The sequence below is a fragment of the Gavia stellata genome, chromosome 13 (genome assembly GCF_030936135.1).
Source record: "Gavia stellata isolate bGavSte3 chromosome 13, bGavSte3.hap2, whole genome shotgun sequence".
NCBI lineage: Eukaryota > Metazoa > Chordata > Aves > Gaviiformes > Gaviidae > Gavia > Gavia stellata.
In genome coordinates this window covers 23,500,149-23,571,098 of record NC_082606.1, presented here as the reverse complement: position 1 = coordinate 23,571,098, position 70,950 = coordinate 23,500,149, and the positions used below count along the sequence as shown (strand labels likewise).

The window sequence follows — 70,950 nt, the reverse complement described above, 5'->3', positions numbered from 1 at the left end:
GCTTTGTTTATTGCTAAAAATTATAGCTACCCTATTGACCTGGTGCTGGAGTTCTCTTGCCATATTGAACATGTTACCTGCTGATATTATGTTATTAAATGGGGATTAGGACTATTTTTTTTTCCCTTTGCAGATAAGAGCTCTTAAGCTATCTTGTCTGTTTGTGCACGGGGGGGGGGGGGGGGGGGGGGGAGCCCCGCAGTGGAAAAAACAAGCCTGCATGAATTAGAAGGGTTAGGAAAACACTCGTCCCTATAAGAGGAAGGCAGAAAACGATGAATCGATTAAATACTCAGTGGATTAGTTTGCTCCCCGGGGGAGCAGCCTGGGGGGAGCAGAGCATCCCCAGGGATGAGCTTGATGCTGCTCGGCTGCCGGAGGGATGCCCGGGGGTCATGGCTTGGGACTGCACTGGGGGCTGAGCCGGGCAGAAGATGCTCAACCGGGACATCCATAGGAGAGAGAGGGTGGAAAAAAGCTTATGCTGGAACTGGGGGTTTGTATCCCAGCCTCTCCCCAGCGCCCCGGGAAAGCGCGGGCTGTCGCCGCTCTTTCTTATGGCTTGTTTGACGTTAAATCCCACTTCCACATGCCGATGGCTCTGCATATCAAGCACACACAGCAGATTCGCTTTGAAGCAAACTGACAACCGGGGATTCGCTGTGTGGCCTTAAACGCTCCTGTATTGTTGGGAACGTACGCTCCCAGAGCTAACTGTCCCCGAAACCCGGGTCGCTCTGACCTTGAGACCAGCAAGAGGAGCCAAAATCCTCCTCCGGTTTTGCTGAGCACCCGTGGGCACGTGGCAGGACCAGGGAGGTTCCTCGCACAAGCAAGGGCGGGTTTCGCTGGTACCGTTCAAGCAAGCGCGTTAGCATCACCCGCAGCAGATCCCTCGGGCAATGGGGAGCCAGAGGAAATAGCCGCCAGCTAATCCTGGAGACAAGCAAATGCTGCTTACCTGGAAGAAACCTTCTGGGGGGATCAGAGCCAGAACAGGCTGGAAACGGCCAAATCCAGCCTGCGTGGTGCCTGCGATCCCGGCGGGAGGCTGGTCAGGAGAATAAATAAGAAATTCAGTGCAAGCCTGCCCTTCCCGGGGCAGGGCAGCATCACCAGCCCACGCTAACACCGCCGACGGAGCAAACCCCTCGTTACTTAATGAGCCACTTAATACAGAGCCGTGTTCGGCGAGGGAGGCCGCCAGCTGCTTGGCTGCCTGGTAATTAGCTGGTGCGCAGGATCCGTTAGGTCCCGAAATCCTTGCTGGTCTAGAAAGCCTCCCCGTACCTCCTCCAGCATCTCTGCCTTGCGGGGTGCGGGTGCCAGTGGAAGAGGCGCGGGGGCATGGGTCCTGTGCCGGCTGGGTGCTGTGGCTTTGGGGTACACATGTTTGAGAGCTGACCGGTGACCCCGAGGGCTCCTGCAGGAAGAAATGACTTTAACATCTGCGTGTTAAGCAGCCCCAAAGCATTTTTGCAAAACCGATAGCTATAGACAAAATGCCTGATGAAGCAAAGCAGCTTTAACAAGCTTTAATAGAAAACTACCCCTTAGAATACCAGCTTGGCCTAGAAGTGTAAGAAAAATTAGGACCGCAGGGTGCAAAGGGCTTGAAAAAACAGTGAAGGAGGCTGGGGAAACACAAGCAGCAAGGAAACACGCCCGAGCGGAGAAGTCTTAAAAGCCGATCAGCTGTCAGAGCCCGTGGTGCCAGACACGAGGAGTTTCCAGGCTTCTCACAGCCCGATGCACCTCTCCCCAGCTCTGCACAGCCATTTCCCCTCTGATGAGCCGCTTGTAAGCTATTAGCAGATGAGGATATTACTATTTTACCCTTACTTTGCATAACTATAAATGACAGAGCAAATTGCCACTCTGTGAGAAAACAAGCCTGATGCATTTAAGCTGACAGCGTCTCTTTACATTATGATTATTTATAGTGCATTAGCACCGGGGCGGCTTCGCCAGGCGCTACCCAGGGCCGGCAGCTCCCGACCCGCAGAGCGGGTCCTCATAACAATAAACCACCGCCGCTTCCCAGAGTCTGCGAGAGTTCATGGAACAAAATAAGAGCCAGGGGTGATGACATTTATAAGCACTAAGATCTTAAAGACAGAAAAAATACTACCGTGGATGAAGGCTTTGACTCAAATTTTAATAAAAAGCTGGAATTCTGGCCAAGACCTGCTCGGCTGGAATATTAAGAAAATTCATGCCCTTTACTAGCTCCATTTTTTGCTATCGGACACTTAAAGACACTTTGAATTACACTTATGCATAGATACAGATACATATATGCGTATATGTGCAGATGTATATGCACACACACACTAAGGGAGAGCATGCATATATATATATATTCACACACACACACACACATCCATGAAGGGAGAGTTTTACTCTGTATTCAACCAGTATCTAGCTCAACGCTAACCCAGGACACACAGCAGTCCAGCTGACCCAATGCTTTCCCAATAAATCCTTCTGGCGCGTCAGACTAACTGCTTAGCAGCGTTGTCAAATAAAACTGCCATGCCGTGCCTAACCGGTGGCCGCTCACCCGTTGCCCGTGTGCCACCGGCCTCGTCCTCTCCGCAGCTTCCCCTGGCGTGCAAACGAAGGCGAGCTCCGTACAGCCTGCCTGGCTCTCCCCGGCTGCGTTGCCACGCCGGTGCTGGAGGAGATTGCTCCCGAGGGGTGCAGGTAAGGCTTTGGCCATGGGGCCGTGCCGAGCTGCACCCCAGGCATGCACCAAAGCTCAAAACCTAAATAAAACACCATTAAAAGTCTCTTGTGCCTGCAACCCTCCTTCACTCCTCTCTGTTTGGGAAGACAATTATCCTACCTACTATAAATAATATTAACAGCGTCCCTGAGCCCTGCCACGCTGGCTCCCAGCTCCCAGCCCAGGCTTCCCCGCACGAGCACCGTGGGCTGACACCCCGACGCCTTCCCCATCACCACGGCTGAGCGACAGCTCTTGGGTGAGCAGGAGGTGATGCTTGCAGCCTCCGCAGGGTGCTGGGGACCTCCTCGGGACAGAGGGTGCTGCCAGCCAGCACCCTGCCGTGCCCAGACCCGCAGTAGCTAAATGCCACCGCTCATCCCCGGCGGGTGCGATACTGCTGAGTTAGTCAAAGTGGCCTCACCAGGCAGCTCCAGGCTGGTGGAAGGAGAAGCTGGTGACGGTTCCTTCTCCCTGGGGCAGTGGGACTGTCCCGCACGAGGATCCTTCCGGGGCTGACCCGCAGGTAGTTATCTTGTCTATCCCATATGTTAACATTTGCTAATCTGCGCGTATGAAAGGGAACTGAAATCACAGAGCGTAATTAAGATGTGAATTCTGATGTGTCGGAAGAAGGGAGGGGGAGAAACACAGCCTCTCAAGGTCAAAAAACAAACCTAGACAAAAGTGTTATCTCCAGTGTTGCACAGCTGATTGCATCATCTGCATATGAAATGAAATATAATTAATATTTGTCATGCACAGACTGTTGCTGAACTCCCCTCACCCCCGCCCTCCCTTCTTCATTAATCTCCTAGTAACATCCAGAAAGTTGCATGTGGTAATAAAATACCAAGAACCCTCTCTAGTGATCTGAATTGGAGATAAATCTATTCTCTCATCAGCAAGCCTAGAAGGCAGAAACTGTAACTTCCCCAGGAGTCAGCGACCTAGCTTGCAACAATTTGCTTAATTAGGAGAAAACAATATTTTTCACTAAATTGGGTGGCTAATGTATATCATTATAATCTGCCAAGGAAGTGGATTTGCCCTTACCCGCCGCGCCAAGAAGACAGCTGAGCGTTCTATTTACCTAGAGAGTATCCCTCAGCCCTATGTTAAAGAGGATGGGAGACAAATTATACCTTCATGTTAATGGTTGATGATGCTCTTACTGCGTGTCTGGAGGCCTCTTAGGTCTTACTTCTCTAAGACATAAAACAATGATTTGTCCCAGGTATATTTTTCATCAACCCCATAAAAACTTCCAGTGATGTTAATGGAGGAAGAGTTTATCTGCAATGGGTCCCAGACAGGCTTATACCAAGGATATGCCAAGTACCCATTAAACAATAAGACATAACAGGGCATGTGTTAGAGTGCAATAAAGACACACCTAGTTGAGTTGGAGTGATTACGCTGCTGATTAGAAAAGCTCCTTTCAAGCAGCTTTACCCCGAAAAGGGGTCTGCGGAGGGGGTCGGTCCCGCGCAGGTACACACACGAGTTCCCCAAACCCCAGTTCTGCATGCACCAAAGCTCTTATTTACAGTAACGTCTCCCACAAAGAAAACTCCAGCCCGGCTCGGCACTGCCGGCCTCAGCCCCTCCGGGAGAGGGGAAGCTGCACCCCAAGTGCTCCAATATCCATAAACCCGCAGGCACATGCTTAAGACACACAAAACCCCGACAGTCAGTGCAAGTGCTGAGCACGCGAGAAATGCAGGGCTGAGACTGGGTTATTTTAAAGCTCAAACTAAAATATACCGCCACGACCTAATGCCCATGCAGCTTGTTGTGCAGACCATCCGGCTGCTGGAGGGCTCCCACGCACCGTGCTGGAGCGCGGGCGATGCTCCACGAGGGACCCATCACGAACTGCTCTCCCCATCTGCGGAGCTGTGCAGGAGCAGGGGAGCCGGCACCGGGGCTGGAGGAGGGAGCATTGCTCAGTGAGCTTTTTCAGCACTAAATCCTGAATTTCTGCATGGGTTTGTCTTAAGGTGAAGTTTAGCAGATCTCATTAATATTCCTTCGCCATCTCCGAAGCCGAGCACTGCCGATTTCTACCTTTCATGTGGTGTTCCCTTGTGTGGTGACTCTGCGCTAATTAGCAACCTTCCCCAGATGTATGCAAAAGCCAATTTTTTTTCCCAGACTACGCTTTTTCCACCTCCTCTGCCTTTGCTTCGCCACCACCACCCGCCCTCCCCTTACACCTCCCCCAGCACACGCTGGTGCACCTTCTCTCAAAGCAAAAAGCCAAATTAAAACCAGACCCGTACCCGAAAAATTTTATAGACCTTGCGGGAAATGGGCAGGGGACAGAGCTACCCAGGCTCTGCCAGCTTCAGACACGGCTCACGGTGGCGTTCGCTGCAGTGCCTCTTGCCCACGTCTGGAGCCACAAGCTGGGTTTTGGTCTGGTTTATTTAAAGCTGGGTCCAGATCTGAAGTTTCAGCTCAGGTCCTGGCTCTCACATAGCCCAATTCCACTACGTCTTTTCCTTCACTTCTTGTAACTTTTATTAGCCCAGCAAAAACAGTTGAGGCTTGGAAAGCACCGCCGCGTTCACCATGGCGCAGACCTCAGAGGAGACCACACTTTCCGAAAGTTTACTTTTGACTGGAGCTCGCGGCTCAGAAAACAGAGCCCAGTCTTTTCCAGCTCATTCGCTAACTTCTCACTAAACCAGTCAAAACCCCGTTTGCCATCCTGTTTATACCAACTCCTTTTTTCATGCCGTTTTCCTGCATTTACAGCCTGTACTGGTCTGTGCAAATTGGGTGCGTTGCTCTGGGGAAGCTGGTGTTTAACCAGCATTTTGCCGGCCTCTGGCTATTACCAAACCCCACCCTGGTGCATCACTTACGGTGCTCGGTTTCGGGCAGCATGCAAAAAGCAGGGCTGGTTGCGTGTAAAAGAAAATTCCCATGCTGGATATTCAAGGCTAAATTTGCACCCAGCCCCTCTCCAGCCTCAGTTTTTAAATCCCCAAGGTGCAGACTCCGGCAAGAGGAGCGGCACAGCTCGGGCAGACCCAGCACCGGCGGTGCTCACCAGCTGCGGTCACCCCCAGGATGGAGCAAACGGGGCCAAGCACAGGTCCTCTCCCCAAACCACAGGATGTGTGCTGGCGTCAAATCTCTGCTGGGAAAGGGAAAAGCGGGGAAGGGAGGTCTCTGAGCTGCTTTCTCTGCAGGAATGAGACTGCCCAGGGCAGAGCAACCCGGAGTGAGAACATCCTACAGGCAAATGTAAATGCATCCTGTGCGTGATCGCTGGGAAGGTGCTTTGGGGTCCGACAAGAAGCTGCCGAGCGCTCTCAGGGAAGAATCTGGGGTTATAATGCAGACCAGCTGAACCTGAGTCATCACTGGCCTGCGGATGCAAGAGCAAGCAAATATCATATGGGGATATGTAAACAGGCACCCATCCTGTGGGAAACGAGAAGTCACCTGCCCACCCACCCACAGCCACCCTGCGCCCCGAGTTGGGGCCGGGGAGGGAGCAGTCCCAAGGGCTGCAGCACGGGCGGGGATGCTCTGTTCCTTATGTGCGTCTTTCAGATGAGAAATAGCAAATGTGCGGCTGCCGGCAGAAAGACGGAGGTGGCACAGCCGCGGCGAGCTGTCAGGCTGGGTGCAAGGTGAGCGGCACTGCCAACGGCACCGGGCTGGGGGACAGGGTGCAGGCAGGACCTGCTGCCACGTGGGAGAAGGTGAGCAAGCTCACACACCTCTCCACGCATGCACACAGGGGAGCTCGCCTGAAGCTCTGCGCAAGGGCAGCCCTCGCCAAGCCTTTCCCCACGCTCCCACGGCGAAAAAAAACCACCCCACACAGCCCCACTCCCTCAAAGCCTAGTTGCTGTTGCACTGAACCACTTAAAAATAGCACCGGGACCTTCGGAGGCTTGGCAGAGTCGGAAATTAAGGACTTTCCATCACAGACTGGAGAGTGCATCTCTCTCATCCCACCTGAAGTGGCTCAGAGAAGCTGCAACTAACAGTCTCTCATGAAAAGTGAGCACCATGCAGGTGCCATATTTTTGTAGGACTCTGCATTGAAGACAAATCAGACCCAAAAGGCCCCCCTGATCCACGTACCCCACGGCACATCTTCCAGCTCGTCCCAGAATAGGCACCCGATCGCCCCGTGCAGACCTGCTCCCCACTGGCACGGACCTTCCAGGCTGCCCAGCTCCCACAAAATTGCCAAAACAGGATGAAGCGAAAGGAAAATATGCAGGTTCAGGAGAGTTAGTTCAGAGATAAACCAAAGGGAGACCAGGGGAGGGTTCACGCTTGGGGATAAGCGGTATAATCGGGAAGGAAATTGAAAAGGAATTCCTTGGAATACGGCGTGCTGCTAATGTGTTCCCTCTGCACCGCCAGAGCAGAGCCTCTCCCCATCTGGATCCAATGCCAGTGTTATCCCAGCACGGGTATGTGTCAGAGACAGCAAACCGTGCCGAGCCGCTTTGTTTTAGCAAGAGAAGTGAGCTGCACCAGCAAAAATTCAATTGGAAATTAATGAAACTGCTGGATCCCTCCAAGTTTAACTGCAGCTTGCGGGCGGACGTGCCGAGCCGGCCGAGCAGCGCGGGTCAGTGGCGGGACACCGGCAGCGGGGGCTTCCAGCCACTCTCATGCTGCTGGAGCCTGGTCTCGCCATGCACCCGCTGCCCCTCGGGAGCTGCTGGGGTCTGGGCTGAAGTGGCACCCGAAGGGGATGCCTGCGGTGGGACGGGTGCTGCAGGGATGGCCGCGGCAGCCTGGGTGCTGGAGTCACCCCCCAAAACTGCAGCACAGCTCCTTGAGACGCCCAGGCTGGCGGGGAGCGGCGCGCTGCCGCATCAACACTCACGATCCGGGCAAAGCCGTGCCTCTGCCAGAGGTAGAGCCTTGGCATTTGCACAAGAGCAGCATTTCTAGCAGCGAAATGGCCATTTTCCAGCATGCCATTATTTCTATTTTATAATGTTGCACAGCAGCCAAAGAATGGATCCGCGGAGTCTCTTTGGCACCAGGGAGGTTAACATTTTCCTCTTGGCACTTGTGCATTGATAGCTGTTAAGTGCAGGCTGCTCCTAGGCCAGAGATACGCCTTTCAATAATCTCTTCCTTTACCATTTCAAAGCCTCGACAATAAGTATTACTTCCTGGCAATTCCCGTTAGCAGCGCAGTACGTGCTCTGCCTGTGAGACAATACTCTCCGAGCAGGAGAAGGCTCTTTGCTGGAGTCTTGTTGTCGTTGCTGCTTTTGTGGTAAAGGAGGAATTCATCTGCTATTACATTTTCATCTCTTTGTCATCTGTTGGTATTGGAAAGCGTACTCCCCAGGCTCGCTGGACACCACATGAGCTAGTTAATGTTAATAAAAGATTAAATTAACTACAGGATCAGCAAGGCTTTCAAGAAACATATAACATTATATTAATCCCAGACATGCAGATTATTACACATATTACAGGATTTAAATATTGAATTGAAACTAGAGAAGGAAAAGGACTATGCAATATCTGAACTATCCAAGCATGCCCATTACCCAGAGAGGAAATAAATCCCCTTGGCCCCCAAAGTCCTCACTGTTGGAAGAGCGGGGGCCGGAGCACTGTGCTCACAGCCAGCGCTGCACAGGGAGAGCCCTTTGTCTGCCATTAGGCATCGATCCAGCCTTTAATGAGGTCAACAGGAGGCTTTCCATGGGTTTCAGCAGCCTTTGGAGCCGCTCCTTCCTAACAAATCCAAAACTAAGAACCCCTAGACAAGCACAGCTTCGTCAGCGGGGCAATTAAGCCCACGCCGGGAGCGGTGGAGCGCTGCCTCGGCTGCCGTCACCGGCCCACCTCCCTGCAGATGGCCAAGCCGGGGAGGACAAGCATCCTTCCTCCCTTCGCCTGGGGCTGGCGGCCGTGGAGAGCATCACGGTGAGCATCACAGCGAGCATCACGGCAAGCATCACGGCGAGCATCACGGCAGCTCTGCGGGAGGACGGGGTCAGGGCGAGCAGGAGGAGCTGGCGCAGGGCTCTAGCTACGAGCTTGGTCCCACGTTAGGAGCCAAATCTTGATACCGAAAAATCTTCTAGTGCAAAAGCAGCATGACGCAGCCCTGAGTTAAATCAAACTCCCCGCTGCGTTACAGCCGCAGTCTTGCGGGGTTGTTCCTCGTGTTTCGTGGCTTGGAGCCCTGGCTGGTTTTCTCGTTTGCTGTAAGGCTGCATTTCTCCTAATAAGTCTCATTTCTTCCTCTGATGGCTTCCATCAATGGCTCAGCCAGCGAAGCACCTGGCTCTGAGCACGTGGCTGGCCCAACGTGAAGCCACCTCCAGCTCTCTGCACATGTCGGCTTCTGGAGGAAGAATATCCCATGAAAGGGTCAGAGAAAACGTTGCCCAAATATCCACGTTTACCCACATTTACGGAGTCCTGCCTTCCCTTCCTCATGGACCACTGAAGTCATATGGTAGCCAAAAGCATCACTAAGTGGGGGCTTTTTTTTTGCTCCCTGTTTTGGTTACATCTGGTGTATATATCTAGAATATTATTAACGTAACAAAATTTTTTCCTGCTTATTGTTTCAAATGCACAGAAAGGAGGAGAGAGCATTGAAGGCTGGATTTTTTGGAGTGTGAAAGAAGCCCAACGGAGTCCGTAGGATGAAAGTGCTGAACATGCAGAGGCAGGAGGAGAGACCTGGCCTGGATGGGCACATCTCACACTGATTTTAACACCGGAGGTGAGTGGTCGTCCCTTCGTGGCACTGGATCAGCGCGGCAATTCGCCTCTCTGCCAATGAAAAAATTAATGCCGTGAGCTGTAAATGAGCCGAAACTTGGTGGCGGTCCAGAAGATGGCTTTCCATCCTTTGCCTGTGATGGATTACTCCCACAACTAACAAACAAGCATCTAAACTCCTGTGCCACACTGACATCTTATGGAAAAAGCATTTGTTACAATTGCGGGGCTGCAGGAGCTGGAAAGGCGTTTAAAGGGTGGATTTTCAATTCAAAGTCCCAAATTTTGTTGCCCAACTTGTCCTAACAAAACTGGTTCTGTTTGCTGTAGTATAAGCTGTTCAAAAATCAGCGAAATTTCTCTGCAATTAAAGCAATGTAAGTGAGACCGGGAGTCCCCTCGCTGCTGGAGGAGGTCTTGTAGCTGCAAATCTACCACTTAACCTCCAGCCTCACTTGTGCCCGATGATTTTATATAAAAAAAAAGTCTTTCGGTGCACCGACCTCTACAGCAAGATACAAAATGAATTTGCGAGAAATTAATGAAGGAAGCAAGAGGGAATCTTGGGTTACCGGGCACAAGATAACAACGTGCACATGGACCTTCAGCGCACTGAAGCCCTCTGGCAAGCGGCCACTTTGCCCTTCACTCTGTAAAAAGATGAATATGTGCAAGCAGCATCGCCAGCGCAGGGGAGAGCTGAACACCCCCAGGCTGACAGTTTGCCCATCACGTTTTATAGCCAGGAGATTTTTGCAGGGGAGCAGAAACAATCTCACTGCAAGTTATTGGGAAGCTTATCTGAACCTCTTAGATTGCTTTCAAGATCACCACTCGTGAGTAAACAGGAATAATTCTCAATACTTAGTAAAATTGCTTAAAATGAACATCACAGAAGAGCAGCTGTCCAGTTCACGGATGAAACGAGGATGCATGCATGACCCTCGGGGTGATGGAGATGAGAACTGGAGGGGTCCTGAAATGATTTTTCCCTTCCTTCAAAGCGCTGAGGTTCCCGACGTCGTTTCTTTTTGCACAGTACCTGCAGACAGCTCCGGCCTTTCCTCCGAACCCCCCAGCTCCGCAACTGCTGGTGGGACACCAGTGTCCTTGCACCCCCGCTCAGCGCTGCCTGCACCCCCTTCACCGGCACCCGCTGTTTCGGAGCGGGTGTCCGCAATCCTCCTCCTGGAGCAAGTCTGGCCTCCGCAGCCAACCCCAGACTCAGGGGGGGGTCCCCAGACCCCAGGACCGCGCACTCCCAGGCCACCCCCCGCCAGGCACCGGGGAGCCCTCCCTTGACAAACCCTCCTGCCAGCAAAAACCGACAATAAAAGCTTTGCTAAAATCCTTGGCCACCTCCAACGCCACCTTTTTTTTCCTTTTTTTGCAAATGACTGATGGGAATTAATCCTCCCTGTTACCTGCCGCGGCCACGAACAACGCCACCACAAGTGTCCTTTAGATAAGGTTGCTGCCACTTAATTAGCTAATATTTGCACAGCAGCGGGAAGATGTAGACAGCTTCCTCGGTGCTAAGCATCGCTATTAGGTGGGGGTGATCCCTCCCTGCTCAGCAGCAGTAGCGGAACCGCGGGCGGCTGTGCTGTCTGCCAGCAGCGGCATCGCCCGGGAAGGGTGCAGAGCCCGCGGGCTCTCCCAGCAGAAAGTCACCTACAGAAATTACATACGTCCTCTCCAGAGCTCTTCCCAGCTGCTCCCAGCGCCGGGGGGACGCGGGGCTCTTCTTCCCAAGAGTGAAGGGGGCAAGGGCAGATTACACACAGGCTTACTGAGGCACTTCCATCTGCTCAGCACCGCTGCTCCGGCACCTCCTGCGTTTCCAGAGACACCTTTGGGCTCTGCCTTAGAGAAACAGAGGAAGACATCGAGGAGGAGGATGCGTCTCAAAGGCAGGAGGATGCGGAGGGGGTTCATCTCCCATCAGCCCGCTGCACCAGCCCCGGCAGTGGGATGCCACGGCCCGATGCTCTGTGGATGTGGCATCTCCTCGGGCGAGGAGAGCTGTGAACGCCTCCCACACCTCCCAGCTGACCTCCCTCAGCCACAGCAGCTTGTTCCCGGAGCAATGAGGCTGGGCGCGGAGCAGCGACCATCCCGGGACCCATGGCACAAATCCCATCAGCAGCACCAACCGGCACTGGTACCAGTAGACCGGTTAGTACTTCGTTGAGGGGCTGATCCTGCAAACGTGAGGAAGAGAGGAGCAGAGGGTGGGCAGCAGCAGCCCTCTCGTGCACGGGGACGTGCCCTCCTCCCACAGCACCGGCTGTTCCTCCCCACCCGACCATCGCTGGTGCAGCCCTCGAGTGCTTCCAGCACCCGTGGACTTAGTCCCCAAGCCTTTTCTTGCCTTTCCTTTCACTATTGCCATGATAACATTGCAGGCCAAAACTTGAGGAGACTGTAAACCCTTTGGAGAAAAGGTGCTTACGGTAAGGCAGTTATTAAAGATATCTGTAGCATTATCCAAATTGCAGGGAGAGCAACAGAAAAAGAGATGAATGTGCAGAAACCCTGAGAAACAGCAGTCACACGACCGGAGCACGAAACAGGACGATGAGAAATCTGGGCTTTTCCTCCGCTTTGGCCCAAAAGGGAATATTTAGGACAAACTCACCAACTCTCAGTTTCCCACGTGCATAAAGCCTTCTCGACACGGGGAGCAAAGGCTGCTCCCACCTCCCACGGGGCTCACACCAGCCACAGCTTCAGCGCTCAGGTCACGTTCCCTGCAGAGCACCGAAGGAGCACAGAAACGCTGGTGCAAAAGCATAATTAGGCGATCATAGTTTTAATAAGAAATTGGAAGTTTTCTCATGGCTACCTGGGGTGGAAAGAGCTGTGCCAAACTCCGCGCCGTGGGTTTCTGCTGGGTTTTGCCCTCAGTTCAGCGGGATCTTGTTCCCACTGGGAATTTCAGCGTGCTGAGCGAACGGGTCTGGTTTTAGTTTTACGTAGCAGAGAGCACTGGCACGGGGCTGCCTCCAGCAGATGTGAGCGTCGGGTTAGCAAAGCCTCGCTGTAATTTATGCGCTGGTTTGGGAACCCACAGCCCTCGAGGGAGCATGTCAAATCCACATCATCTGCCAGAGTGCCAGATCTTGCCGCTGGATCCCTGCCGGGATCGCTGCTCGCTCCTTTCCCCCCCCGCACCCCCCCACCCGCCAGCTAACCCACCCCATGGGCTGAGATGGGGCGGTTTGAGGCTGATTCCTGACCACCGCTGGGGAATTTCCAGGTCCTGCATGAAACACACGTGGACTTTGTTTCTTTTGGGATGTCCTTTAAATGCGGTCAGCCCTTCACATGCCCCGTTGCACTGGCTGCTGCTGTGAAGAAGGGCTCCATATGTCCAGCTTGTCATCTGGGAAGTGATGGAGCTCCCAGAAAACCCCCCCAAGGGATCAGGGCAGCTCTCCTGCTGCGGCGCAGCCAGCAGGACACCTGCTTGGTGCAGGATGCTGAGTTTTGGGGAGAAGCACCTCATTCCTAGGGCTGTCACGCAGATGATGAGACACTGCTATAACACCCAGAGCCCTGCAGCCCCTCCAGCACTGACACGATTCCCTTTCCCAAGTCAACGCGAGGGTAAATCCATGTTCATCCGCACCTGGCAAGCCTCCTCGGGTATCGGCTCCAGCCCTGGCAATGTGGGATGCAGGCACTCATCCATCTCAAAGGGTGGGAGAAAATAAACCACAGCCAGGTTTCCACCCCGCTATGTGAGGATACGTCCTGGCCCCTGCCAGCGCTGATCCCTTCGCAGTGACACTTTGCTTGGTCCGGGCCTCTTGGCAGATGCAGATGGGCTCAGTGTTGACACATCTGGAGCCGTTTGCAGCACCTAGATGGGACTCCAAGGATAACAACAGTAAGTCAGCGTGGCACGGAGACCGGCTCTGGCAAATCCACCTTTACAGCCGCTCACAGGGGGGGAGACAGGTCTGCAAGGAGGGTCCCACTCCCACGCTGCCGCAGGAGAAACCTCAACGCCCCGGTTAAACAGCAGCACCTCACACCTCGGCTGCATTGAGGGAGCGGTGGAAAATGTGCATTTATTTACGAGCACCTCCCCAGCATCCCTCCCTCGCCAGAGTGCCCGGGTGCCTCCCGGCACGGGGGACACGAAGCGTGAGGGTCGGTGTTAATGTGCTGGCTGGGCAAGTGGTTCGGGAGGCGGCAGGACAAGCAGCCTTTTCTCTCTGTTTGCTTTTTGCAGGTTTTGCTTGTGCAAAGTGCTGGATTAACACCGCCGAGCTCTGGACCCCCCCGAGGCTGGCGAGGACCGGTGACAAAGTGCTTTGCAGCCGCGGCGGTGCAGCCGTGCCCACGGCAGCTGGGGAGGACAGGGCAGCTGCCCAAATCCTGCCTTTCCAGCCCATAGCTCCCAGCCCCTGACACCTGGCTGTAGGTGATTAGCAGAAACCATCAGCCTTATTTCATGCATTTTAGCCCGACACTGATGACTCGAGGTCACAACCCCTCGCTAATGAGAGGCTTTGTGCGCCTGACAAATGCTCCGAAGCAATTAGCCCCTCACAACGCTTATTATTTCTATATGAAATGGATGCTACATGAGTTTGCTTACTTTTGGCAGAATTTCCTCCCTGTAAAGAGCGTTTCGTTGTCTCCTTGGGTAGGCTGTGCTTTGCCAGCACTTCTGATCATCTCTAACCTTCAGCTAAAACACGGCAACATCTATTTATAAGACCCGGGGACTGTAAAACCCTAAATTCAAGCCCTGGAGCAGCTCAGCCAAGCCAACCACCGAATGATTAGCACCTCCCTCACAGCCAGACCACACAAACCCAGGCCGGCGGCATCTCCCCGTCCCGTAACGTGCCACCCGCAGACACCACCCGAAAGGCCGCGCTGGCGGCAGGGCACAAATCGCTCCCCTGGGCTGGAGATGCAGCACCGGGAACCCAGGAGCACCCCGAGGAGCCCTGCGCCCTCCGAAAGGGACCTGCCGCCAAGGGCGGGCTGCAGCAGAGCACCGCTCGGCAGATGCAAAGCCGGCCAAGCAGCGAGGACCCGGCTGCCGCTCCCGTGCAGAGGTGTCCCTCCAAAGCACGACTCCCTGCAGAATTTTTTTAGCGTGGGGGCATACTTATCGGCTTGCAGTTTATGTGAGACTGCGCTCCTTCAACGTCCTTTAAAGCACTTGCCTTCTGATTCGGAAGGGAGACTTGAAATAAAAATTAAAAGGCAAACAAAACCAGTGTCTCCACTTAAAAGCCCTTTAAAGGCTTGGAAATGATTAATGTGTTTAAACTATAAACTGTAGCTGCTTTAAGAGGAGATAAATACGAGATCAAGACTTCTGACTACACAAACAGTGCGAAAGCATAAGTAAACAGCTGTGACAAGTTTAGCACTCTTGTGGAGACGGAGTTCTGCAGAGGACGCGTGTGCTCCGTGCCACCGCTGCGGGATTTAAAGAGGAAGCATCGGGCTGACACCAAAAAGAGCAATGTGCAATTAAGCTTTTCCTTAGCCGGCTGCACCGTGCAGGGTCAGAACACCCTGCTCATCGGGGGTCTGGGGCGGCAGAGCAGCTGAGGATGGTTTCCAGCAAAAAGCAAGCAGAGCAGCAACACCCCAGAAAGGCTGATGAGCTATTATTGGCAGAGCAGGGCTGGCACACAGCTTCCCTGGTTGCCTGGGGAAGACGGTCGAGGGACAACGTGCGTGGCATCCCCGGTGCATCTCTCTCAAGGCAGACAGTTCCTCTCCCAGCTCCCCGGGATGGGAAAATGTTGCAATGCCGAGATTAGTGGAACTTCTGCACCGAGAGTCATTGCTGTCGACTGCCAGCTTCTCCTTGCAAATCCACCCAGGCAAACACCCAGATCTTGCCAGCACTAGTCCTACTCAGCCGGGGATAAAACCAGGACCAGGGTGACAGAGGGAAGCCACCTCTCCCCGGTGCCTCCTGCCACCACGGCAGGGGCACGTGCCACGAGCCGTGGGCTGCACCAAGCCCGGTGTGGGGCTGGAGGTAACGCAGGCGGCCGGCAGCACGTCCCCTCTTCGATGGGAGCACGATGGCAGAGCTGCAAGGTGCAGATGCATTGGCAGGTTTTGCAAAGCGGCTGCCGAGGCTGCTCATCACCTTCGCAATGCGACAACAGCACGACAAGGCAGGGAGTGCGATGGAGGGCTGATGGACGGGAGGAGATGTGGTGGGAGGGACAGGCAGAGGCCCCTGACCTGTGCCAGGAGCACAACCCCATGTCCCCAGGAACGAAACACGTTCTCAGTGGCACCGGTTGGTCTGTTTTGTATTGAACAAACAGGCACCTGAGACAGAAAAATGTGTGTTTCTCCCACACAGCCCTGATGGGACCCCACTGCTCTCCTCCCCGGCCTGGCAAGCAAGAGATCTTCCCTCCAGCTTTGGCAGATGGCAAAATACTCTACCAGAGGAAGAAGGAAAAGAAGCAATAACAAAGCCTTTCCTGCCACAGATGAGTAAAGATCCTTGAACTCCCTCCAGCAAGAGGCATCGTGTCCTCCAGAGCGTCTTGCAACGCTCTGCCTGGCAGCTGAACTCCGAGCCCGCTCCTGAATCATCCGAATCGCATTAGCACCAGCTCCCTTGCTGCCCATCTTGTTTCGTAATTGAGAGCTGTGCCCTGGAAACTCCGGGACTTACATTCCTGCCTTGCTCAGTATCCCGGCACAGAGATGCCATTTTGTCCCCGGAGCCGCCGCGCTGAGCTGCTCGCCCTCCCGAGAGCACAGAGGCAATCCTCGGTACCCTTCCCAGCACCGGATTTTCCTTTAGGCCTTGAAATCAATTTTTCCCTTCAACATCTGAAGAACTCCTCGCCTTCTTTTTCCCCCCAGGGGAAGCACTAGAGCCGCGCCATTTAGCACAGCCTGCTCCCCACGCCTGCCATCCAAGCCTCACCGTTTGGAGGTCCTGACGTGCTGGGTTCACCACGAGCCGTATCCCGGTTCTCCAGTTCGTTGTGTTTTTCTTGGCAATCCACAACAGAGCTGCAGGGACAGAGAAAAGGCACAAAACACAAAGACCATCAGACCTGAGCATGGAGAAACTCCTTTAACAGCTTTATCCTCAAGAGCAGGATGCAAAAGATGAAGACAGAGCCCGTACTGGTAACCCCAGTGTGACTTCTTCCATGCAACACATAGCGACATCCCGAAACGAGCCCAGTGGGAATGTTTTTGGGAAGCAGAGAATATGTGCACACACATATGGATGCAGGGAAGGGGCTGACGCTGATGGCCCTTGCCGTGCAGAGGGAATAATGGCACGAGCGTGGTGGGAAGGAGGTGGCAGTTCCTTGGTGCGTGGAAGGAAAGGAAAGCAAACGAATATCAGAGAGCGCGGGACGCGAAGTGATGCATCGGACTTTTCTGCTGCAAGATTCATGTTGAGTTCAATGGGCCATTTAGCAGGTAACTGTCACTTCAAACAACGTGGATTATGCAGACAACAGGAGACAAGCCAGGGTAATGCTGCTCATAATCCTGTGTATGTTCAAACACTTTGACGGCTAGATAAATAGACTATTTAATTAAACCAACAAGTCATCGTTTATTTTCACATCACAATAGGTTAAATGACTTTTTATTCCCATTTTCCATATCAACAGAGCAGACTTTTTGGTAATAAAAGCTAAACTCTAATTAACAGCTGGTGTGGTTGTACTTGGCAGCATTGTGAGTAATTCAGTACAAAGCAAACACATTTACTATAAATGGCTTTTGATTGCAGAGACCAAGGTAATGGATGTTTTGCGAGCGGGTGCCAGCTACCGCCTGGTTATTGTTTCCGAGGCATTGCGACAGGACCGAGGGTGAGGTGAGAGCGGGCATCATCCTGGCCGGGAAGATGGAAGTGGGAAAACATCTAAATTATTTATAAACAGACCCTGGGACAGGGGCAGCACCCACGGGTGCTGCTGAAATACCTCTCGGTATTTCTCGGCCAGAGCCCCCTCCGATCGTAAGGGGGTTTCAAGAGGAGCCCCACAGCAGGAGGGTCCCATTAAGACATGAAAACACTAGACTGAGCGATCACCCCAGCCTGTCCACGGACAGCCGGCACTCGGCTGGTGCTCGCCCAGCGAGCAGGAACCCCCCCGGGATGCTCCCCATCGGCTTTCTGCAGCCAGAGGAAGAGCCATGCCTGCTGCTGCTGCTACAAATCAGCAAATGCCACTTAGGGATGGGATATAAAATCTGCCCAGCTCATCATTTCCTATCATAACCTCTTTTCTTTTTTTTTTTTTTTAATCCTCCTTTTAAATCAGCGCTGCTTTAATAAGTGCCGTGCTGCCAGTAGTGCCGGCGAGGAAGGGGCTGATGCTGTCAGCATGGGAAAATAAATGGCGTGTCAGTGGCTTCACCTGCCAGCAGCGTGATTTGCAGCGCTCCCCACACCTTGCAACCCCGCCAGCCTCGAGGTTTATCTAGGCACACTGTCGGTCACGTCTAACCCCTTTTAATGTTTTTCATTATTTATGCAGAAATATTGACAACAGCTTGAAGTCCCTGGCCACAAAAATTATTTAAAATCAATCTCTCATGCTTCACTTACTGATTTCCCATTTAAATGGTCTCTCCGGTGATTTAAATACTGCGTCCTCATCCAGGCCTCCGTATTGATCCGCTGCTTGGATGGAGCGGTCCCCGTGCCAGGCAGAGCGTGCCCCAGCACATGCTGGCTGGCAGGAGAGGGATTGGGACCCCCATGATTTGTCTCCCCTAAGGTGGCAGCTTCCCTATAAGACACAAGTAGATTTTCTCAAATTAAAACAGAGGGAAGGTTTATTCGGAGATGTTAGAGCAGGGCTTTGACCTCCAAAGCGAGGTGCAGGTGTGGAGGAGAGATGGATGGTCCCCAGGGAGCCACGTGGGCTCTGTGAAATGGGGTTTGGGTCACCTCCGGAGTAGCTGCTACAGCGTTCGGGCTGGGAAGCTGGTTTGGGATGGATTTACTGCAGTGCTGGGGAGTCAGCGCCGGTGTTTTACCATCCCTCTTGCCCGAAAGCCCCTTCTCCAGTGCTGCCAGTGCACTTGGTCTGCTCCAGCTGGAAACTAGGAGCTGAGAAAACCAACAGCATTGAGTTAATGACTCTATTTGGCTGGACGTAAATTTATGACCCAATGGAAAGAACCAGCCTCTGCTTCCGACACCAGCATGAAAGCGGAGCGGCTGGTGGCCCCGCTCGCTCGGGAGAGGGTCACAGGGATGCGAAGCCCCTCCAGAACAAGGCAGCAACCCTGGGGGAAGCCGCTCCCCGAGGGGGTAAGATGGATGGGGAACCCGGGCGTAGGCTGGGGGTGCTGGATCTCTGCCTCGAGCAATGTTTCAGCATTGCCCAAAGAGCAGGAGGGCTCAGTCTGGAGCAGGGTCCCCGCAGGCTCTGTGCCCGAGTTGGATCCACCTTGCACAAAAGCACCGCGCTCATGCCGTCATCGGCAGCCCATCGCTTTCGGTGGCAGCGGGGCCGGGACCCCCACCACGTGCACCGAGGGGGCTGATGCAGCGTCACACCGGGACCTCCTGCGGTATGAGAGTGCCACTGGCCTCTGCCAGGCTGCGATACCTGGAAAGCATCCAGCGTGCAGGGGCTCTGCATATTAAATGAGGGCTTCAGCATGAGCAAATCCTTTCTTTGAAAGCAAGAAAAAATGCAGCGTTTTCCCGTGTTTTTAAAGGGAATGTGTATTCTGATTATTTTGAGCGAGGCTGGTCACAGGAACCACATAGAGCAAAACCTACAGTCTCTAAACCCACAAACGCTCACTCCTGCCATTCTGCCTACCTGAGCCAAGCCAGGAGCACGCAGCCCAGACCCCAGAGGAACCCCCCTTTCCTGCGCTGAGAGCCTCCAGTATGTTTTGACCAGCTCTGGTTTTCCTAGAGGAAACCAGAAAGCTGAGAAAACCTGCAGCAGCTGAAGGGCCGCATTCAGCTGGGACGCTACGGCGTAACCCGATGGAAACCCAGACCCTGCTCCCGGCGGCAGCGGGGGGAATGCTTTCCGGCCCCCGCCGCTCGCTCCTGCTTTGCCGAGGGCTGGAGGAGCAGCCAGGCAGGAGCGGGGCAATAAACCTGCCCGCTCCAGGAGCACGGCCACGGACCCAGGCGTATTGGGGTTCGATGGAGACCTCTTGCCTTCGCTCTCGAGCTCTTCCCCTCCGCTGTTGGTGCATTAGGGACACATCCCACCTGTAACCCTTCAGCGTGTGCGTCTCCCACTCACAGCTCGGCTCAGTGCAGGGACTGCGGAGGGCATCGTGCTGCCCTGGCACGGCTGCGGGGCCACCACTCGTGTCACCCCAGGCTGGCCAGGGAGGCGGCGCTGGGCAGGAGGACAAGCCGCCGTCCGGCCAAGACTCAGGGCTTGGGCTTTAGGGCACCCAGCCTTGCCGAACTCCCTCCCCGCGCGGGAGGCACCGAGGGCAGCTCCGGCTCCTAAGCGTTGCCCTCCCCAAGGCACTTGCTCCGCTCTCCCACTGCCAGCGAGACCCTCCTGGGCAGCCGCCGTGGCCAGACAGCCCTCGCTGGGACCAGGGATCGCCCAGGAGACACGTCCCCTCTGCTAGCAACAGAAAAGTCACCTTGATATTAAATGGAAGCCCCAGGGGACTGCGGTACAGGGAAGCAGCTGCCTTGTGTGCACAAAGAGAGAGCTCTCGGCGCAGGAGCAGGTAACCTTCGCATGGAAAAGGACAAAGAAGGCAAAAGAAGCAAGTTTGGGAAGCCGGCAGTATTGGCCCATCTTCCGTGGAAAGCACAGAAATAGTGGCAAACTCAGCTTGGTCTTCCTGGTCCGTTAGGATAAACCTGTACAGCTTCGTTAGGGTTATTTTAATTTCTAGCATATAATTGAGGGGAGAATGGGGGACAGTTCCCCTGCCTGCACAAAAATTATGGATGTTTGAAGCCCCGGTACCGACTCGTTTTGCTTGTGCCACACGGGAGGCGGTTGCAGAGAGTGCCCCTCGCCCAGCCGCCCGCTCCTCATCCTGCAGGACGCGGGGCCGAGCAGCACGGCTGCTGCCGCCGGGCAGTGCCCCCGCACCGCCGTGGCCGGGGGAGAGAGGGATTCGTCTCTGATGTCCACCACTAACGACAGAAGTCATTCTGGATGCCGTATTTGAACCCTTCACGAACATCTGCACGACTCGGATAGGCAAGGCGCTTTTGAGCGGAGCATCTTCCTTCCCATCCCCACCCCAGGAATAGGTCAGCTCGGTAAAATAACCATCTATTTTAATTTTGGGCCATGCACATGGGCTGGCAAGCCTGGCTCTGTAAAGAAGAATAATTGCTGGGCTCCAGGGGGGGTTTGCAAGGGGCACAGCCCTGCAGGTACACCCATGCTGACCACCCCTCCAGGTCGGACAGGCTGCTGCCCAGGCTGCTTTCTTTTGCCATCCCCACCAAAAGAGGAGCTACAGGAGCACAGCATGATTCGGGACAATGAGGCACAGATTTTTGCAAAGCCCCGTGAGCTGCAAAATCAGACGAGATGTTATTTGATCACAAAGCTCCAGTTTCCAACGCTAACGCGGAAGCAGCTGGGTGCAGCGCACACGACGCGGCTCGCTGGGTCATAGGGGATGGAGCTGCTCCAGGGTGAGCGGATTCGAGTAGCCTCATAGAGGTATAATAGCAGCTTTGTGGGGAAATGGCTGGAAGGGCGTTTGGAGAGCCAGCCCTGCAGCCGAGCCGCTCGGGCTGCGCGCTTGCCAGAGGTATGCGAGCCAAGAATGCAACGGGCCGTATTAGACTTGTCATCGGGGCTGGGGCTGGGGAGCAACATGCTGTAAAGAGCCATCGCTTTTGGAAACGCTCGGTCCAGGCAGCTCTTTGGGGAAGCGCTACCGGTTTACCCTCCGGCCCCGCTCCCGACGCTGCCTCCACGGCCCTCCCCGACCCCACGGTAGCCGGTATGCGGGGCAGGGGGGCTGCACAGTGCCGGGTGGGATGTACAGCATCCCATCCTGGGATGCTTTTCCAGGGATGCGGCTATGTAATGGAGGTGCATCCTCCAAATCCAGACCAGTCACCTGGAGGAGAAGGGGGCCGTGCTCCCATTAGGTTAACTCACCAGCCACAGCTATCCTATAGCTGCACCTATATAATACCTGCTGTACGTTACAGCGGCAGTGTTGGAAGGCGCGGACTGCAGATGCACGGAGATCGGCTTTAAGCAAAGCAATAAACCACGGCCACGTAGGCTTTTTCTGGTTCACTCTCCAGCCCCTCACCAGCGACTGGTCCCGTTTCTGCTGACCTCGGAGGCTGTGCAAAGGGGGAATATAATTTTGTGTGGATTCCCCTCTTCCTGCTAAACAGGCTCTTATTTCTCTTGTCACCTTTCATTCGCTCCGCTCGGTTTTGAAAACCTGCCAGGAGAGAATAAGGAGCTGCATTCAGGGCGGATTACCCAACCTCAAAAAACAAGGCGATGCTTTTGAAGCCACATCCACTCCGCTGATGGAGGAAGTCAAACTCAACGTTGAGAGTCAACCCAACGACAAGGAATGAAGAAAACAACCCCAGTGCCTGCCTTTGCTTTGCGTGACCTCTAGCTCCGACTACCGCTCGCGTAGAATAAATACAGAGGGGGGAGAAAAACACCGTGTCCTAAAGCAAACAGCAAGGACAAGCTTGATGAGAGTATTTAAGCGGTTATTAGAGAGCGCTTGATTGCAAACCTTGTAGGAGCCCCGCGGAGCATGTGATGTTTGTTTTACCAGCACTTAGCAGCTGTCCTGTTAAGGAAGAGAACAAAGTGTAGGTGTTATAAAGTCAATATTGTTCCAAGGAGGCGTGTGACAAAGGGCCACCAAGCTGCAGCTCAATGAAATCACTTTCTCGATGGGTTTATACAGCTTAGCTGAGGTTGATATTATTTCCCCTGAATTACTTTTCCAGATGTGTATGACATAAAAAATTAAGACCACAGGCCCAACATGATTATTTCAACTGATGAGATTAATGTCTGGGTTTGGGGTTTGGTTTTTGGGTTTTTTAATCTTAACTAGAAGATGGATTTTTGGATTGAATCAAAAATATATTTTCAAATGGTCTCACATCCCCCAGCGCAGCAGCCCCGCTTCAGGTGGGGAGCTGCTCTCCTCCTCCCATCCCTTTTTTTCCCAATCCTAAGAAATTATCCTTTAAATTAAAATTTATCCTGTTTATTGTTGCCAAGAGGTGTACTGAAAAGAAAGGCTACAAATCCTATTGGCATCTTCTCGAACGGCTGGGCTCCGAATAGCAGCCTTCAGAAAAATAAAGAAAAAAAATACTTTTTTTGCACCTGAATCATTAGAGCGTTAAAGCTTTTAATTGCCCATATATCCATCCCTGGGGCAGACACCTCCGAGCTGCTAGTCCACGGAGAGTTTTATTTTAACACTTGCTTTTCAATTGCCAAATTTTTGGTGGCCTTTGCCAGAAATGTTGAATTGCAGTGAAGAAAAAAAAAATAAATAAATACTCACAGGAACACCCATGCCAATAAAATGGATATTTTCCATTATGGAAATAATTCCTTATAAAATTATGACTCAGATCACTTGGAAGACACCTTCCTCCCCCCCCAGCTCAGAGGTGCCCCCCCAGCTCCCCGCATTTAACCTGGAACCATTGCACAACACCCCGAAATAAAAAAGCAGGGCCCGTGTTTCCTGCTTCCTTTGTGGGAACCGCTGAGGTTTTATGTGTTTAAATTCTGCTCCGACGCCGCAGTCCCAGATTTGTGCTTTCAGGAGGGGGGATTAACTTTATCCTTATTGCAGCTATTAACCTCTGCCTGCGAGGACACCGGAGGTAAATGAGTAACTTCATTTCTTGGGTAACAAGAAAAATATACAATACTGTCGCCAATACACACCGAGAAGTGATTTTATTTCCATATGTGAGAGTAAACACTTTTTTCTTTTTTCTAAACGTACTGGATTTTTTTTTTTTAAACACACTGGATTATTTTTTTTTAAACACACTGGATTTTTTTTTTTTTTTAAAGGTGCTTCCCAGTTTACAAATTTTCACGTTTTTATTGAGCGTGTGCATCCATCAGGGGCTTGGCCTCCACTCCAGATCCACGTTTTCTAATCTGTAACTTATTTTTTCTCTTTATAAAACCAGAGGTGTCAACCCCGGACCTTGGGAGGAAGGTGGAAATGCAGGCTTGAATCCTAATACTGCAGCCTGACCTCTTCGCCTGCATTTTACACCTCTGGAAATACCATCGGCTAAACCCTGCTTTTCCACTGAAGCATCATTTGAAGATGAAACTAGCTATAAGCTTCGCTTAGAATAACGCAAGGGCTTTTGCGATACTGGTCCTGCCTGGGGGCGGGTGGAGGCATCCCATCCCGACACCCCTTGGCCGTGCCACCTCGGCTATCACGGGCCGGCTTCGATGCAGCAAAGGGGCTGCAGGGAGCCCCTCGGAAAGGCAGCGGAGGAGAAACCACAGCCCAAGAAAAGGATCATTTGTTCTCATCTGGGCTTTGCTGCATTTTCCTACGGAGTTGGTCCCCCCCCGGCTCTGCAAATAGCAGCTCTGTCTTGTTTATAAAGGCGATGTTGACATTTTGTTATAAACGGTAATGTCAATTTGATAAAGTTAATTACTTATTATTTGGCATCTAATTTACATTGAAGGTTGAATTCATTAAAAAGCAGAATTAGTGTTTAAACACGGGGTGCCCGCAGCAGCTGGGGGGATGCGGGAGCGGGCTGGCCCGGCGATGGGCATCTCCCCGCACCGGCCGGGTGTGCTCCAGCCCCGCTGCCAGAGGGTTTAGTAACACAGCAGATGAAAGTATTAACGTACCAGAGTTAAGAATTCCCGATGCAATAATGCATTCGGATAGTCCAAGCTCAAATAAATATTTACTTTGTCTTATTTTTCAGCTGAATTTCTTAAAGCAGCTGAGGAATTGCACTTTCCAGCTCTGCTCCGGTTTCAGGTCCACAGCAAATGACCCTTTCTGCTCATACTAATTTTAATACCAGTTTATGTTTAAAATACTTTTATTATAGCAACTTCTTTTTTTCTTTTGCATTGGTTCATTCCAACAGCATTTCTCCTAAGCCTCGGAAACCCAAACCCTTGCAGAAGGCCCACCCTGCCAACGGTGCTCCCTGATTTTCCGCCACCTATCATCCCCTCCATCCAACAGCCCTGAAAGTACTCAAACCAGTGGATTTTTAGCATATCACACGCAGAAAAAGAAAACCCCAGACCCGCTGGCCCCTAATCCAGAGCCAAAGCCATACGCACTCACCTTCCTCTCTCTATCTACAGACAAAACCACTTTTTCTAGTGAACAAATTTCCTTCCTAAACCCTCTGTACTGCTCAGATACCGTTACTAAAGTCAGCAGCACATCCGACAAAACACCCCCTTAACACCCATATCTCCTACGCGGCTGTCTGGGAATAATTTGGGGGATTCCAGTTGGAGGATACAACAAAACCGGAGCAGCAAAGCTGCAGCCGCGGTCCTGAGCCGCGGGCAGGGGTCAGAGCCGGGGGAGGCTCATTTCAACCCGAGAACACCAAAATGCAAGTGGTACAGAGATGTTGCACGGTGCATTAACCTTCGTAACGCTGGCAGCCCTCCACCCGCAGCTCCGTGTCCTGCTTTTTCCACTCATCACCTTTCCCCCGCGCACCCAAGGCCAGGGGTGCGGACACCTCGGTGTCCCGAATGCTCTTATCCTCATCACCCTGCACTTGGCAGGCTCCAAGTCACTCTCAAAGCGATTGCCACTGATGTTTAAACCATCCTATTTTTCCCTTTGTGGCCTCACCCTTTTGCACTGCAGCTTTTCGTCTGTAACTCTGCGCCAAGATCCTTTCACCTCGTAGCATTTAGCCTGTAGCTGGCTAGAACAAACACAGCCTCGCAGGGAAGGAGCGGGTAACAGTCGTTGCAATGTGATAAATACTGCCCAACGCTATACATGCACAAGGCTGAACCCCCAGTTAGTGCTGAACAACCACCCTTAATTAGGTATATTCCAGTCGGTGCTGATCTTGAGGAAAGGTGCAACTCTACCAGGGAGACGGTATGAGATATTTCACAGCATCACACCCGCGCCAGAGCCCGGTCGGAGACCCAGAGGAGGAGGATGCTCCTCCGGGGACCCCCCGCTCCTCTCCCCGTGGCCCACTAGAGAGGTTTTCCCTTTTCCTTCTCTCTCCTCCTTCCATGCCCCAACCCCAAGGAACATCAGATCTCGGTGGGTGCCATCAGCAAAGGGTGCTGTGATTCACGCTCTGTGCCTCAAATCTCACCTTGGCTTGCTTTCCGCAAGAGGGAGGTCGGATTCGGGCAGCTTCAGGGCAGCTCGCTGGCACACAAACTCCACCAACGTCTCGTTAGTCAAATCGGGGCAAAATCCAGCTAGCTGGGTGCGTGGAGCCACTTCCCTTCGCTCCCGTGTTTGTCCTTGCGCTCGCTGTCATAGGTTGTAACCCCTGATGGAGGAAAAGAAGCGGTGTCTCCAGGGCTCAGTTTTGGGGCCAGTCTTGTTAAATATCTTTATCGATGATCTGGACGAGGGGATGGAGGGCACCCTCAGCAAGTTTGCAGGTAACACCAAGTTGGGTGTGAGTGTACTCACTCTTGTGAGTACAAGAAGGATGTTGAGGGGCTGGAGCGTGTCCAGAGAAGGGCGACGGAGCTGGTGAGGGGTCTGGAGCACAAGTCTGATGAGGAGCGGCTGAGGGAGCTGGGGGTGTTCAGTCTGGAGAAGAGGAGGCTGAGGGGAGACCTCATCGCTCTCCACAACTGCCTGAAAGGGGGTTGTGGTGAGGGGGGTGTTGGTCTCTTCTCCCAAGTGACAAGTGATAGGACAAGAGGGAATGGCCTCAAGTTGCGCCAGGGGAGGTTCAGGCTGGATATTAGGAACAATGTCTTTCCTGAGAGAGCGGTGGAGCACTGGCAGAGGCTGCCCAGGGAGGTGGTGGAGTCACCATCCCTGGAGGTGTTCAAGGAACGTGTGGCCGTGGCACTGCGGGACATGGTTTAGTGGGCATGGGGGGGTTGGGGTGATGGTTGGACGTGATGGTCTTACAGGTCTTTTCCAACCATAGTGATTCTGTGAAAACAGGGAGAAGAACAGCCTCTGCCCCAGCCATGGTGCAGCTGCACGCTGCCGAGGCTGCCAGACGCGGTGGGCAGCGTGTTCCCCTGCAAAGGCCCAGGTGCTGCACTTTGCTCCAACCGCCTTTGGCTGGCACAGCTTTTCCCAAGCACAGCTTTTTTCTCCTTGCAGCAGCGTGGTAGGAGTGCCAAACACCAGTGTCTAACCTGCAATATCTGTGCAGTTCCAGCAGCACCGAGCAGCTCTCCCGCATCTGCATCCCGGGGAATTTACGCATCGAGAGGACTGCCAGTATATGATGAAGCACAGCATGGAGGTCTTCCTCTGTTCATTTTTCCCAGCGCCACGAGCACACGGCGTGCCAGGAGAAGGCAGGGTGCTCCCCGCAGCCACCCTTCTCCAGAGCATCTCCAACACCCTCACTAACCGCTCCAACATATTTCTAGCTGTCCTGCAAGGCTGCACCCCCCGGGTGTGGGGGTCCCGGAGGTGTTTTGGGGCAGGCAGAGGGGCGGCGGTGGGAACAGAGCTCGTGACAACACGGCCGGCTTTGCTTTGATGGGGCTGAGGGCCCCATTTGCCACCCCGTGCTGCTCGTGCACGGACCGGGGGCTGCGCGGGACCCACGGCACCAGTGGGAAGAGGCAGCAGCCCCACCAGCACTGGTGCAAACCTCCACAGCCACCCCTCAGGCTCAGGGAATGAGGACCCCCGAGCCCCCTTTCCTAGGCAGAGGCTACACAAACAGCTGCCAGGACTTGGAGCAGCTCAAGGGAAAGGCTAATCCAAGGTCGAGAAGCGAAGGAACAGCTTCGAACCATTTCCAAGTACAGCAGAAGGGCTAGTTCACTTCGAAACACAGTAGGATGCAAGATTTACTAGGCAAAGCTGATGTTACTTACTGTATGTGTTCTCTGTAAAGGTTAAAGCTCTACGAGCCAATATGGGTTTAGGGACTTTGCCGTGACCCGCTGCTCCACATGCTCATTTAATTTAATTTCTCTGGCTTTTGTCTGCAGAACACCTTCTACCCCTTTCAACAGTAAAGAGCCAAAAGCCCAAAGCTAATATTTATGCCTTAGATATCCTTGATGATGCAATCTGGTAACAAATCACTACTTAAATAATCCAGCCATTTAATCATCCAGAAATGTGTAGAAATAAGAGGATTAGCCCTCTGTCCTAGGGAATTGTATTTTACAGGCTCTAGGTTTTTTCCTAATAAAACAAGAGCAGCTCGTGGTATTTTAAAAATAAATCCAAGCATCCAAAGCTGCAGAACAACCGAGCTGTGGGGCAGCAGGAGGCTTCTCCACTACCAGCTAAAACTCCTTGCTCACTAATTAAAGAGTTTTCATCTGACCCACAGGTTAAATGATGCATTTAACTCTTGCACATCCAGTCCAAACATGAATTCTTGGCAGGGGTGAACTGGGAATCAGCCTGCTGCCTTTCCCTGGGAGCTAACCCGGGGCGATCCAACCGTGCCAACGCTATCCCTGCCCCCGGGTAGCAGCTCCAGCCAAGGCAGAGGACAAACATCTTTCCTACAGTAAAGAACTTGTTGCTCCCCACCCCGAGCACCCTTTTACTCATCTTTTTATAGGCGCTTCGTCCACAAAGCTGACTATAATCAGAGACAATATAATTTTAGCATGTGGGTGGATTATTTTTAACAGCATCCGAACTCAACATAAATCAAGGCAGACATTGGAGACAAATGCTATTTCTGGGAAGCAGGGAGCAGCTCCTTGGAAAAGATCATTACTTGTATGTCATTGAGGCTGCCGGAGCAGGTCCTGCCCAAAGGAGGATGGCCACCAGCGCTGCCGGGGGGTGTCTGCGCATAAACATCTGCCCCGTTTAAAAGGAGGGATAAAGCCCCATCCTTCGGACGCAGACGCTGCCGAGCTGTCACGGACACCAGCCATTTTTCACATCAGCTGCCCTCCCCAGTAAGACAAACGCTTTTGCCTGAAGTAGGAAGGTTCAAGGTGGTTTTCATCATCTGCAAGCCCTCGGACGCTGCTCCCGGCCTTGTCCCCAGGCAATGCCATGCCGCTCTGCCAACACAGGCTTTGCCACGTGCCAGCGGTTCATCTGCTGCCATGATTTCATGAGGGTTGCTTGCGGCTGCCAGGATTATTGCTTATAATTATTCACACTGTGCCGTGAACAGCAAGCCTCTCGGAAGAATAGCAACTCCAATTTTAATTCCTTCAGGCAATCTAAAGCTTATTCCTGCAAACTCTTAAGAGCCAGTTTTCAGCCTTTGTCCCCAGCCCCTAATTACCACTTGCAGACCATCAGCATGGATGTAGCTGGGGGGGGGGAGATGGAGGCCGCCCCACTGTGGACCACTCCAGGCGGGCAAGCGCTGCCTGCACCACGGAGCCACAATATAAGCCACGCGCGCTCCGCAATAATCAGGGTTGGACATGAGAGAGGAGACCACAAAAGGGGGTGGAAAAGAGAAAACAGTTCACTGCGAGAAAGCGTATTGAAAGCAAAAACAATCACTAAAAAGTGAGCGTATGCCAAGCATCCAGCAGTGGCTGTTCTCTGCTCCCAGCCTGCATTTTGGGGGATGCGTTGTTCAGAGCCAGGTGAATCCCTGCAGCCCTGTTAGACGCTGAGCAATGTCGGATGGAGATGGGGCAGCAGCAGGACCCCGGGGTCGTACACCACAGGTCAGTGCCTGCCCCTGCAGCCCCTTCGGCCTCCCCATCACACAGCGAGGACAACGCAGCAGCACGGAGCGCCCAACTCTGCCCGCGGCCAGCATGGCTCATGTGCCTTCAGGCAGCACTGCTTGGCAGACGCAGCCGAAGCATAGACGCTCTGCAATGACTTCGAAGCAAAAAGTTGACTTCCACGCCAGACGGCCTCCATTACCCCCGAAACAGTCAGGTTTTTTGGCCATGCCTTTGATCCCTCTCTGCAAATAGCTTCCACCAGGCAGCACGGGAGGATCTGGAGACTGACAGTCCCTGATCGAGAGGCCAGGCTGCGAACAGCTGTAGCCATTCGGGTCAGGGTCAGAGCATGTCAGCATGCAAGTGTGAAGCACGCACAGGAGCTGCCAGGACCAAAAGCAAACAGGCTGCTCCGTATCAGCTTTTTCCTCCCCTGCTCTCTGGCAGCCTGCCTAGCGCACAGCCTGGGTTCAGCCAGAACGCTTTTCACGGCAGCAGAGTGCAGGCACCTTTTTTTTTTTGCAAAGCACTTGGCGAGAAGAGCAGGCAGGCTAGGGAGGTAGGCAGTAAAACCCCGCTAACTTCACTGGGAAGAGTTCAGCTAATCCTACAGGCTTCTGGTACTTACATCCTTAACAGTGAGTCACTGCCGCAGACGGCAGAACAGGACCGGGAGGAAGATCGGTGTCCTGAACTTTTGTGCCTTATCTTGACCCATTCTAGACGGCAGACTTTGGAACGGCCCCAGTTCAAGAACGGCGCTACTCCAGCTCTCCATGTCTACCATCTCAGGGTTGAGCCTGCATATTATTCTTCTGCTTTTCATTACTCAGCAGAGGCTGCGGCCAATTAATGCCAAGAACATCCAAGCAACACAGGCAACAGAGTCCAGAGCCTTCACCTTTTGCCAGTAGGAAACTCTGACGATTCAGAGCTGGCAGGAAGATGGGGCAGCGTTGGCTGCAGACTTCAGCCTGTTGTGGTAGGAATTTGTTACCTCAAAAGGTAAACATGAATTCAGTTCAGTATTCCTGACAAATGCTGGCTTGCTAAGGAACTAAAGGACAAGCAAACTGACCGAGATTCTTCTCTGACACCAGGCTTGCTCACCAAGCAGGGCATCCACTGCTCATCAGCTCTCCAGAAGAGAGAAGCAGCTGACTGAATGCGCTGAAATTCTGCAGGCTTCCAGCTACATGAAGCAGAAATCACAGCAACAAGCCTCAGAACAAAGGCACTGAAGAGCTGTTTTCACCAGCGGGCTACAAGCCTTTGCAAAACAGCGTGATGCATCACGCTGGAGTATGGTATGATCCCGTTGGCCGACAGAAGGACTGGCAGAAACAAGACAGACCTGCAATGAACCCTGTTTAAACGAAGAAAAGCACTAATCACATAAATTATTGTGCCTTTGGTTACTTTGTTTCCATGTACAACTGAGCTCTCCTCAGCAACAGGTTCAAGCATCCCAACAGGGAGGTGAGCGGGCAGCTGCCTTCCGAGCACGGAGCAGAGTCCCAGCGCTCCACCCTCCAGGCAAACATTCCCGCTGCTGACAGCGAGACCCCAAGATGCCCTCGGGTTTAGAGCCCCTGCTCTATAAATTGCTCTAGCCCAATAAATCGCTCTATATTGGGGAAGAACAAATTCAGGGCTAAACCCCCCCAAAGCTTGCCTGCTAGAAACTTGAACTTTGAGCTACTCCATAGGGCTACTTCCTTACCCGCTCTCGGGAAACGTTAGCTGCAATCAGTGTGAAGCTCAAGGGAAAAATAAAGGAAGCGATACATGCACTGCAAAGAAAAAAAAGCTGAATTTCCGAAGATGAAAATTTTTCCCAAAAGCCCACTTGCTCCTAAAAGGCTTTTCCATCCTCACTGACAGCAGACTGGTGGGAGCCGGCTCTGGCCAACATCAAGCAGGCGGCCTCGTTCAGCTATTTCACAGAGGAGCGTTGGTACAGGCAACCCTCCTACTGCGTGCTGCTGTTTGTTTTAACGCTTCCCACTGAATGTCAGCAGAGACTAAAGAACGACAAGTACACAGAGATACCCACAATAAATGCCAGCCCTTGTTAGCTGAGTAAATTGTGTGCTTAGCCGAGTCTTAGAGGAATCTTTGCAGAGTAAACACTGCCAGTACTATGCGCGAGAGTAAATATGTGAAGACGACGCAAAAGACACGAAGAACGACTTCAGAGGAATGCGACTGAGTGGCACCGAACACAACTCCACTGGTGGAAAAGCATTGCTAGAGCTGGGCTAGCAAACAGAGCCTGATGGGCACGCTGAGCTCCTCCTGCCATTGCCATGCAAGAGTCCCCGTGTCTTCTCCTCCCCAAAGCTAACAGGCTTTAATCTCCTCCCGAAGAGCCCAAGTCCTCATCCCAGTTCTGTTTCTTTCCAAACACGAACCCGGGACAGCTTGGAAAGCTCGTTCTCCATCATTAGGTTTCAGCCTTTACAGTTATCCATAGTGCCCATCAGAGAAGGTAACGATAGCACTCGAGTAATTAAAGATGTAACTAATTAAGATAGGAGAGAGGTGCAGTATGGTTGCGTTGGCTGCAGGGGGGTAATGACTAGTCAAGACTTCAAGCCAGGAAGAGCAGCCCAGCCTTCACCCTCCCCTTTAATTCTGCACAGGGCAGCCCAGTTAGCTCCGCGATAGACCTCAAGGGCAGTTGAGGCCCGTGAAGAACAAGTCACAGACTCCAGACAAGTTGTTACCGTGCTGCCACCTTCCTCACAGCGCTGGCAAGGACAGATATCCTCCCTAGCAAGGTCTTATATTTGTGCTTTCAATTAACCTTTGTAATAGGACAAAGTGGCTGCACCAACTATTTTCTTTGTGCTTAACAGCTTTCTCCTTCAAAACAAGAAAATTTCTGAGCAAAGCTCTTAAAAACCATTATGCATCAAAATACAGAACTTGGCAAGGACTGAGAATTAAACACCTTGGCCATGCATCCTTTACCACCAGCGACATAAACGCCAGCATTTTGAGAGCTAATTCAGAACACCTTTTGAAGCAACCCAAATGAAGGCACATTCTGCAGCTAAATATTTTTCCTTTACAAAGTTCTAATATCAGTTTCTCACGTCTCCCTCCCAGGTTTCCCCAGTAACACTTTCAATATGACTTACGCTGATGACAGGATGATTGAATCCAAATCAAAGAGATAATGCGTTTGACAGCTTTCTCATCGGTAATAGCAGATTAATTATTTTAGCGTATGTGAAGGAGTTAATTTAAATGCCAGAAATAGGAGCACGGGCCTTATTTAAGTGTCTTTCGTTATTTCTGTTGGCCGCCCTTCCTATCCCTACCCTCCCACGGGGTAGCAGCAAAGGCAGGAAGATGGGTGGCAGCGGGGAACCCACTGCAGAGGTTAGGGGTATCCCAAGGCTCCGCAGCGCAGAAAGGAGGAATTCCCTGCCCCATGCAGGGCAGAGGAAGAGGGACCCAGCCCCGATGGTTATTTCACACCATCTAGTGGCATTAGCTCACCGTGCAGCTCCAGCAGCGCCGCTTCCCACCGCTCCGTCACCAGGCAGCGCGGGATTTGCCTGTCGAGCTCAGGTTTGCAGAAGACTCTCAAACCAACCCACGTGTTTCTTCAGGCTGTTTCCCCCCCCTCCCCGTTGGTTTTTCTTCTGTTTGCCACTTACGAGCTATATTCTAAGACACTGCATTGAACTAATTAGGCAGTAAAAAAAGTGGAACTACTTCAAGCAGCATCCCGAACACATATTGAACAAATGCACACCTGCCACACAGAGCTGGCTATCTCTGCTTGCAGCTTTCTGAACCAGGACCTCTTGGTTTCCCAGGCCAAGGCAGAAAGCCTCTGAAACCATTAAGCAGCCCTGCCTGCTCAAGACAATAGCATAATAACCCTCTGCCTTGTGCTTTCTCTGAGTGATTATGATCGAGCCTGCTCTTAGCTAGGCAAACGCCAAGACTACCACAGAGGACGGTGTTGGCGCTAGCCGTTACTGCTGCTGTACAGCTTTCTGCTCCAGCTCTGGGCCTACGAGACCTGTGGAAGAGACGGTGTTTCTTTAGAACGTAAGCCTTTTCACGGACCACCTGAAAAGAAATATGTTTATACCAGCTACAAACAGGCACTCATATTGGTCACTTTTTTCCTTAATTTTTTTTTTTTTCAAAAATCCCCTAGGCTTTATAAAAAATGTTTTTTAAACTACTTAGGAAGAAAAGCTTTTTTTTATGCTGGAAAAAGCTCTACAATTCAACATCTTCTAATGAGGCAGTCACTCACTCAAAATGGAACCAACTGCCCTCAAAAGCAATTTGCAGACACGAAGATAAGCTTGTCCAAAAACGTATCTTGGGATCCAAGGAGATTGCTTGGTTGAAATTTCAGAAGTATCCCAAAAGTTGCATTCATTCATAGCATTTTTGCACAAGACACAGTCAAGATGCTGAGATGCTTACCTTAGTTTCTGTAGTTGCGCATGCCCTTAAGTAACAAGAACACGGTGTGTAAGAGCCATTGAATAAAAGTTTATTTTAACATGTTTGCAGAGCCACACATACAAAGTTCTCACCAGATCTGTGAGCAAATTACCCTTTTACCCCATATCTACAGATGTAAAACATTTAATTATTTACTTGCACTACCAAATAAAGTAGGTCTGATGTCAAGTCATCTCAGTATTCTTGCTTTGATACTATGAAGGCTTGAAGATCAAAATTGTTTTCACAAGCCTATTTGCATATTAAATAACGAAAGGTAATTCTTCCAAGAAGAAATCCGTATTACCAAGCTGTTGTTAGTTATAATAAAATATGAAATGGCATAGAAACACTCTTAAAGTGCGTTACTGCATCTAAATAAATAGCAGCATTTATGCCTCTTCAAAACAGAGGACCTGACAAGGAAGGGATAGTGACCAGAATAGAAGTATTTTACACTATAAAAAGAAAAAGCTGAAAAAATATGCAAGGCAAAAGCCTTGCATCATTAGTCTATAAAGATACAGCTTAATAACAAAGGCTTCATACATACAAACAGAAGGAGTTCTTCAGAAGTCCGAAGGACACCATGGCAGAACCCCCCTATATCTACTGAAAATACACACACCCACACATACACTTCTTTGGGATCGCGAGAAGTATCTCCCATGTAACCATTGCCTAGCACAGGCCATTATAAAAATATAAGCCTGTAGTGATAACAAAGCAGTTTTTGTCAAGTTTATCACTGGTAGCAGATATATCAGTCTGATAAAAAATCAAGAGGATTCCAATGCAGTAGTGCATTAAGTTCATGGCTTTCTTCGCCTAAAAAAAGAAAAGAAAAAAGCCACAAACAACTTCCAGATTTGACACAGCAGTTTTCCTTAATAGTAGTCAATAGCCTGTTTACCTATTCTGCTGTATGCGTGCCTCGCATATCTCATTATGCTGAGAAATGCTACAATTAACACAAGAAAACTAAAGAGCTTATTTATCAAGAAACGCTTGTATTTTGCTTTCTTTTTTAGACAGCCCTGAGTGTAAAAGAAGGTTTTATTTCTATTATTTAAGAAGTTAAAATACATACAAGCTCCAACTCCATACACAGGTGAACTAAAGGATTTATTTCAGTATTACAAGGCTGTAGCAAGGCTGCAAGTAGCAGTAGCCACCTTGAGCAGGTCCCAGTTTCTACTAAGAGATGTACTAAAGTGTATGAAAGGGACATATTTGTCACCTTACCTGAAAGAGGGATTATCCATTTCAAATACTCTCCAAAATACCCTTCCACCATAGTTCTAAACTTTTTGGATTCCAAATACAATAAGTTTAGTTCATTTTGGCTTCACAGAAACCTCTGTACCTCTCCAGCCCTCTCCTGCCTATAAACACGTCTTACAAAACTGCAAATTTTCCTCCCCTGAGCCGAACAGGTGACTTCCACAGCACTGCCAGCACCTATCTGCAAGAGGCCAAATCTGGATATTGAATTCTGTTCTGCAACACCTAGTTTAACAAAACTGTCTTATCTGAAACATTTCTTTTCTTAGCAAAGTGTTTTGTTAGATGCATGGCTCAAATGTTGGGCACTAGCCTTACAAACTGCAGGATCATTTGGACTTTTTGCTAGAAATTGGGACTTCGACTTGGTAAGCTTGCATTTATGTGGGCAACCGCCACTGATCCCACCATGTTAAAGAATGGTACAACAGCCCTGAGGAATTCAGATTCTTATCCATGCATTTGAAAACAAGGAAAGTTTCTTCTAGCATGACTAGAGCCTGTGCTTCCTTAGTAGGTGCCTCGACTATTACACAGCAAATAGCAGCTGGAATAACAGCTATGTTCAAGTATACCATTAGGCATATCCTACGGTCGCCTCGGTTCCCTCCTCCCTACGCCATACCTAAATTGTAACCTTGTTTAAATTTATCTAAAGATACAAAAAAAAGGAGTATTCTTTACTACATCAGCGTCTGATAAAGGCTAGGGGGACAGAAGAGGGATACAGCTTAGTACTTTGTCACTGCCATCCCTAACCCTATTCCACTCTGGACCTGCCAGGCATCCTACAGTTCCCAGCTTTTTACAGTCAAGATAGCACAAGATCGAACTTGATATTCTGCTCACTGCACTGAATGCCAGAGCTCTACCCAGAAGACAAGCTAATAATTCTGCTTAGAGTCTCCTACAGATCTATCCTGTCACCAGTTTCTAACACTGAATGAGCCTGCTTATCTTGCAGTATATTAAGGAGGTATGCACCCCAAACCTGAAGCAGGAAGGACAGCAAGGTCAATGGGGGAACAAAGAGTTATCTCGCTTTAGATGTTATCAGGAAAGAGAATGCAATACTCCAGCTACAAAGAAGAGATGCACTTACTTGGGCTGAGCATGATGCTGATATCCAGGTCCGAGAGCTGATCCTGCCCTCATCTCCACTGCCACGGAACACTGGGAAGACACAGAAAAAAATAAAAATCAGTCTCTAATGCTAACCCCCCCACACCCAGCTAATCAGCATCACCCCAAATTCTCATCCAGATCAAGCATGAGAAGTCCCCCTCCTTCATTTATAGCTTACTCTGGTTTCTACATCAGTCCATTCAGAGTCTGCAGGATCCTCGGGTGGGTCAGGATTGGAAGGTGATGATCTGCGCTTTCGACTGGAAGAGGAGTACATGGAAAAAAGTTACAAGCGTCATGCATTTTGGCAGATTCTCATACACAAGAGAATACTTTTTATACTTTCTAAATAAATACTTTGCTCTCAGCAGCAGACCAGCCTTAAAAGCAGCTACAGTGTCTATAAGCCTCTCCAAGTTACTTTTATATGATTTTGAGTTAGATGCAACAACGTTTTGTTCGATCGTTTGGACCAGAATCAGCTACTCATTGGAGTTACATATCGCCAACAGCATCAGAACCTAAAATTAAAGACAGCTCACCCAGTTGGAGATTCCTGCTTCAGAGTCTCTATCTCTGTGAACTGCACAGCCTGCCCACCACCCCTGGTTTTGAAAACATCACCCTGGAAAACAAAAGCAGTTAACAAGGTACAGTCACTAGGTCAGTATGATGGCTGCAGCGCCAGTGTTCACATGAAAACTTAAGTGCTTAAAAATTATTTCCCTGCAGGTTAGAAGCCAGCAAGCATATGTGTACAAATACACTCTCCCCCATTGTACATATATATATATATATCTTATTATACGCAGGACAATAAAGATTGAACACGATCTACCCTGATGATCATGCAAGATACCCACAGAGTAGTCACTATGGTGACAAAAGAATTCTGTATGGTAACGATGACTAAGTAATGCTACAGAAATCATGTCATAGACTTAGTTTCAATAGGTCCATTCCACAGCACAAACAGGTATGTTGTCAGCCATGCAAGATTTTGCTTTTGAAAACATCGCTGGAACCTATAAGGTTACCTTACAGGAGTGAGAGCTTTTCTAAAGCTCAAAAAGAAAAAAGATAATATTGGAATACCGGTGACCGTAGGTAAAATGAACCAAATGCTTCTTGCCACAAATTATAAAGAGCTCTCAATTTGCCTTAGGTAAGTACAGTCAGCGTTTTGGGACGCAAACATTGCAAGCGTTCAAAGCCTAGGCTGTCTCACCAATTTGTTTGTCAGTTGACTACTAGAAATTATGTCCTGGAGCATTCCAGCATTCATCACCACAGCAAGCTTACTCATACCACCAGTGGAAATCCAATAACATCACTCCAAGACTGACTCCACAAGATTAGCTGCAGCCACAAGTCTAAGAAACTTTCACTACAAATGGATTATTGCATTTTACTAGAGGAAAAAAACCTTAATTATTTTCAAGGAAAACAATGACTGAGATAACCAAGTTTGTCATTACTTCATATAAACCATTACAAAGTTCAAGAAAAGTATTTTCAGATTCTAAAAGCTCCCTTGAATCCAACAACACAAAACTTTCAAATCTAATTTCTTAGCAGATTGAGTCAAATGTACCCTTTTGCAAGCCAGTAAGCCTGTAGCACAAACACATTGCCAGAAACAGGTTTTGACAGGGTTATCACAAGTTTACGACGACAGCGTTTGCTTTACCTTAATTAGTTTTGTTTCAATCTCCCCATCAGAGGCTAGCTCCTGGTGCGTCAGCATATACTTGTCACACTTAGCTAGTGCCTTTTCACTTGCAGCCGCTACTGTGATGGCATGAGGGACATGCGGCTGCATGACTGTTTCAGTGGGCAGATTAGAAGGTGGCTTATGATCTACCCATCTCTCCCCAGCTGAGCGCGACCGTCTGTGTCTGAGCCGAACTGGAGGTGCGTTCTGATCAGAGTGGAAGAGAATCAGAAGAAATCAGCACACAGTAAATCTCTCAGAGGACATCATTAGCAGAAGTGAACTTTGCAGGTCTGGTTAAGATGTGTTTGCACGAAGATGAAAGCTTTGTTCCTAAAGTGCTTTCAGAGTGCACCCTGAAAGGCACCATTACCAAGAGCCTTGCATAAAATTATTAATGGATTATTTCTGTGCCAGTTCCTATTTTTGGTAAATTTTAGCTAAGTGTTATCCAACCTGTTGCCTTCCATACCTAGTAAAGTTTCCTCAAGGAGGACACCTTTACATTTGGTAATGCTCCTCCCAAGTTTCCAAATCAGAATGGATTGTTGTGAACATATTAACCAACCAGAAAAGAGAAATTAATGTTTCTATGGACGCATCCATGGATCAAAATGTATTTTTGAGGTAGCAAAGCAAGCAGATGAGTATGGATTTCCAACATCTCTAAAGGATGCAAGAGCTCATAGCTCTTCTGAGCAAACAGGGCAGAGGAAGCGTCCCCTGTCCTCATGCTAGCGCTTCTGAACTCAGCTGTTGGAAACCCATGAGAAATTATTAAAGTTCATATATTTTTATTTTATGAACATTATAGTCAGTTGCTCAGGGAAATCTGAAAAAAATCCGGAAACTGGTTTAAAAACCTGGGTGCCTTCAAGATCTTTGAATGAGCTGCTGAAAGAGTATTTGCAGACTCTCTCTCTCTTCCATTTACATCCTGGTTTTGGAGGCCTCTGAATCATGGTGAGGTTACATAACCCAAACCTACGAATGCAAGTTGTGTCCACTGTATTTTCAGGTGATAAGCATCAATTAGGATTTCTTTGACCAATAGACATGAGATTGGCTGTACCCTTTACAAGTTTGAAGTGGACCTTAAAAATTAAAGGTGTGTAGGGAAATGTGGCTTTCAGCAAAAATCTTCAGTGAAAATAAAAAAATAAAGAATTTCAATATTTTTTTCCACCCCCTTTTAGTGGGCAAGTACTTATTTCTGTTGATGTTTTTTTTGAAACAATTCTGCCAAGGTGCCTTAGAAGTTATGTTCTAAGGAGAGGGTATGCTACTACTGGTCACATTTTAGTGCAGCAGAGACCACATCCCTTACTCTGCTGACAGTGGTTTGTGTATTAGTTAATTGGAATAGCATTTGCTTAAAAGCATGTCCCTGACTTCAAAGGCCCAGCAAGTAAGAGAAATTTTGAGACCACTACCATGGTATGATTCGTTTTTGATAAACCTCCTCTCAAGAAGCTCTCAAGACGGCTGGGGTTGTACAATTCTTTGATTTACCTGAGCCACTGCGACAGTGCTATAGCATGATAGAGACACCACTGATACAAACACTTGCACGCATCATTTTAATGCGAAAATAAGTGTCTCCCACCTGTAAGCAAAGCCCCCAGTTTTAATGCAGATGTGAAAATTAGGGAAGACTATTCTAAGAGAGTTAAAGCCAACAATCACACAAGTGAGATGTTTGTCCAAGCACTATTTCCAGTAGCCATTTGCAGATATGACTCATAAGCCCACCTTTTAAGCTGCCCAAACAGACTATGGTAAATTGCAGGCTGCAAGACAGATTTGAGGAGACAGACACAAGTTAAAACACAAGGACATTCACAGCTAGAGAAAAGGTCTAGCTAGTTAGGATTTCTTCAAGAGAGCTATCTATGCACTAGCAAGAAATACACTGCTTGTAAGGAGTTTTTAAACTTCAAGAAGTCAAATAGAGCACGTAGTGAGACTCAACCTGGAAACAGCACTGCTCTATGAGAAATACATTTAGGGGAAAACTCCAACCTGTGTTAGGTGTGCTCAACATAAGAGAGCAGTTTTGATGAGCTTTTGAGCCAGACTAAGCAACACTACGTTTAACTTTTGACAGGAGCAGCACTAACCCTGCAGCATTGATCCTCTTCTATTTCTAGCTCATCTCTACGCCTGGGAACCTCAGTGACTCCAGTCCAGCACATCCCTCGCCTTCTGTCTGAGGCATTATAGTCTCTACTTTGTTCTGGTTCTTGTTGTCTACTCCTTGCATTAGAAGTGCCACTGGTATGCTTGTGCGAAGGGGTTTTCTGCTCCCACTCCATAACACAGGATGCCACAGAAATGCTGCTACAAGAATTAGAACATCTGTGCACCTGCGGGTTGCTCACGAGCCGCTGGCTGTTAGGGACCTGAGTAATAAGTTTACTAGAAGGCTAGAGAGAACAGGAAAGAAGTTAGTGAACATACAGAACTGTCAACTTATAAGGCAATAAAACAATGAATACTGACAATGTGCAGAGTGACAATTCAGCTATTCAAGCTTATGGTTTTGGGTAGGTATTGTATTGCAGTGACAGCATTAAGAATCAGGTGTTCTTCCAACACTAGTAGCATTAGAAGGTAGGAGCACAAATAAAGAGCACTGATAAATTCAACAGGAGACAAAGAATTCAAAGCAAGTTTAAGTTATCCAAATTCTGTGCTTTGGAACTATTTTCTAGCCACTAAAGAGAATTGGCCTGCACTGTAGTTTATCCTTATAAATATGCTTCTCCCTACATCAAGAAGTGTCTTAAAGGCAACTTACAGGTACTGGTGAAGGAGACACTGATCTCTGAACAGGCTTCTCTCTGTCTCTCTCCCGCGAAGGCCTCTCTGGCTTTTCATTTTTTGGTTCAGTAACAATAGCCTTCAGTTGCTTCAGTTTTTCATCTTTGACCCAAAGTTTGTTCTGCATTTCCAGCTGCTTCGCCGCCACGCGACGCTCCTACAAAGACAAGGGAGGAAAAGCATGAAGTATGTCACGCAAAAGCACAAGTAATCATGCTGAAAGTTTGAAGGGAATTGCATATTCCACATGGAATGAAGTTCTTCCCCACTCAGATACAAGCTAGTGGAAATAATGACATATCAAGCTAAAGAAAGACTTTCCAGGTTATAAAACAGTACCACATTGAATGCCATAATAATTTTGCTTCCTAAATCATGACAAATGGGAGCATGTCTAACTGTAGCTCTATCGATGGTCCAGGAGTATTAAACAGTCCTGCAGTAGTAAAAATCAATCCCTCAGATTTCCTTTCCTTATTGCTTGTCAAGTGCATATCTGAGCAAGAGTTTATGTGAGGATGAAGGGGAAACCCTGACATTAGGCTTCTACTGACAAGTGACAGAACAAGAGAATCACTCCTTAGAGTGCCACAAACCCAAAAGAACAAATTCTAGATATTGAAATGAAGTGACACCATGCTTAAGAGAGCTGCTCTAGCCTCATCAAAAGTCCTTGAGGAATTTATTGTATCATACTACATTTATAAAAAAGTTAATTATGGACTTGAACAGACATTTTGAACTTAAAAGCCAAACACACATCCATTCTTAATGCTACTACTATATAAAAAAACCACAAAACCAAGCCGCTCAGCTCCCCCCAGCATTGCTCCATTGCACATTTCTACTAGATATGGTAGTGTACTTACACACTCCTTCTCCCATTTCATGGTTGTTTCTGCCACCATGCCTTGCAATCGTGCCTCCAACCTACGCTTATCAGAAGCCTGACGTTGCAATTTCTGGCTCTTGCTTTCTATTTCTTGCTGAAGATTACGCTTGTCTTCTTCATAAATTGTCGCAGTTTTCTCTAAGATATCAATCTGGAGGAAGAGAGGAAGGACTTGGCTATATTTCTAAGAAGCGCAACCATCTAAGCCCAGAATTGGTAGTTATATTTGACTGTTAACTTATACTAGAATATATTAGCTGTTGTACAAATATACCCAGATAAATCGTCGGCATTCCAAGAAGTTTCAGAAATTTTACAACTTTCTTATAAGTTGCCCATCTTAATGTATTAAGAAAAGCCTCACCTCATAAGAATGCTGAAAAGCTAAAAGCGTTCAGTAGAGTTCCCCCCCCAAAATAGTTTTAATCTTGTTTCTAATAATCATCTCGCAAGCAACTTTTGATGTCAAGAAGCTCGCCAAATGGCACATAGAAAATGTATTTTGTGCTTAGCTATAGACAATGAAAAAACTGACCTTGTATTCCAAAGTTTTAATTTTCTTCTCCAGGCGTTCTAGCTCCATTTTCTGTCCTGCTATTGTTTTCTCTTTTTCAGAGAGTTTTCCTTGAATATAGTTTTCCTTGGATACAACACTGGAGTCAAATTCTTGCAGCATTGTTTTAAATGCAAGCACTGCAAGAGAATCGGTATATTTTACATTCTCACCATATCTGCAGAATATCAAAAGCAGTTCTGTTTTTCTCCTACCAGTTTAATGCTACCAGCTATCTCCTTACCTCAAAAAAGGTTTTTAAATTATCAATCTAGACAAGATACTTATTTCCTGTTGGTACAGGAGAGATCCCTTGAATAACAATAAGGGTGCCAAAAAAAAAATCTAGCTCCACACTGATGTTCAAATTCTTACCGTTTTTGGCAAACTCCTCTGACAACATTTGTCGTAGTTTATGGCGTTTTTCCAGGACTTCAATAAGTTTTGGAAGTGTTTGATCATCATTAACATCCAATAGCTCACATGAAGGCAATGGAGGAAAGTTCTGCACAAACATTTCTGAAGCAGATTGCTCTTCTGTTTCTGTAAGATTTAAAGCCAAGAAAGTCTGTCAGCAAGCTACAGAACAGAAAAATTCCATTTGACAGTGCACAGTCACAGATCATTCATTCCGCAGTATCATGAAGCAGACAGAATTTAGAATAATTAATGAGAACTAGAAGTTTGCAGAAGATACAACAGTGTTGAGAAACGATTAAATGTGACATTCTCGATTCATTGCTTTATAATACCTCCAGGCAACTCTTGATTTCTAAAGTAGGCCCTAAGCATACAAAAACGTCAAAGTATCATCCTCAGCACAATTTCCTTTCAGGAGCTGCAATAATGGGACCATGAATTCAACACATCAAAGAATTACTTTGAGACTTACACAGTAACTGGGTTTATGCTACAAGTAGCACTGCACTATGAAAAGAGCAGTACCTATTGCAGAGAAGGCTCACAACTAACAGTTAAGTGAAGTTCCTTTTGCACTTTTCAAGGCTCAAATTTGTTTTAAAACAGCCTTCAACTCCTAACAGAAAAAACCTGCCCTGTAATCACCTAGCATTCTAGGATTTACCTCCATTTATTGGGCCACCCCGCATCTCCAGTTTCCGTGAGAGTTCCTCTCTGAAGGCTTGATTCCTGAAGCGCCGTCCCGGTGTTAAGCCACAGAGCGGTCTATCAACAGGTCTTGCAACTTCAACTTCCTGTGTCATTTCTGCAAAGCGCATGACTTGCTACAAAAGAACAAAAGCAAGCTTAGCAACAAAACTAACCAGAAGCAGTCCAATGTAAGTTCAAAAGTGATACCTTAGGTCAATAAAAGCATTAGAGGAGACTTTATCAAGCTATAATCTCAAGTAGTTCCTAGCTGGACAGCTTGCGATTCTGAAGCGGAGCATCCAGAAACCTTCCTAGTAACACCTCCCCAACCTCAGCCCCCAAGGAACCAAGAAACCAACTGTGCAGAGAGCTGAAGTTTTTGCAAGTACAGTCATAGTACAATGAAGCACCTAAATACAGCGGAGTACTTCTGTAAATAAGAGAGACTTTTCCTATTTTACAGGCAAGTAGCAGTTATCATTTTTAAGAGGAAAAATAAGACTTGGAGGGCACATTTGCCTTATAGCATCATATTTGATTACTAGTGTCCAAGCAACAAAAAATACCATTCCTGTCACCTACTAAACAAGTACAGTAACTCAGTGATAAGCATGAGAAAAGAGCAGGAGGGAATGAGGCAAGATGTGCAAGGAAGTTACCAAGCTCTCCTCGTAGTCTTCAGCTTTAGGATTAACGCACACAATCATACGCACTTTTCCTTCACCATCAAAATAGTTCTTGAAGAGATGAGTCAGTTTGGAATCTCTGTACGGGACCATCTTAAAATAAAGTACATGAAAGATCTAGTAAGCTTTCATTACAGCAGATCTTCATCAAGTCAAAGATAATTAGATAATGGGTTGCATACCTTATTTGTTCCATACATCTGGTTTTCCCGTAGAACTTCAATACATGTTCTTAATGTCATTAGTGACTGATTAATATTACCTTAAAAAAACCAAAAAACCCCACAAGATAAAAAACTCTGTAAGCAGCCATTTGAATCATGTTCCCAAATTATTTAGCAGTTTACTTAGGAATACATTGTCTGGACTTCAGCTATATGTGTTACAGATAACTGCTCTAATTAACTAAGTATCAGAATACATGCTACTAAAAACTTCTGGTTTCCAAACTGAAGGATTTAAGGTCATCAAATCAGACAACCGAACATCATAACAGAACACTTTGATTCTTCCCATGATTTCTCTACTAGGAGAGAAGACTAACGTGAGTGTACATTAGCACATAAAATTACCAGACTGTCTAAAGGCAATACATACCTGCTTCTCGCAACCTGTTCCCTTCAGCTTTTGTTCTATTAGTTCTTTCACTTCCAGCCAGATCAACTAAAGACAGCTGGCTTAAAGTGATCTGTTCTTTTTCCTATGACAGAAAACAAATTATGTTAGGCTAATGATTAGCTCTATATTCCTTCTAACGGGGTGGGGGGGAACACCCGATCCCCCCCAAACCTAAACCAGCATGCACGCTTAAAAAGAATATGCATTGCACCTTTATTTAAAGTCTGAGGGTGTTTTTATAGCCCTTAATGCAAGAAGCTGTGCACCACTAGCTTTTTTTGTGACTAAGTTCAGCAGATCCCTTCTGTCTTGGGCCACAAGATAGATATAACAACCGTGGTCACTCAAGTCCTCCAAATTTTAGATTCTTAATAGTGTTTGCTCAAAAGCAGCAGAAGTCAAGAACAAAGGAACAAGCAGCTTTGCACTCCATTTTAATGCCCTACTTTAATTACAAAAGAGACTAATTCTATCAAAAACTGAAATTTAATAATTTTGATTTCCTTCAAAATGAAATTCGGTAGGCCATGCTGCAAGGTTCACCACCTTTTCTAACCTAGGCATACATGCATACGCGCGCACAGTTCTCTAATAGCCTGCCCCGGAATTCACCTGTAGCACATTATCTCCATCTGCATCCAGGGGTGCCTGAGCCAACTTTATTATAAAAACACTGTGAGAGCGACTGGATTCTCGATTCAGCTGAGTGTTTGCAATGCGTCTCTTCTTTTGACCTGTTTAGAAGAACAAAAACAACCCCTCCAAAAGCCTGCTTTATTTGACAGACTTGCCACCTGGCAAAGCCAATTCTGTTTTCAGCATGATAGTGTAAAGGATTACGCATCTGTACTGAATTTAAGAAGTTATAATCCAAGATTTACCTCTCCAAAACACTTCAAAAGCTTCTTCTGTAGATTTCACCTCTACTTCCGTGCATCCTGTGACATACATGTTGTGATTCTGGTCCTCACGAAGTATTTTGGATTGCGGAGGTCTTAAGGACAGGGAGGAAATAAAACGAACAAAACAAACCCCATTAAAATTGAGTGGTTTCTGTACAACAATACATCGTGTCATGCAAATTTTCTTTTGTTTAAGTGCAAAATTCAGACTGAATATGTCAATTATCCATACAGCAGATGGAAGAGGAAGTACGAGTACACGGACACACATTCAGCCAAGATTAGTTACACTTCAGCTACTGCTTTAATTTAGAAGCTACGTTTAATTGCAATTCTTACTGGAAATCATGGTTTTGGATGGCAGCTATTGTTTTTCTACATGCAAACAGAAGCAAGATGGCTTCAACAGCGTTCTATACTTGCTAGTAAAGCAAGAAGAGACAGGGAGTCAGTCTGAGTTTATTTTCTGCTTCTACTAAAAGAAAATTTCACTTTTCAATATTTGGAATAATATGCTTATGCACATACATAAAGTCACCATTTCGCACAGGAGTGTTGCAATTGTTCCACCTACCAAAAAAACAGGGTTAAAAAATATTAAGTCATTCAGCTTGTGTCTAAAATATTTTTATATATAATACACTGTAGCTTCCATAAATAGAAATAATCCAAGATTCTTCATAGGCTGATTTTTGGACATAGGTGTAATACTAAACCGATAATTTTGTTGTTCTTTAAAAAGCATTCACAGACATCCAAACTCATTTCAAATCAGCACCCTGGAGACAGCTCTTGATATTTCACAGCAATGGCTTGTTTTGCTCTAGTTAGTCTTTGTAAATCAGCCAACTCTTTAATTAACACATGTACCAATGGATACACGTAGGGTTTTCTTTAATGGGTTTAGAATTTTTAAAAATATATTCGAAGTTTAATTTGCAGACTGTTTTTCTGACGGTCTCAAGGTTTACCGATTTTAGACATCAGCCAAGTACACACCTTTCCAAAAAAATAACCAGAATTTCATTTATGAGACAAGCCTTTTCTGTGTTTATGGAAGTTACTGTCATCAAGTGAAATAATATGCAAACTTGCATTAACTGTAAAGCAACAACAATATAGCAACTTTTGCCCAATATGCTGTTTCCACGAGAAAAATGTCAGCTATGGAATTGCTTACTCTTCAAGTCGCAGTCACCTGCTAGGAAGAATATTTGCAGAATAGCGTGAATAGACTTAGAATCTCAGTGGCATACAACACACTGCCTAACAAATTAAATATTTGCTTATTAATCCCCCATTATAATGGGGAAGGGAGCACTAAATCTTAGCAGCAACAGAACCACCATCAGCACTTGGCACACTTAAATACTATTGTCTGGACTCCCTGGGCACCCCCTTTTCCACATGATTTTTGAAGCGATTGCCACAAGTTGAGCCAGACTCGCCAAGACTACGGCCACAAAGACATACTGTAGTTCCTGCAAAAGTGTAATTGAAGTAGAAGTAAGGGTATTCATAAAACTAACTTTGGTTTTATAGGATCAATAGGAGCTTCCTCCAAGAGGTCATATATGTAGTTGTTGTAGATCTCAATATAGGAGACAAAGACACTGTAGACATTATCTTCATCAACTTCTTCCACTTTGCAGTGATCTTGCACATTGATCATATCGGCAAATTCTGGATCTATTTGTCGCCTGTTGAACACACACAATAAGTGATTGCAGTGGAGCATCCACAGCCAGCTAACACGTCAGACAGCGACTATACAGTTAAAAAGCAAGTCTACTGATATCTACAGACAGCATAATTCAGGTGTGGAAGTGCTCACACTAGCGACTACTGACAACACATCCAGTCACATTAGGTTAAAAAAAGCACTCTGAAAAGTGTAAGTAGATAAACTTTCATCTGTACTCGGCTGCAGTGAGAAACGCCTTGCAAAATTCCTGGATAGTCAACTTTTCGATCCTCCATTCAGCAATCTCACTATTTTGCAAAATATCCTCATGTTTAACGTCACAGTATTCCTACTCGGTGAAGTCACAGCATTACTTATGAGTTAACAGGTACAAAAATAGACTTCTGTTGCCTGATTCTAAGTCTTCTAATCTAAATACTTAATTATGCAATTGCTCAAACCACATGAAATATACTAGCTTTCCATTAATATTCTCCTTTCCTTTCTTCAAGGGAAGGATAAAAAGACCAAGGTAAGATAAAACCACAATTTCAGAATAACTAAATTCATTCTGCATGTTGCAATAGTTACTTACTTGCCAGATGGAGTTTTTGGAACAGGGATGGCATCTCTTTTCTGGCGCTCTAATAGAGCGTCTACTTCACACTGAACATCCACACCATTCTTGTCATCAAGCTTAAAAACCTGAGCAGTGAGTATAGCATGTTTAGACAACATAATGACAAACACTAGAGAACATAAGGTGTTGGCCAGCGAAACAAATTATTTGATCAAGCTGTCTGGCAACCAGCAAATGCCATGCCCCTCACTAACACTCGCTCTGCTGGCTAATGCAAAGTAAATCTGACAGAAGACAGGTATTTCCAAGATAACAATATTTCATAAAAGCTAGCATGCCACCAAGGAAAAGAATTCCATTATTATTTCAAATATATTTAGATACCAAAACTCCAGAGATGTTTGACCACAAGAAAAGCCTCACATGTCCTATGTTATTTTAGATATGGTTTCCTGTGGCTTTTGTATCTTGTGGCTGGATTTCATTCCCTAACTCAGAAAGCTTCCTCTTTCCTTTTTTATTGTTTTAAAGAAGTTAGTTAAAGAATGAGCGACAATTATAAGGATAGCCAGACCATGTATCTTCATGAAATGTCCATCCTAGCTACTACGCCTGCCTCCTTGGCCCCGCTCTTCAAATCTCAAGGGGGTGGGATCTTTTCAGTGGTTTTTCTTTTTAAAGTGTTCCAGTCACATGACTAGACAGGAGATAAACACCTTAAAGAACCTTTTTTCCTAGTGTTTTTAGGCAGTTGCAAGCAACAGCACAGATAATTCACTGCAAAACTACTCACAAATCGCTTGGCCTGGAACGGTCCTATGCTGTTGAAGATCATATCCAAACACCGCGGGAGAAGTCCTCCATCACCAGGAGATCCCGTCATGGTGTGTGTTTTCCCGCTGCCTGTCACACCATATGTAAAAAGGAGACCTAGGAGGGACAGGAAAGTTATGCAATCATGCTTGCTGTGTCCAGAAAAAAAGCTGTTATAATCACACGCCCTGTCTTTCTCAGGTCAAACACATTTGGATAAAACAATAACTCCTTTTGAACAGTTCACAGTAAACTATTCCAGCCCATCAAAAGCCACTGTCATCACTAGTATTTGCATCTCTCATTGATAGCCACTTCAACCACAACTGACAGTACCCGTCATCCTCTCCAGGGAGAGTGCATTTGGAAGCCAAAATGAAGGAAGCCACTCAGTCCCAGGTGTAGAGGGCGGATTTGTTATGACTGTTACTGAGGAGTCTGACATAAGCCAGATAGTTCAAGAACCAACACCATGATATCAAACCATGCCCAGAAGATCAAGCCCTACAAATTGATTTATTTCTGTAGTCAGTCTTTAGGTGGAGAAGTCACCCCTTTCTGCAGAAAAAAAGCTTCTCCAGTTAATGGTGTACAAAAAGATTAGACCTTGACACAAGTAAGATGCACTTCATAACAAAGGTAAATAGGTTTAGAAGAAATGAAAGGCAAGAAGAGCTTCCAAGGATGTTGTACAGAGGAGCTATTCTCATTGCAAAGAAAGTATATATATTTTTACCTAGGCAAGCTAGGAAACCTTGAGACATGTGAAATCATAGCAATATAAAAAACCTCCATTGTAGACATACAGAAAAGCGGTAGAGAACAAGTACTCACTTACCATTCTTTCCACGAATGAGGTCTTCCACTAGAGGTTTAGCCACCACATCAAAAAGCTCCTTCTGAACAACAAGGGTGCCAAACACTTCTTTAAATGAATACTGCGTCTGAAGAAAAGAAGATACACCATCCTAAACCTTAAGTTCCCCTGTCCGGAAGCCGACTGCTTCAAAACGCTTTATGCCTTAGAACCGCTTTCCAGCAGCTTACCAGAATGATAGAGAGTCTACTTTAGGATTATACCAGCGTTTGAACACGGGAGTTGCTCCCATTAATTATTCTGAGAATAAGATGTGCGTAATGAAGAATGGCAACTGTCTCACTTTCACAGAGCTTAAGCCCAGAAATAACCAGAACGATCACAAAACCTGACCTCCCAGCAACTAGAGAATCTCACAACTCACAGATTCAGGCTCAAATTTCTGCTTGAGCTCCCACCATCATCTGCGCAAGCACTGAGCAAAGGAACGCCCACAATGGCCGAAGTCAACTTGTTCCAGCATTTAATCACTTTGGTTTAAGCCTGCGTCTTTTTCCACTCTAACCTCAGTTGCCGGTCACGGGTTTTCAATACAGTTTTTTTTTTTATTAATCTGGTCACTTTTCAATCAAAACACCTGCTTATGTAAACATTTGAATTTTAAGGTTTTTGCACAAAGGTTTGTTAACCAAACTTTTAGTTACTCTTTGCCTATTTTATTTAAGCCTTTGAAGATCACTTTAGGTACTTCCTGTAAGAACTTCCCATACTGAAATCAGAAACAAAGTATTCTACATCCCAACTAACATTTTTTTTTCCCTTTAGAAACACTATGACCTTGTCTCATTTAGAGTTACAGCACTGTGTTTGGAACCTGCAGTTAACTGTTTCACTACCAAATCACATTCAGTGCTACAGTACTCCGGCTCCTCGTTCTGTACCCTCCTGTTGTGGGAAACATTTGCAATGATCAATTAATATGAACCCCTTTGCAACCTGCTACCTACTTTTCCACACCTCAGACATTTCACCACTTTGTATACATAACCTACAGCTTTCCTCCCCATACGAATTGTATGCAAGTAGGCAAACATCGCTTTTTTACCCAACTTAAGTTTGGGATAAATCAGCCGTTAATTCATTTGTGCCTGGTTTGGCTTGGAGCTGGTTTCTTTCAATTAGGGGACATGGTTTAATGGGCATCGTGGTGTTTGTTGGTTGATGGTTGGACTTTATGATCTTACAGGTCTTTTCCAACCTTAGCGATTCTGTAAAAAAAATTAGTCCTACACGAAAAGGTCCTTCAAGCAGCCTAAATATTTGCCAGCTTCGCTTTTGCTCCTTTTACCCCCTTCCTCCAGCCTGCAGAAGAAGCCTTTTCATATATGGAGAGTATGTTTGATGGCTAAGGGTGCGTTTTTGCTCTAGACGGTTCTCTGGTTTTGAAAATTCCGCTTTGCTAAGAGCGCAAACTGATTTGCGCATCGCAAGGGACACCGCAAACCAGCGGAAAACAGAGCACGGAAAAGGACCTCGATCCCGAATTCCAGGCAGCCCCTTCGGCCGAGCGCAGCTCAAGGCGGAGGGCACACGCACGGATTTCCCCGCCGCCCCCCGGGCCGTTACCTCCCGGTACTCCCCGTTGCGGAATATCCTGTATCCGTCGGGCGGGTGGATCTGCACCGTGGACTCGTTGATCACCTCGATGCAGCACTCCTGGTCCGGGCGGGTGAGCGGCCGCACCCTGCAGTACACCTGGGGAAGGGCGGGGGGGGACAGGGCCCGTCGTCCCTCAGAGCAGCCCCGAAGGGCGGCAGCAGGCCGAGCCCCCAGGGCCCCCTCACCGCGGGGGCCGCGGCCCGCTCCCGCCCGGCGCCCCCGCACTCACCCCCACGGGATCCTTCAGGCTGGGGTTGGACGGCTTCTTCAGCGCCGGCCTCCGCGGCGTCTTGGCCCTACTGGGAGAAGGAGGGAGGCCTGAGGGGCGGCCCGGCTGCCCCACCGGACAGGACCGGGCAAAGGGGGCCCCGCCCGCCCCGCGGCCCGACAGGGGTTGGGGGGCGACTTACGCCGCCTTCATATCGCGGGGGGCCACAGCGGGCGGGGTCGGGGGGTCGCAATCGAGGCGGGCGCTGCTGCTGCCGCCGCACCCTCCGGGCTCCGCGCTGCCTCCGACCGGCGGCCCGCGCGCTCGCTGGGATTCAAATGTAGCCAATCAGCGCGCGCGGCCCCGCAAGCGTCACCGCGCAGCGCGCGGTTGCGTACACGCGAAGCCGTCCACCCGCCCTGCCGGGGCGTGGGGCTGTAAGCGTTGCCATGGCGACGCCAACGGCCGCGGCCCGGAGCGCGGGCGCCCCCCGCTGGGCCCGGCGGACCCGCGGCGGCGGCGCGGGGCGGGGAGGCACCGGCGGGGGCCGAGCCCCGGCACCGCGGGCCCAGGGCCCGGAGCGGGGGGGCCGGGAGCCCCGCGGCCTCGCTGAGGCCTGTGGCGGACCCCGGGGCCGGGCCGGGTGTGCTCCCGCCTGGGCGGGCCCAGAGCTGGGCCTGGAGGCCGGAGCCAGGCCCTGCCTCAGGGAGAGGGCTGACGCCGCCGTTCCCGGGGCTCTGGGTGCCCCGCGGGCGGGGGGCAGCCAGCGGGGGAGCGGGAGGCCGCCCCTCCGCACCCTGCCTTCCCGCCTTCCCACCCCGGGGCCGCTTTTCCAGCAGCCGCCTCGCCATACGCTGGAGCGGGGATGGAGACAAGATGTCGCTGCAGTTCAGGGCCCGGGCCCGGGCTCCAGGCCAGGCCATGGGAGCCTTTCCCTGGAAGGCTGCCCGGGCTCTGTCTTGTCTTGCGTTTTGCCTGTTTTATCTGCTTAGTTCAAATAAAGGTTGGGGCTGAGGAAGAGAGGCGTAATCCAGCAAAGTTCACGGTGCCAGGGCTTCCCTGCGGCTAAGCCGCTACCTGCCTGGAGGTAAAGTCGTTAATTCCTAGCCTGGAGGAAACGCGTAATGGTGGAAAACACAGCATAAAATGTGAAGTTAAGACACGCATAAAAGACCCGGCCAAACGAGTCCATCGAAAGACCTAACTTCCTGACAAGGAAACGCACTTCAAATGGGGATTGGGGTAAAGGATGAAGTAACTTGGGTTTTAACCCTGGGTGGCAGCTCTAAAGGCCTCCGGTGGGTTGAACTCAGTCTCGCTTATTTTAGAGTCAATTCTTATTTTAGAGCAATTTAACCGCATCGTCAGTTACCCCCTTAAGGGAAAAAAAGAAAAGAAAAAGCGCAAAGAAGTCTCAACAAGCTGTCTTGTCTTTTTTACTGTGACCACTGTCAGGACAAGCCACTCTCCTGGGCCAACCTTCACTTCTTAACCAGTGTTTTAAAACACATTGAAACAGACCCATTTCTTAACGTTCTCATAACACACGTCAAGGATGCAAACGGACAAAATGGAACTGACCTCCCCAGGAGCAGGACCAGAGCCCCGTCTGCAATCCCACTGTCACGGAGCGCCTCGCAAGCCACGACCGACCTCACCCTGCACCCTAAAACTGGTAAGATGGGGCTGCCCCCCTAAAACCAGACTGAATTCCCAAAGCCCTGGGGACTAACGGGTAAAAGCTGCACTTCTCACAGCAAAAACTCCGCTGAGTGCCGCTGCAGCGTCTTGCTTCTCATCGATCCCAGACCGCTTAGGACTTAATAAATTAAACCCAGCATATTGATATCCACCTGGAAAATGATAAACGCAGGGTGGATGAGAGCACAATTCAGTATCATCACAGGAGGAAAGGTGGTTTAACAAACAAGTTAACGATTCGCACAGCAGACGCCTTTCCCAAGGTGCAGCAAGCCCGCCGACAACGCCTGCCTCGCCCAGGGAGGTGCTCCGGAAGACAGTCCTAGCTCCTGCCGCAGTCACATTCATACCCTCATTCCAGCTTATTTAAATCCACGTTGTGCATTATACTCTTATGGGAAAAGAGATGTTTCTTTTGGATTAAGTGTTATTCCGGAATATTCAGATTCACCTTTTACCTTCACCCAAAGGAACTCAATAGACCTAAAAATCTGCTGTATCTGCATAGTTCATCAGCGCAGTAAAATCTCCTTGGCAGAGTGATGTTCTCTGGGATTTGGTCATAAAGGCAATAGTTTTGTTTGGGATTTGCTGTGGACTGGGCGCAGACACACAACAAAACAGCATGTTCCAACAAATAAATTTTTGTATTATTTACTCGTAACAATTGGACACAGAGTTTTTATTTCTTTCTGTTAATAACATTTAGTACATTGAATAGCTTTTTGAAGGCCCGTCTCCAGCTGAACAAGAAATCTGGCTGACCTGTGCTGCTTCAAGATCAAACATTCACTCGTTTAGTATGTAAAGTATGCGCCAGACAAAGGCTCCATGCAAAGCGCTGCAGGATCCAGAGGGATTATGGTAATGAATAATATGGTGTTATATTTTTTAATGTAGTTTTCCTACAAATAATGTCACCTGAAGAGGATGAGAGGAATTCCCAAATTCAAAAGTTAAACAACAAAGAAAAAAGTTATAATGATTCACGTAAATTTTACAGACTCTTAAATCATGTCTTGCACACAGAGCCAGATTCCTTTCCAGTCACAGGAGTACACAAGGTAAATAAGCTTTGCAATTATCAGCAATTATCTCTGAAGTGATTAATTTTCACAGACGGTATTTTTATGAAACTATACAAATCAGGTTAGCATATATCAGTGCGATAGTTATATTAGTTTTCTCTTTTAATGAAATAAAACTGTTGAATAAACAATTATGTTCCAGTGCTTATAAATATTAATATAAATCTTGGTCAGCTTTCAAAAGAAAGCTATTTTTCAAAAGACTTATTTGTCCCATAATATATTTAACGAGCCGTTGTATTGTCACTCAAAAGTGCATCAATTATACCTGGATAGAGGTAATTATACGCAAAACAAATTATACACCCGTATGATTATCAAGAAGCTTGATAATATCCCCTAGCAGTAATCTTTGCATCACACGTTCCTGTACCTACTGCGTGGCGTTAGGTAAATCCAACGTGACAGCCTCCGTCGCTGGAGCCACCAGCCGAGCTTTCCCCGCGGGCTGCCTCCCCCCCGCCCCAGACCAGCTGAGACCTCCAGGCTCTCTCCAGAGCTCTCTGCTTCTGCCTGTAAAATCCAGATGCAGCAAAGGAAAGCGAGGAGCAACAGCCCGAGCATCAGGCTAGTGCTGGGTGAGCAGAGGTCTAACTCTGGAAATGCTTTAAAATTACAGGTTTTGACCCCCCGTGCATTACCAGCTGAGTTGTTCTAACCCCTGCCTTTCATCCGACAGTGCTCCTGTCTCTCCACCATGCAGACTCCCACTTCTTGCTCAGCTAGCTGATGTCTTATTCTCCCCAGACAGCCCCATCCTATTCACTCATGAAAAGAAAACCATTCTTCTATGCGAGTGGGACCGGAAATTAGAGAGGTTCAGAGGTGATGGCTCTTCCAGCAGCCACACCCTCAGCCCAAGGGTCCCTCTAGCCCAGTATCCTGCCTCCAGAAACACCCGGCAGAGGCTGCCTCGACGTGGCAGTCATGAATTTCTCAGCCCTCACCCTCAACAAGGTGTCAAACACCTTTTCTGAACAGTGCAGCTTCGCACCCATGTTAAACACTCGGCGCAAAGCGGTGCTTGTAAGGAAGTCCACGTCGTCGCCTCGCGGGTGCGGGTATTTCTTCCACCATTTACGTTTGATGCCACAAATGAGGTTAGAGTAGAAGCCCAGCTGTGAGTACAGGACAGAGATGTCCGGTGCAAGGAGGGAGGGATGGTGGCCCCTGCGCTCTGCGCTTGGGGCTGTGTCAGCCGCCGGGCAGTTGCATCGCCCAGCTCAGCTTTCCTGTGGGAATTAATTTCCCAGGACTTACCTATGCACTGGAATTGGATCCCAAAAAAAGCTATTCTGGAGGAACGTCCCATGGAGAGTTCTTCTAGAATAACTCTTTCTGGGTAATGATTAAAAATAGCTGAATTTAAAACGTAGGCAAACGCTAGTCTCTCTCAATCCCACATCTGTCAGGCACTTGGGTTTAGTGTAAGGCTGTGTAACACGGATATTTGAGGTTTTAATCTCCAAAATAATGCCACTTTCAAAGTAAAAACCTTAGTTAGGGAGCCCCTGGGAGAGCCCTTGCTCGTGCCTTCGCCAAGGAGTCTTGGCTATCGGTCTAAACTGATGACAAGGACATCTGTGTCACCAGATGACCAGCGTTATCCACATTCACTTGCCTCCCCGATTCCTCCGTAAGGCAGACCTGATGAATGCCTATTGCTTTGGAAAGTATTAGCACTTATCTCCCTTTTACAGAAAAAGTTAAGATTATTTTCAATATTTCTTGTGGTGAAATAGCAACTTGATTAAAAGCATTTCATAATCTGTTCCCAGCTTTAAAGCTATATGTACAAAAACCAGTGCAATATGTTTCACTCTTGAGAAAATGTTAAATAAACATTTTCTCAGAGAGCGTAGGCGAATAAACTCCTCCTCATCCATACCATATGCGTATTGTTTAGGGTCTCTCCCATGGAGCAGCACAAATACTATCTAGACCCGGAGCTTAACGCCCGTGTGGTTTTTCTCTCTGCAGAGGCTCTGGCATGAAGCGCAGGGACATGGAGCAGAGCCCGATGACAGCCAGGCTCACGGCCATGCAGATGCCCATCGACCCGAGAGTCTGCAGGGAGGAGGGAGGCAGCGAGGCGGGCAGGAGCCGGTCGTGGCGCTCAGCCATGTCCATCATGATGGCCTCCATCTGGAAGTGCGTGCTGATGATCCCACAGACGTGGAAAACTTGGTGGCTGTGCCCTGCAACAAAGCCAAAAGCACTCACCAAGAAACTCCTTGGGCTGCATTAAAACACCGCCGTGAGGGCTCAGCAGACCTTCTGCATAGCATCCATTGCCTCCAGGCATCACATTTTTAAATATTTATTCTACTAATTTCTGTGGCTTTTATCGTTGTGCCATGAGAGCACAGAGATCTTCCTTTCCAAAATGCAGCCGGCTGTAATGGAAGCGAGGGACGTGCAGCTCGCTACTGCGATCCTGGCACGCGCGACCTGCTAAGGAGCACTCTGCTTGTGCGCGGCATGGCGGGGGAAAGAGGGAAAACCCCGGTGCGGCCGGGACTGCCATCCAGTCTCCTCGGTGGCTGCATCTGCAGTGCCCTGACATGGCACTGTGAAACACCGCTGTGCCACAGGTGAGGTTTTTTTGCATGAGAAATGAGCGCTTTGCGGTCATGAAACCCTCTGTGAAACATTTTGGAAACAGCATGCTTCCGGAGCTGTTCCCACTTTACCTAGGCAGGACTGCTGTATCTTGTATGTAAAACTACATTTCAGATTTCCAGCAGAATATATTAAAACCTCTGGGAGTCACTCATCCAATAATGCACTTTCTTCCTGAAAATAATGAGAAAACAATGCCAACTCACCCTTTTGGCACTTACCAATATAGTCAAAGTGTCCTGGCGCAAGTCTCTCTGGCAGATGGCTAGCGAAGATGAAGCAAGTGAGGAAGGCAAAGACGGTGTGCTTGTAGTGGACCAGGATTGCAGCCTCCGTGCAGCTCTCCACCGCGCACAGGTAGAACTGCAGCAGCAGAAACGTTTCCACGCAGGGGTAGCATGCAAAGGAAAGAGGGGAATAACACGTTTCTAAGGGAGGCAGTGCCATTCCCCGAGCCCCCGTCGTCTCCGGCTGCCCATCGCCCAACACCAGGGCACGCGGTGCAGGACCCAGGGCTCAATGCAAGAGCTGTCACCTCCATTTCATGCAAATCCCAACCCCGCACCTCCTGTCCTTAGACCTCCCTGCAGCAAAATTCCCACCCCGCTCCAGTTTAGGAACTGGAAAACTTGCAGCTTTCAAAGGCAGTAACTTTCCAGCATGGGCAAAGTTTGAGCACGGAGCTTTGAAGTGGAAGGAATCTGCCTGTCAATAGGTGCAGGAAAAAATAACCAAATCTCTTTTCCTGCTGGAGTTTGTTTTCCTTTAAAAAAAAAAAGGCTGGCATATTTTCCCAAATATTTTCAGACAAAGATGAAGCAGTTGATATTTCCAACCCTGCAGCAAGCAGATGTCTCGGAGCTGTGAATATGGGCCGTGGGAGGCGTACCCTGTAGAAGAGAGGGATGCTGTCGAAGAGGTACGGGTACACAAAGGCCAGTGTGCGGGAAGCCTTGCTGAACCTGGGCCGCTCCACCTCCAGAAACCTAGAGGAAACGAGAGAAGGCATTTCACGTTGCACAGCACGGCAGATTAGGCTAACATCAGCGCATGATTCTGTTTGTCAGTCCTTTGCTGGGGACCGTGCCCTGCAGTATATAGACTGCACATACATTTCCCCACGGATGGCCATGAATTCAGCCACAGCAATGCAATTTTTGAGTGCTGAGAGTATTAAAGTTGTGACCACCCTTGAATCCAAGCTTTCTGAGCACAGCAATCAAGGAGAATACATCTGCCCTGGTTTGGGAGGCTTTGTAGGTAACGCAGCATTCAGGCTGCGATTGTCACTGTTAATTAAGCTGTACTGCAGCTTATGTCTGAAATGCATGAAATGTTGCAGCATCCTTTTTTTTTACATCCTGCCAAGGCTTTGCAATTGTCATTTCAGAGAATACATGGAGACAGTTACTGAAAACACAAAGTAAATTAATTTAACAAGTTACTTTTTAATGACATCACCATTATAATGGCAGAAGCAGCCTGTTGTTTATAATCATACTATACATGAGGAAGAAAGCCTATGTCTGTATGGGGAGTAATATTCTGCATTTTGTTCCCCAGGAAATCGCACTGCTGAAATGTAGGACATAACTTCCTAGCTGAAATCATGAAAGATTTGACCACCCGGGCCCCAAAAAACCCATTAGAAAACCTGGAGCTGGGTCGCAAGCCGTGTGCCGAGCCCTCAGCCTCCTCTTGCCGCACGGGGAACACAACTCAAACAAAACCCGGAGACGGAGAGCCCCGGGGAGCCTCAAAGAAGCCCAGCAGCACACGCTGGCACGGCCGCCAGCCAGCCCGGTCCATGCAGCATCTCCAGCTGCCCGCAGCGAGACCAGCATGGTCAACGCGCCCCACACCAACCCCTGCCCCTCCGGCCGTGGGGGCAGTTGGGGGGCAGCAGGGCGGGCGTCAGGATGCTCCCTACCACGGGGAAGGCTCCAGCAGCCAGCCCGTCACCCTGCCCGGCCGCTGCAGCCACGGGAGCTCCAGACCAGGGACAGAAAACCTCTCTCTGATGCCTCCCTGCTGGGAAAGACGGGCTTTTATAGTGTTTTAGTCCAATGTGGAAACAGGGAGATTAACTTGAGCAGAACTACAACAAACCTGCCTGCAAAGCAGAAGGGCTGTATCAATATGACCCAAAATACAGGTTGAAACCTCAACAATTCAACTTATGCTCAAGAGCCACTAACTGCATAAGGGCTTTTGTCTTGCTCCTCCTCGGTTTGGCCTTCCACCATGGCTTGTGGCTTGCTCAGAAGACATAACGATGAGGATGAAGCTGCCTCCTGCTCTATTTTCTCCTGTATTTCTGCATGATTCCTGCTGTATTTTCCTACCGTGGCTTCACCTGCCTGGTGCCATACTCCCATCCTGCTCACCCGCTGCAGCTCGGTGCTGCGCTTACCCTTGCCACACATCTTCCCACTCCTTCAGCCACGTACTGATCCAACCTACGCTCTTCTGTTGCCAAAACAGAGCCACCGTATCGCAGCCTGGGCGCACAGCCAGGCACACGGTAACTCCTGAGACAGTGCCCTATTCACAGAGGACGGCGTGAGATGGAGCAGAGTTCAAGCATACTCTGTTCTCCTCGTGAAAAGGCCATACAGGTTTTTCTGCTTTCACGGGGATGTCTGCAGCGAGATGCCGAAGCCTCCAGAATGAAAGAAACCTTTTAGGCGGCTGCGCATCCTGCACTGGGAGGGGATGCAGTCAGACGCTCTCTGTTTCAGTGTGACAAGGGTATCTAGCGTATCCCACGTAAGGGATAAACACACTTATTTCAGTCCCTCTGCACATGGTGTCCTGTTTGGCAATTCAGTGTTCCTAGGGCACAGGATGCAAGAAACAACCAACCAAAAATCTTACTGTTGACTCATCAACCAGCCGTCCAGGATTGGAAAATTTTCCTGAGAAGTTGATGAAATTTGGTGCAGCAGCTTAGCAAATGCCTTTCTTCAGATGCCCCAGGACAAGTCCCTGCGTTCCTCACTGCATCCTCCTCTGCATTAACCCATACTCTCGTTGACCTTCACGGGGTGCGTGCAAGAGGCTGAGCATACTCTGTCGCTGCATGCAGAAGCTCAGCTGGGGTCAGGAGCTCTTCCCTCGTCTGAACCTCTCCGAAATGGCCAGGCGTGCTGCTCACCTCTGCCTCCTTGAGTGACCCCAGTCCCTGGCAGTGCCACGTGCGCCTGGGGCCGCCGGCAGCCACGGACCCTCCCGGTTCCTGGAGACAGCCCTGCCCAGGGTGCGGTTGGCGGAGCAGCCCCGACAGCATTGCTGCGCTGCTGCTGAGCCCTCTGCGAGCCAGGCAGGAGCAGGAGTGCCTGGGCAGGTCCCCTCCAAGTGCACCCGGCTCAGTAGCATCACCGCCCATTGCACAATTTGGTTTTGGGTCCGCTCCCGTCCATCCACCCCCTGCCTTGGAGGGACGTTTTGGCTGGTGCGACTTGGCCGAGGGTGATGCTGAAGCGAATGCAATGGGTGAGCAGTGCCCTGCGGTAGGAAACTGGGTGACCCAGGTGCCGGCGGCCTCACCGGGATCTCGGGGGCAGCCAGCCCCACCGCCTCCCTGTCCCCAACCCACCGGCCGTGGCTCAGGCACCCCGGGGTGCCAGCCCGACACAAGCCACTTACGCAAACCGGGAAAACACCTTGACAGAAGCAGGTGCAAAACCATGCACCCTTGTCCTCTGCGGCCCCGCCAGCCTCAACCGGCGAGAGGAGAGAAAGGAGAGAGACGGGCGGCCAGGGGCATGGCCGGGGGTCGCACATGCAGCTGAGATGCTCACACGCGTGGGGCGTGCAGAGGGGCACAGGGATGCTGGCACCATCCCCACGGCTAACGCGGTCCCCAGACGTGACCCAGCGTGCGCAGGGTGTGGTGATGAATTACAGGGGCTCATTCTCTGCTCACCACCATGGGGCTAAACCAGCAGCGCTGCTGGCCCACACTGGTATGGTATATTCAGTATTCCCGCTCACTCAGGGCTCTTTTGTTGATTTTTTTTTATTTTTAAGCTGACATTTGATGGATTTACTACTTCCCTAATGGAAATTACTGAGACAATAGGAATTGCCATTCTATCACATAGCGATAGTTGCATGTTTTTCACATGTGTACTTACAGTTTTGTAGTAGAGAGATGCTGACAATTAAATTTGCAGATAAAGAATTTTTGTAAACAATCCAAATTAATCTGGAACTCAAGTTGCTGATATTTCCTAAGTGTTATCCTCAAGTGGTAAGTACTAGGATTAGCACATGGTCAGTGAGCTTCCTTTGCTAAGCCCATCTAATGAGACGACAAAGAGACGCACAAGACAAAAAAAAAGAGGGGGAAAAGAGACAAAAAGAAAGAGAAAGAAGTGAGGAATATAAGGAAAAAATACCAAGCCCCAGCTGGCATCATCTACAGAGTGATCCAAGAGAGATCCTCGAGTTTGCAGTACTGCTCAGTAATACCAGGGATAGGTCCAAATCTTCCACCCCAGGCAGTTACTCCAGTGAGTAACCCACAGACCAAAAGGCGAGTAAATCCTCCCGTACACAACAGACGCTTAAAACAAGCCAAATTTGCAGGATCCGTAAGGAATATCGAGAGCTTAGCGCTCTCCCTCTTGGGAAGACACGGCGATGCTCAGCTGCATCCCACCCTGCAGCAGCCCCTCTCTTGCAGCAGAGCCAGCCGGGCAGCGTGATTCCTGCCCGCTGAGTTTGCCGGGGTGTGGGAGCGTCTTCCTCCCTGCCCAGGCAGCAGCATCGAGACACAGCCCTGTGCTGGGGGGTCCTGGGGGGCTGCCTGGGCCACGGCAGCCGGGGAGGAAAAAAACCCCGGGGTGACGTGATGCTGTGACAGGTGACCACATGCCAAAGACGCTCCAAAATGCAAAGACACCCCAAAATAGAAGGAAGGAATAATGCCAAATGATTCACGCCACTTGTGAAAACAGGAATTGTATGTTTTGCAAAGTGAACCGCATGTCGTCGCAATGACAGACTCGAGTGCTTTAGAAACACAGCCTTCAGGGAGGTATCCACCATGAATTAAATAAAACCCAAGCCAGCTAGAGATCTAGCACGGCATGGATTGCTGGAAATCAGCTGAGAAGTTCAGACATTTGAGTTATTCCAAACAAATTGTCTAATGCCGTTCAGGAACAAAAATACCGCACACGCAATGCTGCTCATGCTTTAAAAATGACGCAATCGGCTGCAAGAATGTTGAGGTTCCTTCTCTGCAGATCTGTTATACACACATATAAACACACACGCATATAAACACACCCTCTTAGGCTGATGCGTGCCTTTGGCAGGACCATGCTCATGTTTAAACCTAAACACATGCTTAAACGTTGGGGGCACAGGGGCCCACCCCTTTTTGGAGGTTATGTTAGAAAAACAAGAGCCCAAACACGGCGCTGGAGGTGGGTATCTTCCTGCAGGGCAGGCACCATACGGAATTACCTTTTGAACTTTCGCAAATTAAAGCTGCTTCAATTGTTTTGCATTTTTGAGCATCAAACTCTCCTAGTGCCAACATGCAACACGTTTCCCAGACCAAAAGTCCTCTTCCTGAGCTTAAGGCTCATATCCTTACAATACAGCCTGTAATTGAAAAGCTTTATTAATACTGCTAACTACTGATTACGCTGTAGCAATCACGGCAGATAAAGCAGAGGCTTACCTGGAATAGCAGGACAGACTGGTGCTAACGACAGTGTTAAACACTGCAATGGGGATGTAGCAGTGGTGGAAAGTGCTGTTGACCCATTCCGCTGGGAAAATGTACGCCGAGTATGCCAGCGCAGACCCTGGAAACACAGGAGGTGCCCGGTTAGTGCCAGGTCCCGCCACGACCCTCAGCATCCTCCCGGGCGCAGCCGTGAACCTTCGAGCTGGGCACTCTCAGGAAAGGGAGGTACGAATTAAGGTAGAGGAGCAGCTGAACAGCTAAGGGGAGCATCAGGCAGACATCCCAATAGCCAGCTCCTGCGAACACCTTCCATGAGGAGCCGGAGGCGTGTTGTGCCATGAGAAGACCCCGGCTGCTGCTTACCCTGGGCTTGCTCCCCAGCGAGGTGCCACCAACTTCACTGACAGTATTTGTCTTTAATGTGGCTTTTTTTCCTTATTCTATTTACTACAAACACCGGAGAGTGTCCCACAGCCAGGCCTCCATCCCAGGGCTGCCCGGTATGAAACCCAGCCCCAAATTATTATTTGTGGCGGTGTCAGAGATGCTTCACAGTCCCTCCCAGGCTGTAGGGAGAAGGAGGAGGAGAAACTACATGCAAGCAGCCCCCGTTTCTGCTTGTGCCATGGATACGAGCCGTCTGAGCGCTCGGGGTTCAGCCCCGTCCCTTGATACCTCCTTGTGCTTCAGCTCCTGCTGCCCCGGGGAAGTGCTGGGGACTGGCACCCCACCGAAACCTCTGCCGACTTGCCCGTCCTTACCCAAGCTGTACATGCTGAGAGCCGCATAATCGAAGAAGTAGCAGATGTGCCGGGCACGGGTGGACATGGTGCTGAAGGTGTGGGCGCAGCTGGAGGCGAGGGGGTAGATGCAGCAGGTCAGCAGGTAGGCGAGGAGGGGCCAGGCATGGGGGTCCTCCCGGCCCCCCGGCCCCTGCAGCCGCCCCACCAGGGTCCACACGAAGTACCTGTGGGGTGGAGGAAGGTAAGCATCGCACCCTTGGGTGTCCCCCGTCCCTGCTCCCACTGCAGAGACCCACCACCTCCTCTCACGGATGCTGGAGACCCAGAGCATGGTACCTACCAGGTAGGCACAAAATGCGTCCAGATATTTAGGGTCTCATTCGTCATTTGGAAGACGCTGAGGAGGCAGTCTGCTGCCGAGCTTCTGGGGGGGCGATACCCAAAGAGGATCCCCTGCTCCCGGTACCCCTGCAAGGCAAGGACTGGCACCGGTGGCAGTCGGAGGAGAAGGAAGGACAAATCGGAGGAGAAGGAAGGAAGGTTGCCAAAAGGAGGGTGCCCATGATTCAGGACCCAGGACCCTGCTGTAAGGACAGAGCCATGTCCCCCCCTCCATGGGAGGTGGTCCCGGAGAGGGGCTGAGCACTGCCCTGGGGGAGATGGCCACCCCAGCATGCTGCTCCCGCCTGTCACCTCCCAAAACCCCACCGAGCCTTGGGCGTAGCGAAGAAAAACTCCTGTCTGACCTTAGGCACTTGGTTGATGCTGAGCAGCCGGGGTAACTTGAGGCTCAGCATCGCGCGGGTCAGGGCTCCTGCTCCGAGGGACGTTTTCGGTTCGGCTTCCCTGGGGACGAGCCCCGGTGGTGCCTCACACCCCGCCTGGCTGCATCTCACACCCCAGTGGGGAAGCGATGGGACGGGGACAGGGCTGCCCGGTGACGGGTGAAGCAGTGCTCCCCAGGCTCAGGACGGGTGGCCTGGGGGAGACGAGCATTTGTGGGGATGTGGCACAGTGTCCCCAGGTGGGCTCCCAAACCCACACGTGGCAAACGCTTCCTGGGGGGTTCCCGTGGCATGGGGAGGGGAGATGCATCCATCCCTGCAGGGGATGTTGGGATCCCTCCTTGCCACCCACACCCAAAAGGGACAGGGGGAGAAGGATGGCGTGTCCCTGTGCCCACCACCCAGAGGGACTGAAACGCTGTTATCACACCAAGAGAGCAAGGGGTGGTGCGGGAACAGCACCCACATTCCCCAAGCACCTCGAGGTCACACAGAGAGCCCTGGGCATGGGCTGGGGGGCTGCAGGGTGCAGGCAGGTCCCCCTGGGGAAGCGGGAAGGACGCAGGGTCCCAGGCAGTGCCCAGGCTGGTTCCTCTCTGCCCACTCCCCATCAAACATCCCAGCGCCACGGTGCAGCCCCTCCAGCCCCAACGTCTCCATCTCTTACCTGCTGACGGCTTCGGCAGCGCCGCCTGTCCCCCCTCCGGTCTGTGGAATACAGGGGAAAAAAACATTATATCTCCTGCGCCCTCCTGCAAGGGACCTCCTGGCTCGGGGGAAGCCAGGCGAGAAGGGAGCCCGAGGCTTGGCGCGCCGGGTCAGCTTGGTCACACAGGCAGATCGCATGTAAAGCAACACACTGGTCCCCCCAGGTTTCTGAGGGATGTCTGCAACCCTCCAGCCATGAGAAAAAGCTTCTGCAGCTTCCCCGGAGCTGCTCCTGGGACGGCGTTTCGGCTGCCTCAGCCATCCCATAACTTCACACACTGAGCTTCAGCCGTCAGCACGCATTGCCACGCTGCGCAGAGATTTGCCAGTCCCAAATAAAGCCCTTTGCTGCCCTTTCCCGGCCCCTGGCATTACCCTTCGTCTTCCCCTGCTCTTCCTCCCCACCCATACTCTACCTCTCCGCGTGGCCAAGCAGCTCCGGTGCAAACGGACACGGGCAAAACGCCGTGGGCCACCGTGCGCGGGGAGTGCCCAGAGAGAGGGAGGCGGTTAACAGGAGGGAAAAAATTAACGAGGCAAGAAAGCAATAAACCTGACATAAAATAAAATTGGATATGCCTTTAGTTAAAGATTAGACTTAAACCAGGAGCTTTTTCTTGGCTGTTGAACTACAAGCGGTGCTGCCTCAAAGCTACGCGGAGCCTGCAGCCCCCCGTGATCCCCTCGGTATTCCTGCACCTCTCCATGGAGGAAAGGGGACCTGAACCCTGCAGTGGCCTCCGGAGCCTCCGGACCCAGCTGGAGGGCAGGGAGGGAGGGCTGCCGTTGGTTATTTGCATGCTCCAGAAATAAAGGGCAGCCTGGCCCAGAGCTCTGCCTTTGCCCATCCCCGCCGCACGTCTGATACAAACACAAATGAGGGCGATGATGGGACGGAACAAAAATAATGTTCCTTATCTTGGTGAAGCCGAGGAAGCCGCACAAGCTCTTCGCAAAGGCACGCCGCGGGGTGCGGGAGCCCTGATTTGCAAAGAGCGTTGGACGGGAGCCCCGAGCTGGGTGCGCTCGGGTGCAACCCAGGCAAACCGCGTCTAAAGCAGGGAGCTGGTCCCCTGCGCGCACCCCGCACGGGGCTGCCTCCGCGGAAGGACGGGGGAAGCACGGGGCCCAGGCTTAACGAAGAACTTGTATTTTTAAGAGCAAAGTGAGTCACCGGAGCTGCGGGGCGCAGCAACAGCCCGGGCACACCCTGCGGTCCCGTGTTTTCCTCCTCCTTCAGCTGACTTTTTCCAGCCGGGGAGCAGTGCTCCCGTGGCAGCGGCGTGGGATGAGGGATGGGCGCCCATCGCAGCCGTGACCTCTGCAAACGGCTCCTTCACAAACAGCGGGTTACAACCTCTGCAGGCTCACCCAGCTGGCTGCAAACACTCCTCCTCCTCTTCTTCCTCCTCCTCCTCATCCCCCCATGGCCACACACGAAGCCCCATGGGGCCATCAGGCACCGCAGGCTGCAGGTCCAGCCCGGGAGCCTTTGGTTTGTGCCACGTTCACCCGGGGAAGGTTCCTGCCTGGCACCGGCTTTCGCCCTTAAAGGCTGCGGTTTGTCTCTGGCGAGAGGAGCCCTGACATGTCCCCTGTCACCGTCCCTCTGCTACGTGTCCGGACTTGGCTCCAGAGAGCGTGGAGCGTGGCTGCAGCAGCTCTCCCACGGCACAGCTCTCCCCGCCAGCACCAGCCAGCATCTTTCAACGGAGGGAAAAATATTTTAGCTGTTAATTATTAACTTTCATGACTTTCTTACAGCGACGCAAGGAGAGAGACGAGTTGAACTGTAAAACTAGCAGCTGGGCTCCTTTGAGTGCTCGGCACCGGAGTCAGCAGCACGGGACATGCCAAAACCTTTTCCAGCAGAACAACAGAGGCTTTGTAGGAGGTTGTTGTTGCTGCGGGTGGCTGCTGGTATCTGCTCGGGATCTGAGACGAGCAGGCAGCTCCGAGCATACGCATAAGCTTAAGGCTTTCCAAAATCAGTGCGTCTCAGGCACGTGCTTCAGCTCTTTGCCAGACCCAGCGCTTTCATCCGTCCTCCTCGGGGGACGGCCGCGTCTCAGCGCCCCGTCCCGCTCCTAAAATGCCGCCGAGTGAAACTTGCATAAATTCTGCAAACGATCAGCGTGCTGGTGCCGTAGGAGGGCAGAGAAAAAAACAACCTACTGCCGGCCCCGCCGCACCATCCCCATCGCACACAGCTCTTTCCCACCTTCATCTTTTCACGGCGCGTCTGAAAAACTCCCAGCCTCCCGGCGCCGACCCACGAGCGAGCTCATGTCGTGCAAACCCTCGGCATCCCCCGGGCAGCGGGAAAAGCAGCGAACCGAAATGATTCAGGGGGAAAAAAGCAGAGCGGCCGGTACTTACGGCGCTGCTCCCGGGAGCGGGGCTGGATCGGATGCTGCGTTATTGCCGGCGCTGGCTCCAGGCGACCGTATTACTCATCTGTGTACAAACACAGCCCACATGGCCAAGCCGCGCTGGAAGCCCGGCCGGGGCGTAGGCAGCCAAGCGAGCGGGCTGGGGCAGGTTTGCCAAAGCCGGCAGCCCGGCAGGAAGGGCAGGGAGGCTCTGCCGAAAGCCCTGCTTGCTGCCGGCACCCCGCGGGACGGTCCCCGCACCCCGGTTGGGCTCGGGGGGGGAAGGACGAGGTGGAGGTCAGCCCCGCCGGCTGCTTTCCCAGATTAGGAGCAAATTAATTCTGGCTCGTCTTTTAGTGGAGCAGGAAAAAGCCAACAAAATAAAACCGGAAATAACTGTGGCCAAACGCTCTCAGATCATGCTCTGGATTAGCTTCAGCCGGGCTGCAAGGAAGCGGAATAAGGGCAGGAAAAAATATTAACTCACAGACCTCCCTGTGCATCTTCTGCTCCCAGGGCCCTCGCTTTAGCACCGGAAAACACCCGAAACTTGCTTAACTGTCTCCCAGGAGGCTGTGAAGTTAAAACCCTCCCATAGATGAAGACGGAGGTGCTCCCAAACAGGAGAGAGTTCTCACTTCATTCCCGGCTGGATGGAGGACCAAAACCATGGGGGTCCCCTCGGCCGCCGCGGAGCCGGAGCCACCCGCTCTCCCCACGCCTGCGCCGGCCGCTAAACCCAGTACGTTTCCCCCTCTCCTCCCCGATAAAGCCTCTATTTTTACTGCAGCCGTTGGTAATGTGTTTCACGATATTTGAATAGAGCGGTGGATTGAGGGCAGCGAGTCGCTGGATGCACGGGCATTGCTCCTGGATTATTAAGCAGTTGGAAGGACTGGAGCCAGGCGTAATGCACTGCTCACGGGTCGCGGGGAGAAGCAATAAGGGTCATTTGAAATCAGGGCTGGTGAATGTGCAGCACTACCCTGCATTTTAATCACAAGGAAAAGTCTCTTGACATCAATTTTTGGGGGTAAGCATGGCTTACCTCCTTCTGGGTGTCAGCCCCAGCACGGCTTCCCCTTGGACGACGGCTTCCCAGGGCTCTGTGATCTCCTTTCGGGTGCTGTTCCCACCAGGAGGGATGCCCCGGGGCTGAGACCGTGCCCGTTTCCCAAGTTTGGAGCCTTGCTGGCTGACCCACCGGCAAGGGGTGGCACGGGGATTTGCACCGATGGGTCCGGTAACGGGTTCCTTAACGAAGCAACCCCCATGCAGAGGGCCAGACCTTGCCAGCAAAACCCAAACCCCGTGGCCATGACCTCTGCTACCACGAAACTCATCCCAGGCAGCAAACAGGAGCTCGGGGGTGATCTCGCCCGGGCAGGGATGAGCCGGGGATGCGGGGAACCAATGCGTGCCGGCAGAAGCCGATGCTCGCGCTCCGGCGTGAGCCCACACAGGGCTGGGTTTATAAACAACCCTTTTATTTGGATGAAGAAAGTAAAGTCATCCCCAGGCAGTACAAGGAAGACAGTTTCATCACAGTGCTGCTCGAGGAGGAGCTGTGTCGTGGATAACCAGGCGCCCGTGGGTCACCTGCAGCTCCTGCAGCCCTTTATCCCCCCTCGCCGGCAAATTGGCACAAAATTAGGATTCGCTTTGTGGGCACGGGGTGGGTGAGGCCACGGCCAGGCTGGGCACACACACGTCTGCATCCAGCTGCGGGGCAGGGGACAGCTTGGCCCTCGGTGGAGATTGTCACTGACTTCGTCCCCCCGTGGCCCCCGTCCCCGCAGGGCTACGGGCCAGGAGAGCGGCGAGCAGGAGGAAAAGGCTGCCTCTCTGCACGCCCCAAGCTTTGGGCATCGAGCGTGTGTTTTAAACCACCCCCTGGGCTCCTTTTTCCTCCAAACCACTGCCCACAGAGACCAAGATGTAGACTTACTCTACTTACCCCCTCACCTGCCCAGGTTTACGAGCTGCGGCCGGTCAAATGAGCTGGAAAGGATGAAGTCTGCTGCTGCGCTGCAATAAACCCATGAATTACTTTAAAATGACTCCTGGTTGTTTTTACACGATCATTGACACAATCCCATCAAATAATCTGTCCACGTTTATTTGTGCTGGCAGCTCTCAGCAGCGGAGGAGAGATTGATACCTGAGTACTTCGACCCCGCTTTGGGCACAATCCCCAGCCCACGGCAGCACCGTGCCCGTGTACAAGCAGCCTGGGAAAACTGTTTCCGAACCGGCATTTTCAGCGCTTGCAAAGGCTGTGCCAGCCCCACGGTCTCTCCCGAGCTACTGGTGCGACGCGTTTCAAACCAGTGGAAACTTCCCAGCGCTGAACGGCTGAATCCCAGCTACGGTTTTTGCAGCAAAATAGGAACTGAGCTGAAATCCAGCCCTGCGAGGAGGACATCCTCGGGGTCTGGAAACCAGCAGCGAGCACAAACCAGCTGAGAGCTTCCGCTGGCTCTTGTTCCTGGGGTCAAAGCACTGGGAAAAGGCACTTACAGTGGGGAAGCTCCCGGCTGCGCGGCGCAGCTGCCTCCCCGGACGCTGTGCTCTGTGTAAAGGCCTTGCCGGCACAGCACCCAGCCGGTGGGAGAGAGGCGTTGCCAGAGCACCCTCACCTTCGGTGAAGGTCTGTGCAGCCCAAAATCCCATGGGGGTGACATGTGAGTGGCACATCCAGCCCTGCATTGGGGCAAATGCCCAGGCAGCTGTAATGAGGGAGCCGGAGCCGCTGGGCTCAGCACCCCGCCGGCTGTCGCCAAGCCTTGCCGCCGGCACGTGTTTGCCAAAACTGGCCAGGATCCACCCCAGCAGCATCAAGCTAGTGAGGTTCACAGCTGCCGCCGCAGCCTGGCTCCCCGGCAGCCACGCTTTCACCAGGGCTGTTAAAAGCCGGAGAGGGTGAAAGATGAAAAATAGGTATTTGAGTGTTGGCCAGATCCTGCTGCCCTGCTCTGTTGTTAATGGAGAACGGGGTGAGCTGAGCGTGGCCGGGCGCAGGGACCACTGCTGATCGGGGCGGGGGGGTCACGGGGGCTCTTGGTCCATGCTGTGGGCAAGAGATGCTCGTGGGAAAGCCTCAGGTGGGGCACCCAGTGCGGGTTTTGGGGGGCCCAGCTCGGCCCAGCAGGTAACTGCTGGGAACTGGGGGCTGAGCGGTGCCGCAGAGACATCCCACAGCTTGGGGACAGGGACAGCGCTGGCTCTGCTGCTGCTTTGCCACCAGCCCTGGAGCACCGCATGGCCTGGGGAGCACTGGGCACACGCACACCCTGCGCATCATCCGTTGCTCAAGCTGTGCACAGACACAGCCCCATGCAGATGTGCACACCTGCCCCAGCTGTGCACGGCCACCGAGGTGTGCACGGCCACCCCAGCTGTGCACCCCACCCCAGGTGTACACCCCACCCCAGCTGTGCACCCCACCCCAGGTGTGCACCCCACCCCAGCTGTGCACGGCCACCCCAGTTGTGCACCCCACCCCAGCTGTGCACGGCCACCCCAGTTGTGCACCCCACCCCAGCTGTGCACCCCACCCCAGGTGTGCACCCCACCCCAGGTGTACACCCCACCCCAGCTGTGCACCCCACCCCAGGTGTACACCCCACCCCAGGTGTGCATCCCACCCCAGCTGTGCACGGCCACCCCTGCAGATGTGCACATCCACCTCCTGGGTGTGTGCACCCCACCTTGCAGGCGTGCACCCCCCCAGATGTGCCCCTGCACCGCCCCCCCACCGTGCACATGTGCCCACCTTGTAGTGAGGTGCCCAAAACTGAACACAGCATTCGAGGTGCGGCCTCACCAGAGCCGAGTACAGGGGCACCATCACCTCCCTGGTCCTGCTGGCCACACCATTTCTGATAGAGGCCAGGATGCCGTTGGCCTTCTTGCCCACCTGGGCCACCTGGGGACAGCCTGGGGACAGCCACCACCCACG

At 50.4% G+C, this 70,950-nt stretch overlaps 2 protein-coding genes across 2 annotated transcripts; both read right to left on the bottom strand.

The window, feature by feature from the left end:
* Positions 1-33,848: 33,848 nt before the first annotated feature.
* On the bottom strand, positions 33,849-51,476 carry KIF23 (kinesin family member 23). The gene is given in 24 exon segments (XM_059823843.1): positions 33,849-34,623; positions 36,182-36,252; positions 36,383-36,464; positions 36,747-36,829; positions 37,895-38,173; positions 40,039-40,344; positions 40,719-40,898; positions 41,611-41,784; positions 42,169-42,326; positions 42,562-42,720; positions 43,271-43,430; positions 43,956-44,075; positions 44,165-44,244; positions 44,580-44,682; positions 45,213-45,334; positions 45,482-45,594; positions 46,031-46,072; positions 47,032-47,202; positions 47,782-47,891; positions 48,560-48,696; positions 49,418-49,523; positions 51,023-51,151; positions 51,285-51,354; positions 51,466-51,476. Coding segments are annotated over 24 exon segments (2,982 nt in total). The 3' UTR covers positions 33,849-34,607.
* Positions 51,477-56,002: 4,526 nt separating this feature from the next.
* PAQR5 (progestin and adipoQ receptor family member 5) lies at positions 56,003-63,921 on the bottom strand. Its single transcript, XM_059824143.1, has 7 exons — positions 63,871-63,921; positions 63,465-63,592; positions 63,143-63,348; positions 62,373-62,499; positions 57,564-57,660; positions 56,896-57,037; positions 56,003-56,250 (listed from the first exon to the last, which is right to left on the bottom strand). Exons 1-7 carry the CDS (start codon positions 63,919-63,921, stop codon positions 56,003-56,005), a joined length of 999 nt encoding a protein of 332 aa, XP_059680126.1.
* Between the last annotated feature and the right edge of the window lie 7,029 nt (positions 63,922-70,950).

Bases quoted from the DNA above. Each gene is read 5' to 3' on its own strand.
- PAQR5 (XM_059824143.1), bottom strand. From the start codon at position 63,921: ATGCTGAGCCTCAAGTTACCCCGGCTGCTCAGCATCAACCAAGTGCCT. The intron at 57,038-57,563 runs GTACGCCTCCCA...CTGCTGCTGCAG, and splicing joins GCATCCCTCTCTTCTACAGG to TTCTACCTGTGCGCGGTGGA. The intron at 56,251-56,895 runs GTAAGTGCCAAA...GCTTTGTTGCAG, and splicing joins AGGACACTTTGACTATATTG to GGCACAGCCACCAAGTTTTC.